Source organism: Hevea brasiliensis, chromosome 6 (genome assembly GCF_030052815.1).
Source record: "Hevea brasiliensis isolate MT/VB/25A 57/8 chromosome 6, ASM3005281v1, whole genome shotgun sequence".
In the NCBI taxonomy this organism is placed as follows: domain Eukaryota; kingdom Viridiplantae; phylum Streptophyta; class Magnoliopsida; order Malpighiales; family Euphorbiaceae; genus Hevea; species Hevea brasiliensis.
In genome coordinates, this window is record NC_079498.1 from 36,905,936 (window position 1) to 36,978,024 (window position 72,089).

The 72,089-nt window shown below is 34.8% G+C and overlaps 1 protein-coding gene across 1 annotated transcript; it reads left to right on the forward strand.

Annotated features, from left to right (window-relative positions):
• The first annotated feature begins 14,997 nt into the window (after nt 1–14,997).
• On the forward strand, nt 14,998–33,710 carry LOC131180630 (uncharacterized). Its single transcript, XM_058147984.1, has 2 exons — nt 14,998–15,713; nt 33,476–33,710. The coding sequence occupies exons 1-2, from the start codon at nt 14,998–15,000 to the stop codon at nt 33,708–33,710; spliced, it is 951 nt and encodes a 316-aa protein (XP_058003967.1).
• Nucleotides 33,711–72,089: the final 38,379 nt, after the last annotated feature.

A 72,089-nucleotide genomic window follows, 5' to 3' on the forward strand; every position in this document is an offset into this window, starting at 1 on the left:
GAGTGTACGTGGGAAACCCACGATTCCATGATACAAAAATATCCCGACCTTTTCAAGGTATTTTCTATATGTTATGTTTATTATGTCTACTTTTATGTGTTTGTTTTAACATTCAACGACAAATGGTTTTAAGGGGAGAGAATGTAACATTCGCTACTTTTTCGATGTTAAAATATCTGTCCTTGACATAATATTCAGGTGAAGAGTGAGACTTCATTGACAAAAGAGTGGTAATAAGATATAAAAATATGTTCATGTATGTGTATTTAAAATGTTCAAAATATATTTAAGAATGAAAAATATTTTAAGGGTTTTATTTCTTAAAAGTTTTAAAGAAGTTGTTTTGAGGGGAAGGAACTTCGATAATTGAAAGACAGACTTTCAGTAGCCGAAGTCCCTTTTTGGTCCAGATGCCCAATAGGGTAGAATTAACTTTGACAACCAAAAGTTTGAACTTTGACAGCCAAAAGTCCCCTGACTATGAAGAGTATAAAAGGGACCTCAACTCATTTTTAACTCAAAACACTCGGGTTTCTTTCTTTCCTCTCTCTCTCAACTACTAAGGGCATACAAGGAGCTCTTTCAAGAGATTTCCTTGAGTTTTTTAAGATCTAGAGGTAGATTCTTCCATTTGGAAGCATGGAAGAGTAGATTTAAGCATTGAGGCTTTAGCTCTCTCACCTCCAAGCTATAAGAAAAGAGGTAACCTTCTTTTCTTCTTGATCTAATGATAGATCTATAAGAGTTGATGAAGAATTAGGTCTCTAAAACTTTAATTTCATGAAAAGTTATTCTAAATTAAGTCTTTTATGAAGTTTATGCACGTTGGGTTTAGGGGAAACCTAGGTTTTGTGTTTTGATGAATGTATGTGGGTATTAAGCATGTTTTCTAATTATTCTAGGCACTAGAGATATGTATATGAGTTTGAATTGAGTTTTGGAACTTTGCAAGAAGTTGGGGTGTTGATGGGAGAAGGGATCTACAGGTTTTGAATTTGGAATTCTAGAAATTCCTAGGTTCAGCTGCTGAAAGCTAGAGGTTCGATAGCCGAAGCTTGCATTTTCTAAAAAAAACTGGAAATTTTCCATGTTTGGCAGCTGAAGTCCCAGACTTCGGTAGCCATGGTGGCTACTGCCTAAATTAGGTACCTGATGTTCCAAGATTTGACAATCGAAGTCCAAGATTTGGTAGCTAATGTCCAAGGTTTGACAGCCAAAGTCAAATATCTGGTAGCCAAACTTGGTTCTGCCCGCTTATTTTCTCCTTTGATTCCAAGATTCCAAAACCTAATTTCATGATTCCTAAGGGCCAAGAATAGGATGTTTATGTTATGTATAGAGTTTTAGAGCCTTGTATAACACTCTAAGGTCTGATTTTATAGGATCAGGCTTGAGGGACTCAGATGAGTAAGGATCCACAGATAGCTCCCATTCGAGTAAGGAGGTTGATAGGCTATAAGAGGTGAGTAACGCTAACCTTAATAAAATGAAAACTATTTACAGATGATTAATTAGCATCCTTATGTATCATGCCATATTTATTTAGGATGTATGAATATAGGACATGAAGATATTGCATAATTGCATTAATTGTTATTGGTGCATTAATGGATATTGGATGACCATTACTCCCCCAATGTTATGTTATGTAACATTACATATGTTATGGACCCATAAGGAAATCCTAAGGGGAGATCTTGACATTGCCCTTTAAGGGAGATCTAATAGTTTCCCCCGAGTACATAACACAAGTCATATTTAAATGGAAAGTTTGGAGAGTTATTGGTAATAATGTCCATCTAACGTAAAATGCTTGTAATGTGAAAATCCATATGAATGATGCATTGCACATGTATAAATGAATGATGAAATTAATGATGGCTAGTTTGCTCACTAAGTTTGTGTAAGCTTACCCCATTCTCCAAACCCTCAGGTGCAGGGTTACAGAACTAGAAGAGTTCTTTGAAGAGAGAGCATTAGGAGTAGCCTTAGCCTTTCCTTATGTATGATGTATGGGTAAATGGATATGCAATTTATAAATAGATAATATTGTGCTAATGATTAAAGGAAATTGGAAAAATATAATAATTCCTTATGTATGATGATGTATATATTGTGTTACCCCTTTTGAGGGTATGCATGTGGAACCATTACATTTTGGATCTTATGCATGTTAAGGTTTAAATTATGAACTATTATTATGTTATGAATACTTATGTATAGATGAAAAGACTAAGGTATAATGGTTTGATGTATGTTGAAATGGTGAGATGCAGAAATGTATGTATGTTTCATAGGTTTCAAGCAAGCTAAGGTTTTCAGCAGCCTTAAGCTGACCCGATCCCTAATGCTGGTAACAGCTCATGGTTTGGGTCATTACAATTAACAAAAAATTAAATATGAAAAAGTATTTATAAGATAAATTATTGAAAAAATATTAACATATATATATATATATATATATAAAGAAAATTACTAAAAATTAATACTACAAAAAATATATTTGCACCAAAATTTTTATTTTATGTAAAAGAAAAATAAATTAAATGAAAAAGATGGGAAAGAAGAAAATATATACGAAAGAAAATGATGAAGAAAATAGATGAGAAAAAAAGATGAAAAAAATAGATGAGAAAAAAAAGATAATGAAAAAAAATATGTTAGAAAGGAAAAGATAATGAATAAAATATATGAGATTAAAAAATATAAAGAAAATGAGAGAAAAGAGAAGAAAGAGAGGAAAAAAAAATGAGCAGTGGGGAAGAATATGAATAACAGGAAAAGAAAATGAGTTGTGGTTTATGTAAGTGAATTAGCAATCATTTTTAGCAACCAATTATTGATTGCTAACTTCTTTTAAAAATTAGGCAAGAATTTTTGGGAAGAAAATTTTACAACTAATTCATAATCAATTGAGAAATTAGTTACAAAAATCAATTGTTATTAGTAACCAATTCACAATCGATTGCAAATTAAAAAAAAAAATGGGCGAACATTTTTCGGGAAAAAAATCGGTTTCAAAAATCAATTGTTATTAGTAATTAATTTGCAAATTAGTTGCAAATTAAAATAAAAAAAATGGGCAGGAATTTTGGAGTGGGGAGGGAAATCAATTGCTAATAACGAGCAATTTTAATTAGTTTCAAAAATCGATTACTATTAGCAATCGATTCGCAAATCGATTACAAAACAAAAAAGAAAATCAAAAAATTTAGCAGGAATTTTTGGATGAAAAAATCGATTACAAAATTGGCAACCGATTTTAATCAGTTGTAAAAATCTGTTACAATTAACAACCAATTCTCAAATTGGTTGCAAACAAAAAAAAATTGGGTATAAATTTTTAGGGAAAAAAATCAATTGCTGTTAGTAATCGACAAGGAATCAGTTCTAAATAACAACTTATCTTAGCAATCGATTTTTGCAACTGATTGCAAATCAGTTGCTAATTTTAGAGCCAATTAAAATACTTTTTTAATTTAGCAACTGAGTCCCTAAATTGGTTATTTTTAGCAACCAATTTTAAAATCAGTTGCTATTAGCAACAGATTTTAGTAGCTAATTTCTTAATCCGTTGCTAATAGTAACTGATTTCAGTTACTAATCATATATTTAAGGTTTTTCTAATATTAATTAGCAACTGATTTAACAACAATTATAAATCGATTGCTAATAGTAATCGATTTTAGCAATAGCAACCGATTTTAGCAACCAATTATAAATCGATTATTAATAACAATTGATTTAGCAATTGATTCTTGAATCGATTGCTAAATTTTTAAAATTAATTATTTTATTTAAAAAAATTAAATAAAAAATTAGTTATAAAATTGGTTGCTATTAGCAACCGATTTCAGTCGATTGTAATAATTGATTACAAAACTGATTGTTTTTTTGTAGTGGCCATCAATTTAAAACATAGAAAGAGAGAAACTTGTTGCAACTAACTATTAAAATTTTTCTTTTTTCTTCAGAATTATGACAATTTCATGCTCCCCATCTGGTTTTTATTTTCAATAGCATCCTCTCTATTTATTTATGTAAGTATAATAAAATTGTTCTCAAAATAAATTTCACCAATAAGTGACAAGTGGCACTATATTAGAATTTTTCTTATTTGTCCATTTTGTCTCTATTTCCTAATAATTTTACAACATCAATCTATGACATGTAGTAACATATAAATACTGACAGACCTATAAAACATTTAATAAAAAAATTATGACAATAGTTACAATTTAATTAATATTAAAAAAAACTAAAAATCATAGTTATAAATTATATAAACAAATGTAATACGGAAAAAAAAATCAAATTAATTAGTTACCTTTCTAGTAGAAGATACAATGTCCAATTAAGATTTTATCTCAAACCTACTAAATGATATTTTAGTAACCAAAGTATTAGGAAAAAAATATGAACAATTTGCACAAATATTACTAAGGTAATCTTCATTTTAATAAGAATTTATCTATATAAATTTTATTGCTATCTTGTTAATTATTTTTTATATTCATTTTTAATTTATATTTATTTTTCATATTTATTTTCTTTATATTTTCAAAATTTTTTATAAGTAATTTTTAAAAGTGATTATACTTATGCAACGCGCGAGCAAAAGCCTAATTTCTATATATATATATATATATATATATATATATATATATATATATATATATATATATATATATATATATAGTCACTTGACTATTTTAAATAATTATTTTGTGTAGTTATTTGAGTATTATCTGGTTTGTATATATATATATTTAATATCCAGAATTTTTAAATAATTATTTTATGTAGTCACTTGAGTATTATCTGCTTTGGCAGGCCCAGGAGGGGCCGTATAATGTTGTTGCTATTGTGGGCTTAAGGCCCTGTGTGCTGTGTTTTGTTGAATTTTCATGCACGGGGTTAGGTCTATTTACAAGGGAAACTCTATCAAAATTTCGATAATACCTTAGGATTTATTCTTGCTTTTATAGATTAAATTAATTGGTTAATTCTGTCTTAATTGATAGACGTTAGTGTATATGTATAGGGGAACGGTGCCAGCCAATCTTCTTCTATCCAGTCGGACTAGCTGTAGTCGAGTCATCCTCTCTGTGAGTAGATATTGATTTTAGTTATAATTTCAATATTATTATATTTAAAGCATGTTCATGCATCACTTATACATATATGTATGTAGTAAATATTAGGCACGCTTTATATTGCATTTGTTCTTAATGATATTGCTGTGATTGTTGTTTTATGACAATTTGGAGCTGTGTGTGTGAGTAGGCGTGTACGTGGTGTGTATATGGATATGGATAGGATGGGTAGACCCAGTTGGAGCTTAACTCACTAGGACCCGATCCTTTTTATGGATAAGTCAGGGTAGGCACGGCTTTGAGTTGATCTCCCTGGCAGAGGTTAGAACTAAGAGAGTTATATAGGGGATTAGCTCCCATATATATATATGTGTGTGTGTATGTGTGTGTGTGTGTGTGGATGTGACACACGGGTGTGTGAGTGCTCCAGATTGCTTTTGGTGTGATTATGACGTGACCTGTTTGAACTGTGTGAAGGTGTTGCATTTTGAAGGTGTTGCATTCATTCTTAGGGATGCACAAGACTAGGTAGTTATAGAAATTATATGTAAAATCAATATTTCACTCTATGAGTCAAATGCTCACTCCTGTTCACCCATTTTTCTAGGGTATAAGAGAGCTTATCCTTATGTTTAACCTACTTCCTACTTCATAGGTCTACTAGCTGTTATTTTCGTATTTTGTATTGTTAAATTTGAATTCTCGACCTCAGCATGTGCTAAAAAATATTTAATTTGATTTGGGATTATAAAGATTATGTATTTGGAAATTGTAAACTTCATATGATGCATGTATTGTTGAATGGGTTGGGCTTATGGTTTGGATGAGCGAGCTGAGTTGCCACATGATTTTATTTTAATTTTTGGATAATTGTATGGGTGAGTTGAGCTCCCTAAATGTATTTTTATTGAGATAACTCCCTGTTGGATGGTGTAGGTTATGGCCGGACACTGTCCGGTTGGTTTCTTGAAATGGGCTTGAATGTGGGCTTTTAAGTTGGGCTAAGGAATAGTTTAGGCTTATTACGAGCTTTGGGGGTCTTATGCTGACCCAAGTCCTAGTATCGATTCGACCCATAATTTGGGTCGTGACAATATTGGTATCAGAGCTTAGGCTCTAGATTCATGGGAAAGAGTATAATTGGGAGTGTAAAAGGAGTCTTGTTAGAAGGTCACATGCGGAGTATAGGATTCTATTTCTTCTTCTTCTATAACTCCTTGTTTTTAGCTTCTGCGTTATACCTCGGGTAATGTAAGACTGCTTTAGTTAGTGTCTTGATTTTCGTGGAGTACATAAAGATGTGAAATAGAGTTAGCAGACATATTGAGGTCTGCCATAAGGATATGTACTCTAAGAAATGCTATGTTTCTGTCAGTATGGGTTTAAGTGGCGTGCCTATCTGGTACAAGGCACGAGGACATAAAGGTGATTTTTGGCAGTATAGTTGCTTTAGATGGGAGTGAGGGTACCACTACTGGTAGTCATCAATGAATAGCCCAGTCATAGTAAGTTTATGATATTAGTGGATTCAAAAGAGATAAGAGATTAAGGAACCTAGTTTATTGGGATGTACTGTAGTAACTAAACAATATTCTCAATGTTTGTACTGTAAGCTATAGATTACAATATCGATATGGGATTATTGTGTAAAGCTGCGTGCTTCCTTGTGGTGCTCCAGGATGAGGTTGTTTACTGACAGTCTCCATTTTGGTACAGCTATGCCAAAACAGAGTTCTATTTTTACAAAAGAGTTAGAAACTCTTAGTTAAGGTTTAGGACCCTTGAGATAGGATATTAAAGGTTGCAGTTGGTCGATAACTAGAGTCAGTGACTCAGTTATCCTAACTTGAGCATAGAGTTATAGCATAAGTGGCACAAGACTAGAGGTTTTTAGTATGGTTGCAGTGTAATGATGAAACCTATTTAGTGGGATCATCTGGTCTCCGATATGAGATTATTGGCAGTATTAGTGTTACAGTGGACTTATTGCCTAAAGTTTAATGAAGATAACACCTCCTTTGTGTGACAATGGAGCATAAGTACGGCTCTACTCCCTAAAGGAGACTGGAGCTTATGAATAATATTTGTAGCCTGCGAAGTGACATTCTAGGAAAGTTTAAAATATAAAAAGAAAGCAAATAGCCTTATATAGTTATGATAATGCAGTAAAGGTAATACCTCTCTTATAATCAGTTATGCTATAGAGTATGGTAATGTCTTCTTAAGAGAGATAAAAGAGTACCACTAATATAATGATCTGTGGAATTATGTCCTAAATGGGACTGTAGTGTAATAGGAAATAGTGGCTCAGGTACCCCCCTTTAGGGAGAGTATAATTTTCATTGTAAGGATCATAAGAGATCAAATCATGATAGATACAGAGCTTTGGAGTAATAAGGGAAAAAGGGGATCCTGTAGATTCACTCCTTAAGGTATTAAAGGGTAGTTTGTAGCTAAGCAGAGGAAATGACAATGACTGCAAGTCAGTGAGAATAAGTCATAGAATGTTAGTAGATAAAACGAATTATAGAAATGAAAATTTGGATAGTTGGTTTTAGATATAACAGGAGAGAAATTCGAATGACAGTGAAAGTGCTAATCAGAGTGGTCAAAAGATCAATTCTGAGTAGTAAAAAGGTGAAGATGACCTAGTAAAGACACTAAAAAGTATAGTTATCTAGCATAGCTATTAGGTTAAGAAGAAGAATGGAACTAGGGAATAAAGTAATTAAAGTTCTATTTTAGGTAAGATAAAAGAGATGAATTAAAGAGCAAACCAAATAGCCAAGAATAGGACAAGATTAGGAAGAGTAGAGTTATGATATAGAGGAGGCAAAGTGCAGTTCTAGGAAAGTTAACAAGATAAACAAAATAATAAGGATAGAGAGCTTAGAAAAGAATGACATTAAGGAGGACGTTTGTCATGGTATAGGACTAGAAGTGTAAAGTTCAGAGCAGGTCATAGTTGATACAATGTTAGGAACTAGAACATGTCAGAGTTGAGGGATCTGGAATAAATTTTATCTATTTTCTGTCCCCAAGGTAGAATAAGAGGCAATGGGATAAGGACCTTTTGAGTGTTAATGGTATGAGGGAAGCTAGGTGAGGTAGGTAACCAAAGTAGATAGTAACCTGAGGGTGTGCAATGGCAACTCAAACAATCTTAACAAACAAAGAAGTGAAGTCAGTAGGTAGTAAGTTGAATAAAACTCAGCCTAATGGATTTGAATATACCTGATGGGAGAAAAAAAAATGAGAGATAATGGCACAGAGGTTTAACGTTAGAATTCAGGATGGTGAGACTTAGATTCTGTAATTGGAGTTAGACAAATATTTTTGATGTGACCAACAAGATAATTATGTAAGAAAACATGAATAATAGTATGATAATATGTAGCAAAATGCTAGTAAAAGTCAAGATAGAACAAGATAGGTATAGATGTAATTATAAAATATTGAGAAGTACATGGATTAGAGGAGTGATTTTTGGTAAGATTAGAGTAGATCTGAAAGAATATGTTAGTGCTTTATCTTCCAGAATATAACCAAGTATAAGGCGCATTGGGCAAATAATTATAAGTATGGAGGATAAATGGAGAGTAAAAAGGAAATTGTAAATTCTAAGAATATATGTCAGGTAGGACAACAGTACAACAAAGGGTAGATACAACTGATATCTTGTAATAAATAACAATAATTATAAAGAAATGATGGAATTGAAAAGGGAGACTAAGAGGTATGAGCTAAACATTGTTTATTAAACACTAGAGTATTATAAACTGTAAGAGAAGATTTCTCCTTCTTTTCAAATTAGCTCATGTTTTGATTCTAGGAAATGGTGTTAAGAAGGAAGGTTGTGTCAATGTGACCAATCAATTAAGAATTTGATAGGCATTAGTACGTACACAGCCTCCTGAGGCAAAAATGATGGTAAATGCATATATAATGTCAAGAATGAAGATGATCAAGAGATGTGGCTATATCAAGGAGAATGAATACGTGACATATCTTGTCTGGGATTATGGTACAACACACTTTTTTCATTGCCATGTTAGTATAGGTAGGGCCTATAGGTTCAAGGATACCTATCTAACCATGAAGGGTAATTCCCTATAAAGAATAGTATAAAACAAAAATGTTTTGATGGACATGTTAGGAAGGAGATACAGGAAGAATCATCCATGGTGGATTGCTTAAGTTCCATAATATGAGTTGTAGGCTAGTGCTATAGTATGATACTATATGTTGTATGTGCTAGTGGAAACCAATTGCAGAGTTAGAATTTTGGAAGTAATGAAATTAGCAAATCAAGCTAGAATTATGAATCAATAAAAAGGTTAAAGTTAACATTGATGGGATGAATATTTTCAAAGGAAAAGCCATAAGGTGAGGAAAGACAAAAGGAATGGTATGAGAGGAACACTAAGGGACGTTTAGAATGAGTTATGGTAAATTGGCAGGTTGACGGAGCGATGGAGCTTTGATTCAAGTGCCAGTGTGTCAGAAAGTAAGTCAGATAGTAAGAAGTCTCAAGCAAAAATCAAGAAACTCCTTTTTCAGGAAAGGAGTAGGATATGATAAGTGGTGTTGATTGGGTAGCTTGAGAATACTTAAACTTTTATCAAGTCAGGAGAGAGACCCAGTTCACTTTTTGATGTCGATAGATGGTATAAAGAATGCTTGATAATTGGATGGTATTTAGTGTGCTATAGCAAGGGCAGATATAAGTAAAGTGTTATTAATCATCTATGCAGACTATGAGGGAGCATCAGCTGTATGCTAAGTTTTTTTAAAGTGTGAGTTCTGGCTGAAGAGTGTTTCATTCTTGGGACATGTGGCCTTTAGTGAAGGTATTCAGGTGGATCCTAAGAAAATTAAAATAGTAACTGATTGGCTTAGGTCTACTATAGTCACTGAGATACAGAGTTTTCTAAGTATAATAGGCTACTATAGGCATTTTGTGCAGAATTTTTCCAGAATAGCAATTCCTCTAAACCTGGTTGACTCGAAAGAATGTCCCGTTTGTTTGGTCAGAAGAGTGTGAGAAGAACTTTCAAAAGCTTAAGGAATGTTTAACTACAACTCCAGTGTTGACCTTGTCGATGAGTGGAAAAGGGTATATAATGCATTGTGATGCTTCCAGAGTTGGGTTGGGGTGTGTTTTAATGTAGCACGGTAAAGTAGTAGCTGCTTTAAAGCAATTAAAGAGGCACAAGCAAAACTACCTACTCATGATCTGGAGATGGCAGCTATAGTTTATGCATTAAAAATCTATATACACTATCTGTATGGTGAGATGTGCGAGATATACATCGACCGTAAAATCTTAAAGTACATTTTCCAACAGAGAGACTTAAATTTAAGGTAGAGGAGATAGATGGAGTAATGAAAGATTATGACTATACCATCCAGTACCACCCCAATAAGGCGAACGGAGTGGTAGATGCCTTGAGCAGGAAATCTTCTGGCAGCTTGACACATATTTCGGCAGAAAGGAGACCGTTGATTTGAGAGTTGCATGAGTTGATGGATCAAGGTTTGATCTTGGCCATAACAGATTCAGGTGCACTTTTGGCACATTTTAGAGTAGGGCCGGATCTACAAGACAGGATTAGGGTTTCTTAACATAGAGACCCACAATTGATGTAGAATATAGAAAGCGTACAGTAGGAGAAAAATTGTGAATTTGGATTTAATGTAGATGATGCCCTTATACAAGGATCCAGGATATGTGTGCCAAATGTGGATAATCTCAGGAATGATATCATATAAGAGGCACACTATATACCCTACAGTGTTCACTCAGGATCCACCGTGATGTATTATGATGTGAAAGAAAGGTACTGGTGGAATGGCATGAAGAGAGATATAGTAGATTTTGAGTCCAAGAGCTTGACTTATCAGGAGGCGAAGTTTGAACATCAGAGGTCGTCAGAGAAGTTGTAAGAGATTCCCATTCCAGAGTGAAAGTGGGAAATGATTACTATGGACTTCGTGATTGGGTTACCTTGTACCACATGAGGACATGATTCTATATGGGTAATTATGGATCATTTAACTAAGTTGGCTCACTTCTTACCTGTGTAGACCACCTATTCTATTGCCCAATGCACCCGACTCTATATTCGTGAAATAATCAGATTACATGGAGTTTTTGCATCCATAATATCTGACAGGGGGCCTGAGTTCACTTCTCAGTTCTGAAGGAAGCTGATACACTTGTATTATATAGATGTTTTTAAGTACATTTGTATAATATTTCATAGCATTTAGAATAGTAATCTCATGCATAACCATTAATTTCATTAACTTCTGTAAATCCCATTGCCAAGCTCTAAATTCCATGTTTTCTGCACTATTTCAGGTATTTGGGTGAAGTTCAAGAGCATAGGAGTGCGGAAGGAAACTTAGAAAGGTCAAAGGATTGAGAAAAATTACGGATACAAAGTACATGGATCATGTAAGAAAAGCCATAGACCCATATAACCTACTGCCAGAAGAAAGCCAGAAAAGCCAAAGAAGAAGCAGAAGTACATGGGTCATGTAATCAGACTCGTGTAAGCTATGGAGACCCGTGTAAGTACACAAGCTTGAAGAATTCTCCAAAAAACAGAAGTACACGGGCCATATAACTAGACCCATGTACCCAGCGCGAACTAGTGTAAACTCTTGTGCCAAAGCAAAACGCAACCATTTAGCTCTAGTAAGTTACATGGCTCTAGGCCGTGTAGTGACACACAGGCTGTGTACTATGCAGCAGCCAGTTTCCTAATCCAAATTCTAGCTCTTGTTTACACACTCAAAACAGACTCCTAGTGCTTTTAGGATTCTAAAGACCTAACCCTAGACCAGCTATTATAAATAGAAGCAGAAAATGACAACGAGAGGGCTTTCTTTTGGAGTTCAACCTTTTTGGAGAGCTTTTCGAAGTTTTTAGAAGGGTTTTTCATTTTTCATGCTTGTATTCTCTACAGTCATCTTAAAGAGTAGAACACCAGCACAAAAGGGAAATCCTCAACTGAAGTCCCTCAAGGATCGAGACTACAGTCATTCCTCTTCGGTTCTTTTGTTCTATATCTCTAAAAGGACTCTTTATGTTCTGTTATTTTATTTCCTTCATGTTTGTTGAACTCACCATGAGTGAGTAATTTCTTTATTCTGGAATTAGGAGAGTAACATTTGCAATTATTATTATAGATAAATATTGAGTTTTATTTATTAGATTTGAGTTTAGTTCTTTGATTCTACTTCTTGTGATCTTAATGTATGCTATGTGTTGGTACCCACTTAGTATTGATTGCATATATTAATTGAAGGAATGAAAGGTGAAGATTAATATTAGAAAATCGAGATCTTGAACCTAGGAAATCTGACCTAGAGATAGGCTGGTACCTTTGTGGAATTCCAAAATTAATCACAGATCTTAAAGGGTTTTAATTAATTTAATCACCATGAAAGTAGGGTTTAGGTTAATTAAAATACACCTTAAGTGTCTTGAGAGAGGACTTAGGATATCCCAAGATTAATTTCCATCAAAGTAATTATTCTCAATCCGATGAATAGACAAGATTAAAATCTATAGTAAAATTGTAGTGTGAAATCTTAATTCTAGAATTACTTTTATAAATAGTTTAATTCAAAGATTACTTTCAGCATCTAAAATAAGTTTAAATCATTCTCATCCATATTCGGTAGCCTAAATAGTCAAAATTGCCGTGTAGCCTGGTACTTGCTAATTAAATTCCTCACGGGAATGATACTTCACTCATCACTTTGTTACTTGTTAGTGATCCGTGCACTTGCGGTGGTTTAAAAACCAGCAAACAAGGTTTTGGCGCCGTTGCTGGGGAATTTTAATATTAGTAATTAGGTGATAAGTAATTTAGTTGATTTAGGCAATTTCATTTATTATTTAGTTTTGCTTAAATTGTTTTATTTTCTTATTCTTTCTCAGGTGATTGGTTTGGTACATGACCAAAACAAGACCAGAGGAAGAAGTCTTTGATTTGGATCCAGAGATAGACAGAACTCTAAGAACTATCAGGAGGGAGAGGAAACATGAAGGACAAGATCAAGGGAATCTAAATATTCCAAATATGGCCAACGATAACAACAACAGGCCCAGACTCTTGAAAGACTACGGAGCTCCCTCCATACAAGGATTCCAACCTAGTGTTACAAGACCCACAGTGGATACCAACAATTTTGAAGTAAAACAGGCATAGCTCTAGATGATTCAACAGACCCAATTTGGGGGTTCACCAATAGAAGATCCACACTACCACCTCCAGTGCTTTTTTGCCCTTTGTGACACATTCAAGATGAATGGGGTCTCTGATCAAGCTATAAGACTCAAAGCATTTCCATTTTCCCTTTAAGATAGAGCAAGGAAGTGGTTACTTTCTCAACCAGCTGGAACATTAATCACATGAGAGGACCTCTCACAAGCTTTTCTAGCAAGGTACTTCCCACTTGTGAAGACTGCAAAGTTGACAGTTGAACTCAACACCTTTAGGCAAAGGGAAGGTGAATCACTCAATGATGCATGGGAGAGATATAAGGACATACAGAGAGAATGCCCGCACCATGGCATAGAAGATTGGCTCCTGGTTCAGAACTTCTATAATGGGCTACTGCCCTCTACAAGGAGCACAGTAGATTCAGCAGTAGAAGGTGACCTGATGGAGAAAATAGTGGATCAAGCACTTAAACTTCTGGAGAGGGTCGCATATCATAACTATGAGTGGTCGAATGAAAGGGGAAATATAAAGAGAATAGCAGGAATCCTAGAAGTGGATGCCCTAAGCATGATAAATGCTTAATTTGACCAGCTCAAAAAGAGGCTTGATAAAATGCAGGCCAATGCTATAATGATGAATAGTCAACATGATGACAGCTATGAGGAGGATACATGAGTCCAAAGTACAATAGCTTCAATGAACTCCCCACAAAACAGATGAACTATGTGAATAATGGAGGAAACTTTAACCAAAGACAGCCCCACATCCCATATTCAAACACATACAACCCTGGATGGAGGAACCACCCAAATTTCTTATGGTCAAATTCTCAGAATCAACCAATAAACAAACAGCAAGGGTACAGACCATCTGCACCCACTGGATTTTAGAACAAGGGACAAAACCCTACACAGCCATCGCCACTCCCTCAGAACCAACAGTATGAATTAAGGTCAACTATGGAATCCATGATGGAAAGCTTCTTAGCAAACCAGCAATAACAAAATGAAATGATCAAACAACTAGCTACCAAAATGGACCAACTTGCCACCCACAACAAGATGCTTGAAAATCAAATTACTCAACAAGCAACCTCTTCAAGCAAGGCTGCTGGTAAACTGCCTAGTCAACCAAAGATGAACCCAAAGGAGCATTGTAAGGCAGCTACATTGAGAAGTGGAAGAATTTTAGAACAATCAGAGGAAGTGCCAACAGGGGAAACCTTTGAAAAATCTGAAAGCCAAACAGAGAAGAAAGAGGAAAAAGCCAAGAAGGATCAGGAGGAGGAAACTGGGAAGAAAAAGAAGCTACCAGAGCCATATCAGCCTCCTCTACCTTTTCCTCAGATATTCCAGAAAGCCAAATTGGATAAGCAGTTTGGAAAGTTTTTAGAAGTTTTACAGAAACTTTATATCAATATTCCCTTCACTAAAGCACTCTCTCAGATGCCATCCTACACTAAATTCCTTAGGGAAATTCTGTCAAAGAAAAGAAAGCTGGAAGACTATGAGACTGTTGCTTTAACAGAGGAATGCAGCGCCATATTGCAAAACAAACTGCGTCCAATGCTGAAGGATCCAGGAAGCTTCTCCATACCTTGTCTTATTGGTGACAAGAAAATAGACAAGGCCCTCTGCGACCTTGGGGCAAGTGTGAGTTTAATGCGTCTATCAATATGCCAAAAGCTAGAAGTCAGAGAACTAAAACCCACAACAATTTCATTGCAATTAGTTGACCGGTCCATTAAATATCCTATGGGAATACTTGAGAACATTCCTATCAAGGTGGGCAAATTCTTTATTCCAGTTGATTTTGTTGTCCTTAAGATGGAAGAGGATGTTCAAATCCCCATTATCTTGGGAAGACCTTTCTTATCAACCGCCGAAGCAATCATAGATGTCAAAAACGAGCGACTAACTCTCAAAGTAGGGGATGAAGAAGTGGAATTCAACTTGTTTAACACAATGAAGCACAAATTCGAACCTGATGAATGCCTTAGAGTTGACATAGTTGACAAGCAAGTTGAGGAAGAATTTCATAAGACCCATCCTGAAGATCCCCTTGAAGCATGCATTGTGCACAGCCACACAGTGAATGATGAGAACACAGAAATAGCAACTTGTGCACAATATTTAGCAACTCATCCACTCCTACCCCTGGCTCAAGCTTTCAAGGTAGAGGAGCTGAAGGAGGAACAAACCAAAAGCAATCTGAAGAAAATTTCTGAACAAGTAAAACTCAAACCTCTCCCCTCTACGCTAAGGTACGCATTCCTGGACTCAAATTCTGAATATCCTGTTATTGTTAATGCCAGCCTATCTGAAATAGAAGAGAGAAAATTGCTAAGAGTGCTTAGGACACGTAACAAGAGCATAGGGTATAAAATAGCAGACCTGAAAGGGATTCATCCTTCCATTTGCATGCATAGGATACCTATGGAAGAAAATAGTAAACCCACTATTGAACATCAAAGAAGACTTAACCCAAACATGAAAGAAGTAGTGAAAAAGGAAATTTTAAAACTATTAGATGCAGGTATTATATTGTGACACCCCTCACCCGACTACAGTGTAGTCGAGCAAGGCGTGCTACATTTGGTGCCGGAGCACCCTAACTTATCTTACTTTATTTCTTTAAAAATTTTGTTCTCATTATATTTAATATTGATTATTTTTCAATGGAGAAACTAAGAAAGTTTCCCCTATTTTTATCATGACCCAGGGATGGGGTTGGGATGTGCTTGCTCAACCAGCTACGCACTGGGGTGGATTCGTGTCCCACATCGAAAACGGGAAGGAAAGATTTGGGCCATATATGTGGGAGCCTTCCTCACCTGGTCAGCGCACTTTTGGGAATGAAACCTCCCAAGGGACAAACCCGTAAGGCCCACGGGCTAAAGCGGACAATACTGACTGGAGATGGATTGGGCTGTTACATTGTGGTATTAGAGCTGGACTCCCTCTAGTACGGTGTGTTGTGCGAGGACGCACCAGGCAGAAGCTGGTGGGCTTGTCACGACCCAGGGATGGGGTTGGGACGTGCTTGCTCAACCAGCTACGCACTGGGGTGGATTCGTGTCCCACATCGGAAACGGGAAGGAAAGATTTGGGCCATATATGTGGGAGCCTTCCTCACCTGGTCAGTGCGCTTTTGGGAATGAAACCTCCCAAGGGACAAACCCGTGAGGCCCACGGGCCAAAGCAGACAATACTGACTGGAGATGGATTGGGCTGTTACAATTTTATTATCGTTTGATGTGTTTTACTATTCACCTGTTTGAAAATTCAACAATATTTTCACAATAAAAATATCATTTATGCTCATCATATTCATCTCACTTTCAATTCTTGTAATTCACGTCTCATTCATATATCTCAATTTCATATTCATTTCCATGCATTTCCATTCATGCACAATTTATATATATAAATTCTCAAGTTTCATTAATTTACATGATTTACAGACTGATTACATAAATTCATAATTTATATGATATACAAATTAATTACAATTCCATAATTTACATTTCAACATAATAACTAATTATAATGTACAAAATACATAATATGACCTATATGGGCCCTATCTATATGCATTGCTGAGGAGGTGACAACCTTGAATACTTCAGAAACTTCTGCAGATCAAAACTCCAAAATCTCTGTTTAGTATTCGCTGGACTTTAACTTCAATACCTGGGCGAGGAAACAAATCCATCGCGCTAAGCATTGCTGCTTAGTGGTGCAATAATATAAAAAGAAATAATGTATACAAATAAAAATAATTGGAGCATATTTTCTATACTCAAGAATTTTACTGGATTCATATAAAATTTGCCATACAATATATTTTTCGTCATTTATGTTGCTCTCTAGAATCTCTTTTGTCATAAGTTTACAATAATCATTTATATAATGTGCAAATAAATCTAAATATTTAGTTTATGTTTATTTTATTATGGAGGATGCATTCCTAATAATTACTTACGTTATGCTTATTTTGCTAGTCTTTCATTTACTCTCTTCTTCTTTTCTATGTGTTGTGGATCATTTCGTAATAATTAAATTCTTAATACTAGTTTAATACCTTTTGGATTTTTCTCACTGATTTATTTAGTTTCTAATATTTTCAACTTATCTCAATAAATTTTTCTGCCCAGGTAACCTATGACAAGCTGACTAAACTGGATAACGGGTCGTTGGCACTGGACACTACGGTGCCTCGAGCCGTCATACCATGGGACTCAAAACGTCAACCACGTATGCAATCAGTATGGCTAAAAAGCTATGATAACACATAATCGGGCATAAAAGCCATGAATGTTGATATAAAGCCATGAATGCGGGCATAAAACCATGAGTGCGGGCATAAAGCCTTTCGCAGTACTGCTAAAACAATACCCTATTGGCATGCCAATCTATCCAATCTGACACACATGTCTAGGCAATACATGGGCATATAGTACCATTAAGAGTTTATATGTTTCATCATTTCATTATATTTTTCGTTTATATATTTTATAGCATTCTAATTTAGTTTATAATGGAAACATAATTTTCAAATTCACATTTCTAGGTGATTTATGCATTCATCGTAATATTCATACTAATTACAATTCACATTCATTTAATCTCATGTACCATTCACATTCAAAACATCTTTCCTTTCTCTCTTGATGGGAACCTAAATCCCAAATGAAACTTTTATCACATTTATTCATTCAACAATCTATTCATGTAAAGTACATTTCATACTTCAAGTTGTATTGCTAATATATTATGAACTCCATTGGTGTTGGGAGTATAAGTCTCAATAATCCATCTAGGTTAATTTCATTTCATATTCAAGTGGTATCACTCATGTTTTATTAAACCTACTAGTAATGGGAATACAAATCTTAATTATATATTCACATAACTTAAATGTTCATTAAGTCATTTAGGTAAATTACTTTTTCTATTCCAAGTAATCCATGAACTGTAACACCCTCCTGGTAACTACTCCGTACATCCTACTGTTCCGGTGACCGGTGTCGGTCTGGACAGCAAGAATGTCCGGAAAAATATTTAAACTAAAGTCAGGAACCATAATTAACTCAAATATTAATAAAAAAAATTTAGTAAAAATTTTAGGAATAAAATACAACCGAGTTAAGCGGTGCCCAAGCGATGGGTAACCAGAGGGAAGTTGCGGTTCTCGCAACGAGGAGCCCTAGACCCGGGAGAAAAATTATAAAATAATTTTTGGGACTCCAGAGAAGGGTTATTGAGGTTCCCATGGCATTAGAATGCCAAGAAAATACCTAGAAAAATTTTTCAATCGGTACAGACAATTTTGACCCGTTAAGCCAAACGGAGGGCATTTTGATCATTTCGCCTTCAGAGGTGATTTTTGGCCGACTTTTCCAGTTGAGTAAATAATTAATATGACATAAAATATGAATAAACATTACTAGAAATTAAATTGAAATTGAGTAGTGGAGGAAAGAAAAGAAATTGAGGAAAAAGGGCTATTTATGACATCATGGTGATGTCATTTATAATTACCAACCAATCACAATTAAGCCCTTATTTGACTAACTAATAAAGAGACAAATTGAAGACTAAATTCATCAAAGATCCAGCAGCCATCTCCTTCCCCAAAACCAGCCAAAAACGTAGAGAGAGAAAAGAGAGGGTTTCCACCATAGTTCAAGCTTTCAAGCTTTGAAACCTTGCTTATCTTGCACCAAAAACCCTAGATCCCTTCAATAAAAATTACCCCCACACCTTGTTGGAGTGTTTGGCAGCCAAGAAAAGCCAAGAAAGTGAAGGAATTGCTTGGGAAAAATCTGCCCTAATCAAGGTTAGTGCATTAGATACTTAAAACTCTTTTTTTTCATGATTTGCAACTTAAATTGAGTAAGAATTGTAACTAAAATGAACAAGAATTTTGTGTACACATACTATGAATTTTTGGCAGCCCTTGTGAAGGAATTATTTTGATTGTTTTGATGTACTTAAAGTGGGCTATAGATCAAGTTTAAACCATGTGTGTATGTGATTATTGAAGGAGCTAATAATTAAGGTGTTGTGAAAACCTATAATGGAACTAGGGTTTTGAAGAGTGAAAAATTGGCTTGGCTTGGGAAATTGTTAGAGCACATTTTAATGGTCAATTAGTGACCATTTTAGGTAAGTTGACAATAATTAGAACTGAAAAATAGTATGGTAAAGTGAAGGTGAAATCTGCCCTAGGACAGCAGCAATGGACTGAGATTTCAGTCTAATTACACAGCCATAACTTTGGCTGTGTTGGTCCAATTGGTGTTTGGCCAATTGGACATGAAACTAGGCTTATAATGGCACATTTTTGCTGAATAAACCATGCCCAAAAGACCAAAGCAAGAGGACCAAAACTTGGCCCCAATCCGGACACCCTACACTGATTCTGCAGAATTGACCAACTGTTCATTTGGCCATAACTCACTGTAGATATGCTCAATTGACCTGAAAATTTTACAGCAACAAGTTAAGACATAGACAAACAACTTTCATGAAGAAACCTACCCCAAATTATGGCCAGAACCTAACCCAAATGGCAGTGGCAGTCACTGTTCATGTTACTGTAGATATGGTAATTTCTGCAGATTGGCAATCCGGCCAGCTTGGGTTTTTGAGACATATCTGGAGCTACAAAACTCCAAATGGAGTGATTCAAAAAAGGAAATTCAACTAGACAAAATAAGGAACAACTTTCATGTTTTACATTTCTTCAAATTTCCACAGTAACAGTGTCCAATGGAACAGTGAAGTTGACTCACCAAAACTGAAAATTCTACTTGTGTTGGTTTAAACTTGAAATGGTATTAACACTTAATGCCAACAAGTTTTAAACACAAAATGTGGTATGTTGGGAGTGCCAAAGTCAATGTACATATTTTCTATCCAAAAGTCAACATTTTTGTTGACCAATGAGGTGAATAGTAACACAAAAACATGAAATTCACAAATTGAAGAATTTAAAAGTTTCAAATGCCCTAGTATACCTAACAAGATTGGTTTGAATAGTTTGGCATGCCAATAGGGCTCAGTTAGCAGTACTGCACATGGCAATATGCCATTCCGTGATTTCATGGCTTTTATCAATTCTGACTTTGTATTGAGACTTGGCCTTGTGCACGAGATTATTTGACTGGGTGATGCATATCGATGGTGTGACGGCCCGAGGTATTAGATACCAGTGCGGTTTACCGTTATCGATCCGATCGTCTAGTGTAGTTTACTTTGGGCAAGAAAATGAATAAAAGTGGACAAAGTAAATAATATACAAATACCAAGCAAATGAAACATATACATTCACTACACATTTAAATTCTTGCTATTTTCTTTTATTATATTATTGCACTACTAAGCATTATTGCTTAGCGCGTTGCTTTTGCCACGCGTAGGTACTGGAGATACCGATCGTGAGCCCGTAGACCGGTGAGTCCATCTTCGATGTCCGTGTCACCTCAACTGCATTGGTAGGACACTAGGTGTCATTTTGACATTTTGTAACTTAATTTTGTTTTCTCATATGTAATTAAACTTGTGTAATGTATATTGATGTTTATGTAAATTATGAAAATTGTGCTTGTGAATGGAAATGTAAATGTTTACTTGTGATTTATATGTGATCATCACATGTGATGGATGATTGAGAACTGGAATTGAAATGTTGTTGAGATTTTAATGTTGAGAATTTATTGATAAATTGAGGTTGGGATTGTTTGGAAATTATTTGGAAGTGTTTTTAAACAGGTTCTGAAGAACTGTTTTCTCCATTTTTAGCCGGTACTCCGCCGGATTTCCTTTAAAATTTTTCGGAACCCCAAATAAATAATAATTTCGATAAATGGCTTAAATAAATCATATTTCATAAATTAGCTTCAAAAGCATGACACAAATTAAGTAAGGTATATTAGAGTGTGCCAGTACACCGTGTGGCATTACTTACTCGGGTATACTATACACGGGTAAGGGGTGTCATATTTGCAGCTCAATTGGTACGAGGCGAAGCAAACCCGTGAGGTGATATGGGTTCGAATCCTAGCTCTGCAGGGCGAAGGGATTGAACTCCACCAAAGCGGACAGTACCGATTTGAGTTGCATCGCCGGCCTCTAGAGGGGTACGCCGGCAAGATGGCCACCCATAGAGGGGCTTGAGCTGGGGCCCACAAAGCCGGGGTGTGACATGAACAGTTCATGGATTCCAAATTTCATACCTTAATTTCCTCTACTAATTTAGTTATTACACTTTGTGTCTTTGTATTACTATTCACTCAAATTATTGACTTTTTAATACATAATAAATTTATTGAACCTAAGTTCACCAAGATACCACATTTTTGTAACACCCCTGATTTTTTATATATTATTATTGGGCTTCGTGTAGGTATCCTCAATTCGAAATTCGTTATGCGGATCTGTGAATTTCCGCCAAGGAAAAGTCTCCGAATTGGACCGAGGTTTTGGCTAGCCCCATTGTCGAGCGCCGAGCGTTCGAAGTCGGAATCGGCAAAGGTAAACCCGAACCTTGTTTTTACATAATTTTTTAGTGCTTAAATAGGATTAAAAATCCGTAAAATATTCGTGGTAGCTTAGAAAATTATGATTCTTTTTGCAATAGCTTAGTAATATTGCTAAGGACCGCGGGGCAAAGTTTTAGAATTTTTAGAGCTGATTTGGGTAGTTTTTGCAAAAATGGTCAATTATAGGGACTAAATTGAAATTTTACATATTGTGATGGATGATTGATTTGATGGGCCCAGGAGGGGCTGTGTGATGTGATTGAGTTGTGGATATATGGATTGTGAGTATAGAAGTGTATTTTGAGCCCTTTGCGAGTTGGGTAGGTCCTAGGTATAGGGAGACTCTGCCGGATTTTAAACACGACTTAGGGCGTATTGGTCTTTTCTTTGTTTGTATTGAGTCGATTGTATTAAATAATTGTAATATAATTGTCAGTGAGCCGACCTTCTTCCTCCGCCACCGCCACGGTGATTGTCGTCAAGTCTGTGAGTAAAATATTAATTTTAATTGTAATTTCGATATTATTATATGTTCAGCATGCCCATGCATCACTTATATGTATATATATTTATGTAGTTAAACTCTAGGCACGATTTATGTTACATTGATAATTGTTAAAGTGCCATGTGTGTTATTGTGGTAATTTGGAGCAGTGTGCGTGCGTTGGCGTGCGTGTGATGTGGTGTGGACTATGGATAGGACGGGTAGTCACGGCTTGAGTTCTTCTCTGGGACCCGATCCTTCGGGGGGTAGTCACGGCTTGAGTTCTTCGCTGGGACCCCCGATTTGGTTATTAAGTGGAAGTCGAAGTGAGTTCTTGGCACGTTGGATTTAAGAGAGTCGTATAGGATCGGCTCCCATATATTATGATTGATGTTATAGGGTGCGTGAGTGCTCCAAATTACCTTTTTGATGTTATGATGTGAAAATGATATTGATGTTGCATTTCACTCTACAGGGTGCATTAGTTTTAGATAGTTATAGAGATTATGGTTAAAATTGATATTTTACTCTCTGAGTCGAACGCTCACTCCTGTTCAATATTTTTCTAGGCCACAGGAGGATATTTTTGAGGTTAACCTGCTTTTATACTTCGCAGGTTGTTTATCAATATTTGTGTAATTTTATTTACTCCTAGAATTTTCGCATGTGTTAGCAATAATTATTTGAATTTGGTCTGTAATATTATTATCATGTTGGACCTGTAAACTTAATATTCTATGTCTGTTTGATGGATTGGATGAGGGAGCTGAGCTCCCATTTCTTTTATGATGCTATGAGTATGTGGAGGGTGAGCTGAGCTCCCCAATTGAGTATTTATTATGTTTACAGGTCGGGTGAGTCGAAAACTCCCCGTTGGAAAGTCCATTTTATGGTCGGACTCTGTCCATTTGTTTTCTTGATATTGGGCCCAAATGGGCCTTAGAGTTGGGTTAATGAACAGTTAGGCTTACTACGGGCCTCGGAGGCTTTAGGCTGGCCCAGGTCCTAGTGCCGGTCCGGCCCATAGGTTGGGCCGTGACAAATGTGGTATCAGAGCTTAGGATCCAGATTCTTAGGGAAAAATTGTCTAAGTGTTGGGAAGAGTCTACTAGGAGTCACATGCGGAGTATAGGATTCTGTTTCGTCTTTTCCTGTAATTCTTTGTTTCTAGATTCTACGTTATACCTTGGGAAATATAAGATTACCTCAGTTAGTGTCTTGATTTTCTTGGAGTACACAGAAATGTGAAATAGAGTTAGTAGACATGTGAGGTCTATCATGAGGATACGTACTCCAAGAAATGTTATATTTTTGTCAGTATGGGTTTAAATGGTGTGCCCATTTCGTGTAAGGCACGAGTACATAAAAGTGAGTCTTAAAAATCGGTTGCCTAGATAAGGATGAGGATACCACTCTTGGTAGTCATCGGTAGATGACCGAGAATAAGTTTGTGATAATAGAAGATTCGGAGAGATAAGAAATTAGGAGACCTAGGGACATATCGTAGTAACTATACAATGTTCTCGATGTCCGCTCTGTCATGAGATTATTATGTTGCGTGCATCCCCATGGTGCTCCATAATGAGGGTGTTTGAGATGGCTTGCTTTGGTACGATTATGCGAGCGAGTTCTATATTTGCAGAGGAGTTGGGAACTCTGGTTAAGAGTCTAGAGTTAGAATATTGAAAGGTCACGGTTGGGTGATAACTAGAGTATGAGCTAGAGTTACATCAAGAGTTGCCATCGGACCGGAGGTTTGGACTAGTTGCAAAGTAAAGGTGACACTTATAGAGTGAGAATAGTATACTTTGTGTGTATCAGTATGGAATAAAGTACAACTCTACTACCTAGAGAAGGTCGAAACTATGAATTGATGATTTATAGAGATATGATATGATAAAAGAGTCATTAACTTGACATGGTTCTGGCAAGGTGGTAGATATAGTACCTTTGTTGCAGCAAGTTAAGATATAGTCCTATCTTTTCAGAATGGATCGAAGGTTATTACTGATAATGATGACTTATGGAATAGTGTCCCAGATGGGACTGTAGAGTGTGGTAGAGAGTAGTTGGCTCGGGTATCCTGGAGAGGATACAAGTTCCATTATAGGAATCATATATAATTAGATCATGATGGATGTAAATCCTTTGAATTGGATGACAGGTTTGGGTGCCCGAAATCTTAAGTTTTGGCTAGTTGAGTAAACATGGAAAATAATAATAATAATAAAAATAATAATAAAATTACTGCAAAATTAGTTCTCGAGGTAGTAAGGGTATTATGTAAGCTAAATGATAAGAATAGAGATCATACAATAAAAGTATGAGTAATTTCTTTGAGTTCCTTTCTAAATTCAAATTATTCAAAACAATAGTATAATCTAATTATAATAGTGTTAAGAGTAATAAATTAGCGAAGATAAATCACAGAAGGCCAATGGATAAAGAAAGTGCAGAATGAAAGTTTGGACAATTGATTGCAGATGCAATATAATCTAAATGCTAGTGGAAGTACTAGCTAGAGTGGTCAAAGGACCAACCATAGTATCTGGACATATGATAACACGATAGAGACTCTGAAAGATATAGTTAGCAATCTGGCTATTATGTTAGGAAGAAGAATGGAACCAGGGATAGAATAGTCAAGTTCTATTTTGGGTAAGACAAAGGAAATAAATGAAAGGACAACCTAAAGAGCGCATAATAAAAGGAACAAAGTTAAGATATAGGATAGGCTAAGTGTTATTCTTGGCAAGGAAAATGACAAGGATGGAAAACCCAAAATGGGACCACATTAGTGAGAAAAGTGATGGAGGTATGGAATACAATAATAATGAGTAAATGTTAGAAGGTGTGCGATGGTATTGCGAACTACCTAAATAGGTAGAGAAAGAGAAGTTAGTAAGCAGTAAGTTGAATAAAAGTCAGTCTAAGGGATCAAATAGGTATGATGAGAGGAAAAGAATGATAGATAATGACACATAGGTTTTAGGTTAGACTTTTAAGATAGTGAGAAGGTAGTTAGAGGTTCGTTATGAATGTCAGGCAAACATTTTTAGTGTGATCAACAGAATCACTTTGTAGTGAAGCAATAACGACAGGACAATAGTAGGGGTAGAACGAAAAGTGACAAGTCTGGATGGTTATAAATCACTAGAAAGTTCAAGGATCAAATTAATGACCCTAGATAAGGGTGGAATTAGTGTTGGAAGAATTTATTAGTGAGAGAAATCTTTCAAGAATCAACAAAAGTTAAGGGCACAATAAAAACGATGATAGATATGAATCATAGTTCGAGTATAAGTAAAGTTAATAAATTATAAAATATTATGTCAAGAAGGAAAATGGTACGGTAAAGGGTTCATGCAGATGATAACTTATAGGTAGAGCATAATTGTGCTAGGAGATGATGAAATTTGGAGAGAAAGACCAAGAAACTTAGGTGAAAATTTATAATATGCCAATCGGGTGTAGTTGAATATAAGAGGATATTTTCTTTCTTTTCAAGTTTAGCTTGTGCTTTTGGTTCTAGAAGGTTATATAAGGAAGTCAAGGAGACCTAGTTATTGAGAGTTTGGTAGGCACAAATTCATACATAATTTCTGATATGAGAATGACAGTAAGTGCATACCTAGTATTAAGTATGAAAGGAAATATGAGTAATGACAGAGTTAAATTGAGTTAGCTACTAAGGCTTGCATGTTTTAAACTATGATTTGGAGGAAATACTAATTGTGGATGAGTTTCAATAGATGAAATTATTGCTAATGGGTAATTTGAGGTTGAAGTTTGGAAGGTTGTGGGCGATATGTGATTATATTAAGGAGAATAAACACGTGAAGTATCTTATTTAGAATTAAGGCATGACACACATTTCGTAGTGTTAGTTCAGATGGAACTTATAGTTTTGAAGCTCCTATCCATCCAGATGAGCAATTTCCTACTAAGGCTGGTAGGGAATGATAATGTTCGATAGTTAAGTTGGGAAAGGGGTTACAAAACGAATTTCCTATGGTTAATTATAAGTGTTACAAAAGGTGAAGAATGTCTGGTAGGAGAAAATCGTAAGGTTAGAATTCAGAAGTAATGGAACTAGTAATCAAGATAAGACTAAGAAATAAAAAGAAAGTTAAAGTTGATGATGGGATAGACATCTTGAAGGAAAAGGTGTAAGGATGAGATAGGACTAAAATTAAGGAATAAGTATAGGTTGAAAAGATACCAACAATACCAAAAATAGGAAAAGGGAAGTGGATAAGATGCAAAGGACGGGAAGAGAGCTCGATAGAGTCGGTTATAATGATGAGGATAAGGAGTGTCTAACCGTGTTAACACTACCTATGAGCGGTGAAGGATACACCGTGACGCCTTGAGTTGGCCTAGGGTGTGTTTTGATGCGGAATGGAAAAGTAGTGGCTTATGCTTCATGAAGAGGCATGAGCGTAACTATCTCACCCATGATTTGGAAATGGCGGTGTAGTCTTTGCACTAAAAACTGGAGACACTACGTATGGTGAAGTGTGCGAGATATACACCGACTATAAAAGTTTGAAGTACATCTTCCAAGAGGATTTAAACTTGAGGCAGAGGAGATGGATGGAGCTTACGGAAGACTATGATTGCACCATCGGTACCACGGAAGGCCAATGTAGTAGATGCTTTAGCGAGAAAATCTTAGCGGTTTGGCGCACATTTGTGAGAGAAGAGACCGTTGATTCGGAAGTACATGAGTTGATGGATCAAGGTTTAATCCTAGATCTTTCGGATGAGGTCTTGTTGGCTCATTTTTGGTGAGGCCGGACTTGCGAGATAGAGTTAGAGTTTCCCAACACGAGACCAACAATTAATGAAGATCATAGAAAGAGTAAGGTGAAGGTGGTGAGTTTGGATTTGCCAATGATAGCGCCTAGTACAAGGTTCTAGGATATGTGTGCCCAATGTGGACAACCTCGGGAATGAAATCATGCGAGAGGCACACTATACACAATGTCCACAGTTCCACCAAAATGTACCATGATGTGAAAGATAGCGGTGGAATGGCATGAAGAGAGACATAGCAGACTTTGTGTCTAAGTGCTTGACTTGTCGAAGGTGAAGTTTGAATACGAGACCGTCACGGAAGCAAGAGCTCCCTATCCCAGAATGGAAGTGGGAAATGATTACTATGGATTTTGTGGTTGCCTCGTACGCGAGGATATGATTCGATATGGGTAATTGTAGACCGCTTAACTAAATCGGCTCACTTCTTGCGGTGAAGATCACATATTACGTTGCGGTATGCCCGACTCTACATTCGAGAAATAGTCGATTGCATGGAGTTCTGCTTCCATAATATCATTCACTTCTCGATTTTGGAGAAAATTGCAGGAGGCACTTGGCACAGTGAACTCAAGACGGCCTTCCACCCTCGACAGTCCGAAGGACAATCTAAACAACTGGAAGACATGCTTCGCTTGAGTGTTTTGGATTTTGGAGGTCAATGGGATGAGACTAGCTTTGGTGGAGTTTGCCTACAACAACGATTATTCCAAAGATAGGGATGGCACCCTATGAGGCACTATATGGAAGGAAGTGTAGGTCTCCTTTGTGTTGACGAAAATGGGGAAGCGAAGGTGCATGATGTAGACCTAGTGCGGTACACTTGAGGTAGTTCCTTTAATCGAAGAGTTATGCCCAGACGGAGGGATGTGGAGTTTGCGGTGGCGACTATGTATTCTGAAGGTTTCTCCAATGAAGGAGTCATGAGATTTGGAAAGAAGGGCAAGTTGGCACCTCGGTATATCGGACCTTTTGAGGTTACCGATAGAGTTGGAGCGATTGCCTACCGGTTGGAGCTACCACCCAACCTTTCTCACGTTCATCCGTGTTTCACATCTCCATGCTCAGAAATACATTCCAGATCCTTCTCATGTACGGATGTGATAGAGCTAAAAGAGAACTTGACATTTGAGGAGCAACTGTAGCCATAGTGGACTACCAAGTGAGACACTAAGATCAAAATAGATCCCTATGGTTAAGGTTTTGTGGAGGAGCGGTGGAAGAGTGCACTGGAGTCGAGCGGGACATGCGTAGCAAGTACCATATACATTCAATGTGTAATCATGTACTTTATTCGCTTGTGTAAAATTCGAGGACGAATTTGTAAGGGGAAGAATGTAACACCGATTTTTATATATTATTATTGGGCTTCGTAGGTATCCTCAATTCGGAAATTCGGCGGTTATGCGGATCTGTGAATTTAACTCTTGGAAAAGTCCCGAATTGGACCGAGGTTTTGGCTAGCCCCCATTGTCGGGCGTCTGCGTTCCCGAAGTCGGAATCGGCAAAGGTAAACCCAAACCTTGTTTTTACATAATTTTCTAGTGCTTAAATAGGATTAAAAATCCGTAAAATATTCGTGGTAGCTTAGAAAATTATGATTCTTTTTGCAATAGCTTAGTAATATTGCTAAGGATGAGGCAAAGTTTTAGAATTTTTAGAGTGATTTGGGTAGTTTTGCAAAAATGGTCAATTATAGGGACTAAATTGAAATTTTACATATTGTGATGGATTATTGATTTGATGGGCCCAGGAGGGGCTGTGTGATGTGATTGAGTTGTGGATATATGGATTGTGAGTATAGAAGTGTATTTTGAGCCCTTTTGCAGGTTGGGTAGGTCCTAGGTATAGGGAGACTGATTTTACGACTTAGGGCGTATTGGTCTTTTCTTTATTTGTATTGAGTCGATTGTATTAAATAATTGTAATATAATTGTCGGGTGAGTGACCTTCTTCCTCCGCCCAACCACCACAGTGATTGTCGTCAAGTCTGTGAGTAAAATATTAATTTTAATTGTAATTTCGATATTATTATATGTTCAGCATGCCCATGCATCACTTATATGTATATATATTTATGTAGTTAAACTCTAGGCACGATTTATGTTACATTGATAATTGTTAAAGTGCCATGTGTGTTATTGTGGTAATTTGGAGCAGTGTGTGTGCGTTGGCGTGCGTGTGATGTGGTGTGGACTATGGATAGGACGGGTAGTCACGGCATGAGTTCTTCGCTGGGACCCGATCCTTCGGGGGGTAGTCACGGCTTGAGTTCTTCGCTGGGACCCCCGATTTGGTTATTAAGTGGAAGTGAGTTCTGGCAGTTGGATTTAAGAGAGCTGTATAGGGGATCAGCTCCCATATATTATGATTGATGTTACAGGGTGCGTGAGTGCTCCAAATTACCTTTTTGATGTTATGATGTGAAAATGATATTGATGTTGCATTTCACTCTACAGGGTGCATTAGTTTTAGATAGTTATAGAGATTATGGTTAAAATTGATATTTTACTCGAAGTGAACCAGCTCACTCCTGTTCAATATTTTTCCAGGCCACAGGAGGATATTTTTGAGGTTAACCTGCTTTTATACTTCGCAGGTTGTTTATCAATATTTGTGTAATTTTATTTACTCCTAGAATTTCCGCATGTGTTAGCAATAATTATTTGAATTTGGTCTGTAATATTATTATCATGTTGGACCTGTAAACTTAATATTCTATGTCTGTTTGATGGATTGGATGAGGGAGCTGAGCTCCCATTTCTTTTATGATGCTATGAGTATGTGGAGGGTGAGCTGAGCTCCCCAATTGAGTATTTATTATGTTTACAGGTCGGGTGAGTCGAAAACTCCCCGTTGGAAAGTCCATTTTATGGTCGAACTCTGTCCGTTTGTTTTCTTGATATTGGGCCCAAATGGGCCTTAGAGTTGGGTTAATGAACAGTTAGGCTTACTACGGGCCTCGGGGGCTTTAGGCTGGCCCATGTCCTAGTGCCGGTCCGGCCCATAGGTTGGGTCGTGACAATTTTGCATTCTAAAGTTGTTGGTATTGGTTGCCAATACCATTTCAAAGCTTATCTTATGTTATTCAAAATTTTCAGATTTCATGCCCTAGGTTTACTGTTCCATTGGTCATTTGTACAGTAGGAATTTGATAAAATTATCTTCATGAAAGTTGTTCCTTATTGTGTCTAGTTACATTTCTTTTTTGAATCACTCAATTTGGAGTTTTTTAACTCAAGTTATGGTCATTTTACCATAATCGGCGGATTGACTGTACTGCAATTCTGGCAATTTGGTTCTGCCAAATTTGGTGACCTAAGTTTAGTTGGCAATTTGACTAGGTTATGTTCAGAATTTGGATTTCTATTCCTCATAAAAGTTGTAGTGCTATGTCTCATCTTTCTGCTGGTAAAATTTCAGGTCAATTGGACCTTTCTACACTGAGTTATGACCAAATGAATAAACATTGTTCATTTGGTTATTTTACCCAGGCAGAATGCAAGTCACCCGGATTAGGGCAATTTTTAGGTCAACTTGGTTTGGTTTTCTTCACCAAAGTTGTGCCATTATGTGTCTAGTTTCATGTTCAATAGGCCTTGCACCAATTGAACCTATGCAACTCCATTTATGGCTACCCAAACCTACTGGACTCACAACCAGTCTTGCAGGTCAGCGAGGGCAGCATGCCTAAGCTCAACTCCAACACCCTTACTCGCTTCAATTCCTCCTCACACACATTCAAATGGTCACTAATTGACCATTACAAGGTTAATATACCATTTCATGAGCAAACCCTAATTTTTTTCACAAACCCTAATTTCCAAGTGTCCATTTCATGCTATCATGCCATCTAACACATCCAACACACATAATCCAACATCTAACTTAAGTTTTCTCATCACAAACCACTTCTAAACAATTCAAGTCATACAAATCAATAAATCGCATCCTTCTCCCATGGCTACAAATTTTGATACACACTTCAATATAATTGTTTTGTTCAATTTTTCAACAAACTCTCATTTAATTAGTCTTCCTAACAAGGATTAAAAAGAGAGGGAAGTAAGTATAGGCACTAACCTTTTTGAGCTTCACTTAACCTTGATTAAACCTCCCTAATCTCTTCTTCTTTGGCTGCCAATAGCTTTTTCTAGGTGAAAGATCAAATTTTTGTGAAGGGACTTGGCAATTTTGGTGAACAAATGGAGAGGAAATTCAAGCTTTAAGCTTGAAAATGGTGGAACCTCTTCTCTCTCTCTCTTTCAACGTTTTTTGGCTGCCCAAAGGTTGAAGAAGCAACTAATTTTTCTTTCTTTTTTTCTGCCCATTAAGTCATTTTAAATAAGTTAATGCCATGTGTCAAAGTTTGATTGGGTGGGAGGATTTTTAATGACATCATAATTATATCATAATTCCAATTCCTTTAATTTTCTTTCCTTTTCTTGTCTACTAAATTTCAATTTAATTTTTAGCAATATTTATTCACATTTTATGTCATAATAATTATTTACTTAACTGGACAAGTCGGCCAAAAATCATCTCTGAAGACGAAATGACCAAAATGCCCTCCGTTTGGCTTATTGAGCCAAAATTGTCTGTACCGATTGAAAATTTTTTCTAAGCATTTTCTTGGCATTCTAATGCCATAGAACCCTCAATGACTCTTCTCTAGAGTCTCAAAAATTATTTTATAAATTTTCCTCTGGGTTTAGGGCTCCTAGTTGCGAGAACCGTAACTTCCCTTTGGGTTACCCATTGCTAGGGCCCCGGCTCATTTAACTTGGTTGTATTTTATTTCTAAAATTTTTCCTTAATTTTTCTTACACTTATTTGAGTTATTTATGACTCCTCACTCTAGTCTAAATATTTTTTCAGACGTTCTAGTTGTCTAGACTGACACCGGTCACTGGAACAGTAGAATGTGCGGAATTGCTACAGTGAGGGTGTTACATATATACACGATCTCTTATAGTAAATGAGTTAGTCCAGTGCATGTAATACCTAAGAAAGGTGGGACAACTATCATTCAAAATGCAATGAATTAATCCTTACTATGGTAGTTACTAGTTAGCGCATGTGCATAGAGTATAGGAAATTTAATAGTGCCACCAGAAAGGACCACTTTCCTCTTCCTTTCATTGACCAAATGCTAGAAAGATTAGTAAAACAATCCTACTTCTACTACCTAGATGGGTATTCGAGATTCTTTCAAATCCCTATTCACCCAGAAAACCAAGAAAAGACCACATTCACATGCCCTTACCAAATATTTGTATATAGAAGAATGCCTTTTGGTCTTTGTAATGCCTTTGCTACTTTTTAAAGACACATGATGGCTATTTTTTCTGATTATGTTAAAAATATAATGGAAGTTTTTATGGATGATTTTTCGGCTTATGGCAACACTTTTGATGATTGCTTAGCTAATATATCCAAAGTGTTGCAAAGATGTGAAGAATCAAACCTAGTTCTGAATTGAGAAAATGCCACTTCATGGTAAGAGAAGGCATAGTTCTTGGTCACCTGATATCAGAAAGAGGGATTGAAGTTGACAAAGCGAAGGTTGAAATCATTGAAAAGATGCCACCACCAATATCAGTCAAAGGAGTACGAAGCTTTTTGGGACATGCAGGCTTCTACAGAAGATTCATCAAAGATTTTTCCAAAATAGCTAAACCATTGACAAATTTATTAAGTCAAGATGTTCCCTTTAATTTTGATGAAAATTGACTTATTTCTTTCAATAGGATAAAAGAAGCCTTGATTTCAGCACCCATTAGGCAACCACCTGATTAGGAGCTAATTTTTGAAATCATGTGCGATGCTAGTGATTGTGTTGTGGGAGCAGTACTTGGACAAATGAAAGATAAAAAGCTCATGCCATCTATTACGCCAGCAAGACACTTGATGACGCATAAATCAATTATGCTACCACAGAAAAGGAATTCCTAGCAGTTGTGTTTACAATTGACAAATTCAGATCTTACTTAATCGAGTTAAAAGTCATTGTATTCATAGATCATACTGCCATTCAGTACCTTTTGAACAAGAAGGAGGCGAAACCAAGGCTGATTCGATGGATTTTACTCCTGCAAGAATTTTACCTTGAAATCAAAGACAAAAAGGGATCTGAAAATGTAGTAGCTGACCATCTCTTCAGGCTTAAACTGGAATACACAGGAGACATCGAGGATTTGCCAATTGATGATTCATTTCCTGATGAACAATTATTAGCCTTATCCCTAGTTCCTTGGTATGCTGATTTTGTGAATTTCCTTGTGTGCAGGGTCTTACCACCTAACATGACTTATCAGCAAAAGAAGAAATTTCTACATGATGTGCGATACTATACATGGGAGGAACCTCTGCTGTACAAGAGATGCAATGACGGCCTAATAAGACAATGCATACCGAAAGAGGATATAGAGAGTATTCTCCAACACTGCCATTCATCACCATATGGGGGACACTTTGGTACCATAAAAATAGCAGCTAAAATTTTGCAAGCAGGGTTTTACTAGCCTAATCTGTTTAAGGATGTGAGATCCTTCTGGCTTGTGATCAATGCCAAAGAACATGTAACATCTCCAGAGGGAATGAAATGCCACTGCTCGGTATACTCGAGGTAGAAATATTTGATATGTGGGGGATAGACTTCATGAGCCCATTCCCCTCTTCTTTTGGAAACAAGTATATTTTGGTTGGTGCTGATTAAGTGTCAAAACGGGTAGAAGCAATAGCCACGCCAACTAACGATGCTAGAGTGGTCACAAAGTTCCTTAAGAAGAACATCTTCATAAGATTTGGTACACCACGAGCAATAATCAGCGATGGAGGAAGTCACTTCTGTAATCAACAATTCGAAACACTATTGAAAAAGTATGGAGTGACTCACACGGTGGCCACACCTTATCATCCTTAAACCAGTGGTCAAGTAGAAATTTCAAACAGGGAGCTGAAACGAATCCTAGAGAAAACGGTAAATCGCTCAAGGAAGGATTGGTTTGTGAAGTTAAATGATGCATTGTGGGCATACCGCACTGCATATAAAACTCCACTTGGAATAACACGCTTTAGGCTAATCTATGGGAAATCATGCCACCTCTCTGTCGAACTTGAACACAAAGCCTACTGGGCAATTCAGACCTTGAATTTTGATTTCAAGGCTGCTAGTGAAAAAAAACTGCTACAGCTCAATGAGTTGGAAGAAATTCGACAGGATGCATATGAGAATGCCAAAATCTTCAAAGACAAGACCAAAAGATGGCATGACCGATGCATAGCAAGGAAAGAAATAAGAGAAGGAGACCTTGTCCTACTCTTCAACTCCAGATTAAAACTGTTTCCAGGAAAGCTGAAATCAAGATGGTCAGGACCATTTAAGGTTATGCAAATTTTCCCGCATAGAGTTGTGGAAATCTAGAGTGAAACCTCAAGAGCATTCAAAGTGAACGGGCAAAGGCTAAAGCCATATTTTCAAGGAGAACCCATAGAGGAGGGAACCAACTGCACCTTCAGCAACCCTCTAGACAGACCGTGCCAGAACAAAAGCAGAGTCGAGCAAATGACTATAAACAAGCGCTCTTTGGGAAGCGACCCAAAATTTCTACTTTTATTTCTGTTTTTTTAGTTAATTTTATAATTTCCTTTATTTCAAGTCTTATTTGTGCTTTGTGTTCATTTATGCTTTATTTTGTAGGCACCCCAAGTCTAGAATCTGCAAGAAGTAGGGACTGAGAGTAATAAAGGAGAAGAGATGTCAAGTCTAAACCACACAAGAGGAGACTGTACAAAACCAGGGAAGTAGCTCTATTGCTAACCTTTTCGTTCATTTTATGCATAGTGAAAAGCATTAATTTTTCATATGGGGAGAATTGAAGAGTCAAAAAATTACACGGGTCGTGTATTAGTTTTACACGCCCCGTGTAACCTTCTGAGATCTAGGAAAGACCCCTGCACAAGCCCCAGAAACTTACACAGGTTGACCCCATGTAACATTACACAGGTCGTGCTTTGATAATAAAATGGAAAGCTTTAAATTTAAAAGAGATAAAAAGTTACATGGGTCCCTAGGTAAAGTTACATTGTCCGTGTAACTCGACATAAAAAGAAAAATCTCGGACAGAAAGTTACACGGGTCTACAGGTTGGGACCCGTGTATCATGTCACAAACGCGACTCCTGGGGGTTGAAATGCGCGAAATGAAGGGTCACAACAACCCTTTAAATTCATCCCACTCCCTTAAACTCCCTCATAATCAAAACCCTTCCTCTCAACGCCTCCTCCCCTATAAAAACCCTTAAAATCTTCTCCTTTCCTCACAAACCCTAGCCTCTTATTCTTCAAGAAACATTAATGGCACCTGCAAAAGACCAGCCCAATGAATGGCCTCTTCCTCAAGGTAGGGAGGTGACTCCACACCTTCCCCTTCTCAGCCATTGCCCTAACACCCGAGGACTAGGCAAACCCAGCCACTAGCTACACCACAACCACAACAACCACAAACATAGCCATAAGCTGAACCACAACCACTACAACCTGAGTTTTCCATCACCTGGCCATTCAGAGACAACACCCACTGAGACTTATTTGCCCGGCTCAACAACAGGAGGATTATCTCCACCAAATACATAGACTTCGGGCTGTTGGAACAAATCGACCTTCGAGAGGAGATCGATGGGCTGCTAAACAGCATTGGGTGGTCCAGGTTTGCCCAACTTCAATTTCTAGCCTACCATGGCACCACCCTAGAGTTCCTAGGGAGTTTTAAGGCTACTATATGGCCTAGAGATTAGGAAGACATGGGACAGATCGAGTTCAGGCTCCTTAGGGTTGATCGTGTCATGAACATGGGCGAGTTCAACGTGGTGTTTGGTTTTGACAACTCTGGATTCTAAGAAATTCCACAAAATCAAATGATCTACAACAGTGTGGAATTCTGGCACTCCATCGCACCAAACACCAAAATTTACAACTCCAGCAAATCAAAATCCACCGGCATCACCAGTCCCACCCTTAGATACATGCACCGACTCTTCACACACACCATAATGGGCTGAGGGGACAGCCTAGGCATGGTGAACACTAGCAAACTCTCCTCGCACTGCATTTCGGTTTCATCCTGAGGCATAACAGGCTGCGCTCCATTACTAGTATAACCAGAATAGACCAAATCATCTGCACATCCATGGGGATATGCAAGAAGGTTTAGAACATCTGCTACCTGGTCGATGCCAAAGGCATTGTCATCCCCAGAAGAGGAGAAGTACAACCAAAGCCTTATGAATCATCAGAGCCACAGGAGGAAGCCCAAGAGCCACCCCACCATGATTCTCCAGCTCGAGTGCCTCCCTGCACTCCACCCCCGATAGATCCCATCCTTGCACGCAATCGAGGATAGTCTTCAGGAGGCCCATAACAAACTGGACATGATCATGGAGAAACTCGATGCCAAGGGACCATCGTCACCATCAGAGACTTTTTAGAGCTAGGACTGTAGGATAAGATCTTTCATGTAAAAATTTATATGCCCTAATCCTACCCAGTGCTCATAGGTCTCTATTGCTTGTTTTTGTCCAAACCTTAAACTTCTTAATAATATAATATGCCTTTTTCTGATAATTCTGTGTGCTATGCTTTAATTTTGCATATTATGTTGACATTGAGGATAATGCCACACTTGAGTTTGGGGGTACTAATGCATTTCATGCATTGCATTGCTTAATTATATCCATATCATACTTGTGTATCAAAAATCCTGAAAATTTTGCAAATTTCAAATTTTTGAACTGGCTTTTAACTTAGAACTATAACCTCAAAATTCAATAAGCTAATAATTGGACTCCACAGGATGAGGAATGAATGTATCTGGATAGGCAAAAAGGCTTTAATCGTTGTCTGTAAAACAACTTAATCACCTTAGTGGAGCTAGACTAGTTAAACCCCTTCATAGCTATTAATTTGTCACATTGAACTTGCAAAGTAAGGAGAAAATTTTTGAAATACAAGCAAACCTAAAAATGCCTCACTAGCTCTAGAACATGTCTCTTGGACCTATCAAAGGCGAAATCCTAGTATATGCTTAATGAAGAAATGATTAAGGCATTCTTTGATATAGCCTCACTAAGCCTTAGCCACCCTTAATTAAAATATATATCCCTTGTAGCCAATTTGAAACCTATATCTACCCCTTAAAAATTTATTGTTTATCCATATTATTTACCTAGCCTCTAGCCTAAACACCCACCATACCCTTTTAAGGAAGCTAAATGTATAAGTAGAAAATATATTAAGTGTAAAAAAAAGGGAAAATGGAGAGAGGATGTAGAACTCAAGAAAGAGTGCAAGTGTGCAATTAAAATCAAAGAAAAATTTGCCTTTCTAACCTAGCAAAAGCAATAAGTTTAGGGGAGAGGACAAAAGGGACATAAAAAAAAAGATAGAGAAGAAGAAGTCCCAAGATAAGTATCATGGAAGCATGCGTAGCACTATAAAAAAATAAATAAATAAATAAAAAACCAAAAACCCCTCCTCTCCATACAAAATCAGTGAATAAACTTAGTATACTTAATACTTTATGCATACATGCTATCCTCATATTTGCATTCCCTAAAAACCTTTCATTGGCAACCAAGTCATTATCCTCTAACCCATTACAATCCTTTAAAGACCTTTTGATCTTTTGAAAAGTGTATGCTGCATTAGTAGAGATAGGAAATTGAGATATGCATATGAAGTTGGAATTTGAATACCCCATCACAATTATCCATAGTAGAGGCAAATTTGGGAGAGTAAGTGTTTCACAAGTCTATCCTAATAAAAACAGGTTATTTGTGACTTATTAATAGCCTTGCATAGAGGAATAACTAGTTAAAACTCCATGAAAAGTGTGAATGTTTAAGTAGGTAACTATTGAAGCCCTTATGCCTTAAAGGAAGGGAATTGGTATGAATGTTGAAAGGGTCCAATTGTGTCCATATTAAGTCTATGGCTATGTTTCTAAGCTTTCCCCTAAAAAGTATTCTAAAGAGAGTTTTGATTTGCTTGAGGACAAGTTTGAGTTTGGGGGTATTTGATACACTTGCATTATATAGATGTTTTTAAGTACATTTGTATAATATTTCATAGCATTTAGAATATTAATCTCATGCATAACCATTAATTTCATTAACTTCTATAAATCCCATTGCCAAGCTCTAAATTCCATGTTTTTTGCACTATTTCAAGTATTTGGGTAAAGTTCGAGAGCATAGAAGTGCAAAAGGAAACTTGAAAAGGTCAAAGGAATGAGAAAAGTTACTGATATAAAGTACACAGATCGTGTAAGCAAAGCCACAAACCCATGTAACCTACTTCTAGAAGAAAGCCAGAAGAGCCAAAGAAGAAGCGGAAGTACACGGGTCATGTAATTAGACCCGTGTAAGCTATGGAGACCCGTGTAAGTCTCTGTCGAGCACAAGCTTGAGGAATTCTCCAAAGAATATAAGTACACGGGTCGTGTAACTAGACCCGTGTACCAGTGCGGACCCGTGTAAACTCCTGTGCCAAAGTAAGACGCAACCATTCAGCTCCAGTAAGTTACACGGCTCTAGGCCGTATAGTGACACATGGGCCGTGTACTATGTGGCAACCAGTTTCCTAATCCGAATTCCAACTCTTGTTTACACACTCAAAACAGACTCCTGGTGCTTTTGGGATTCTAAAGACCTAACCCTAGACCAGCTTTTATAAATAAAAGCAGAAAATGACAACAAGAGGGCTTTCTTTTAGAGTTCAACCTTTTTACAAAGCTTTTTGGAGTTTTCAAAAGGGTTTTTCATTTTTTGTACTTGTATTCTCTGCAGTTATCTTGAAGAGTAGAACATCAGCACAGAAGGGAAATCCTCAGTCGAAGTCCCTCAAGGATCGAGACTGTAGTCATTCCTCTTTGGTTCTTTTGTTCTATATCTCTAAACGGACTCTTTATGTTCTATTATTTTATTTCCTTCATGTTTGTTGAACTCACTATGAGTGAGTAATTTCTTTATTCTGGAATTAGGAGAGTAACATTTGCGATTATTATTATGGATAAATATTGCATTTTATTTATTGGATTTGAGTTTAGTTCTTTGATTCAACTTCTTGTGATCTTAATGCATGCTATGTGTTGGTACCCACTTAGTATTGATTGTAGATATTAATTGAAGTACTGAAAGGTGAAGATTAATATTAGAAAATCGAGATCTTAAACCTAGAAAATATAACCTAGAAATAGGATAATACCTTTATGGAATTCCAAAATTAATCACAGATCTTAAAGAGTTTTAATTAATTTAATCACCATGAAAGTAGGGTTTAGGTTAATTAAAATACACCATAAGTGCCTTGAGAGAGGACTTAGGATATCCCAAGATTAATTTCCATCAAAGCAATTATTCTCAATCCGATGAATAGACAAGATTAAACTTTAGTATAGCCTTCCATCCTCTGACAGATAAGCAGTCTGAAAGAACCATTTAGACATTGAAAGACATACTTTGAATGTGTGTTCTAAATCTTAGAGGTTAGTTGTCACACCCTCCCCCTCCGTAAGGCATAACATGATCCCGTAGTATACCTAATGAATTACCAACTTCGTCTACTGATAACCCATTAAATATACTATAAGGGATTTTAAACCTTTTCTTACTTCTTTTTACAGTGGAGACCATTATTTACAGGTGTTGAAAAAAAATTTTTAACTGAAGTGAAACCAGATAACACATTTGAAGTATTAATAATTTCTGTAAAAATTTTGGCAGAGTGCCATCTGTATTTTGAATAAAATAGTTCTTCAAAAACCTATAAAAAAAAAACACTTCCTATATTTTGTTCAATCTCCAAACTCCAATATTTAATCAACACAATATGTTTCTCAACATTTGCCAACTCAAATCCACAATAATTTTTCCAGTGTTTTCAAAAGCTAAGATAAAAGAAATATATCACAAATTTTACAAGCCAAAATAATTCACAATTTACTTTACAACTTCAATGTACAATTTTAACTTACAACTGCTCAAAATCAAGAACAATATATACATACAGTGAACATACATTACAATACAAAAATGCAAAATATGGTATACTCAATATACCCGATGAACTCTCAATGAAGCACTAGCAGCCTAGTCTGCTGCCCTATCAGTCTGTCTACCTGCGACAACAATGAAAAGCTATCACTGAGCCAATGTCTCAGTGATGCATAACATTAATAAAATGCAACTTTAAATCACAAATCATAAGTCACATAAATAGTGGATACTTAAAACCATAGTTAAATTCAAATACAGTGAATGTCATAAAGAATTTAAACTCCATTTCACAATATCACAATAAATATCAATAAATCATACACACAGCTTAATCATGCTCCAAAGTCCAATTCATCCCAAGAGCCGATGGCTAATGAGAAATAATATAACTAGCTAGCAATAATATGAGTACTCACTCTATTCGTCCTCAACAGGCACACACCTCAACACTTCAGCCAGAGAGAGAATTTAAAGTCAATTCATCCCACTAGACAAGCTAGCGAGGAATTCAATCAATATACATGGTAGCTATGGTGTCAAACCAATTGCAATATTTTCAAACAATAAGTATCCATCAAATTTCCATTCAAACAATTTTTCACAATTCAAAACAATAACATACAAAATTCTCATAATTTATTTCAATTGAAAAGTCAAAAGAAATAACTGTTGTGCACAAACCTCTGATAAATGTCTCTTGGCCCTGACTCAGTGTTTCCTTCCCCTTCCCTGGGTCTTTGCTAACTGAAACACACAATTTGAAGTATTTCAGTACTCATTTAAACTGTCTCTAACAATAAAGCTTAATAATTAATTTATTGAATACTATTATTTCCCTTAGTCAACCTAAAATGTCGATGCACTCTAGGTGAATTAGGTTTTAATGTTACCAATATGTCACATTTTATAGCCTTTTAGTATTGGTACATGTTACCAAATTCATTTTCAAGTATATTGCATTTTATTGCAATTTGTCGGATTTCAGTATACTAATTTAACCTAACCGGATGACCTAGTTCCCTCGGTTTTCGGGTTTCAGTCAAAACTACAAACTTGTAGCTCTATGTCTTATTGCACGCGGGGCAAAATTTCAGGTCATTCTGAGTTGTGTAGACTAAGATATGGTCAATTTACCAATGCTAGACAGAATGTACCAAAATAGTAGGTTTAGGTCATTTTTAGGTCACTTTTGGTTTGGCCAGTTTTTGGACCTGAACTTGTGCAAGCTATTTGGCTTGGTTCTGGCCATTTATGGGCTTTGGTGTCTTCATAAGAATTGTAGATATATGTCTCTTCATGGTAAAAATTTCAGGTCAATTGGACCTGTTTTGAGTAAGTGATGGTCAAAACACTAACTACTGCCCAAATGGTCAATTTTCAGGCTTTCAAAGCACTAATCCGGATTTGGTCATTTTTCAAGTCACCTTCTAGGTAGAATTTTGGTAAGCTTGCTTCATGAAAGTTGGCACATTTCGTGCTTAGTTTCACCTACAATTGGTCTCATACGAATTGGAGCCACACACTTAAGGTTCTAAGCTAAAACATATACTGCCCTATTACAATTTGTTCATCCTTTACCAATTACACATCCTATGTTTACCACGTTCACTCTTCCATGCCAATTCTGGTTTGTACCATAACATTAACACATTTAGCAACACTTTTTTGGTCATTTTGGCAGCTTGTAACCACTCTCAACACACACACTATAGTACAGAATTTTCCAAAGTCCCATTTATCACAATTCAACCACGTGAACATACCTCATTTCCATGTCCAAATTCTAACAATTAAACACACACACATGCTGCCATCCATGATAACATAATTCAATAATATTTCATGAACTCAAACACTTCAATCTTCTTCATGAGGCTGCCACAAGTTTACACATACCCATCAATTTTCATTTAAACAATTTTTCAAGCTTCCAATCAACCTTACACATGGAATTCAACTACAATACAATCAAACATTTAAATCATCATTCAAACCACTATTTACATGCAAGAATAAGTTGTTCTTATTGAGGTTCCATGGCTGCCAAAATGTACATTTCCACTAATTCATCAAACTTCAAAAATCCTTCCACAAATCAACTACCCACAACACCCATTCAAAGTTTAATGAAATAAGAATTAAAAATACATACTTACCACTTTTGAAATTCTTCAAAACCTCACCAAAACTTAACTTTCTTGCTGCCTATCTACTGCCCAAGTTGTATAGACAAACTTTAGTGAAGTAATCAAGTGGAAAAAGGGCTCACTTCATGCTTGCATGGAGGTTAGGAAGCTTTGGCCATGGTGTTTCCATGGTGGATTCAATTCGGCTGGTTTTACAAGGTGAGGAAGATGAAGTTATCTGCTGTCCATATTATGTTTAATGGTCCACTTTAGTGGTGTTAGTGGAGCACTAATAGGATTAAAAGTAATTTTTAATGTTAAACTTTCATAATTTAGTTTTTATCCCCCATTTCTTTCACTATTCTTATAATGTGTCACAATTTAATTTTTCATGACATTTTCCAAGTGTAATATCATTTATTTTTAATGGACATTTAGGTCAAAAGATAACTCGGGGTGTCAAATGACCACAATGCCCTTGTTCGGGTTGCATTCCCAATTTTTCGATAACACCAAGTTTTATCGTTTTCTCGATTTCTCATTTTTCTTTGTACTAATTAATTAATTTTTCTTTGATATTTCTAATGATATTTATACTTCAATAGATATTTATTTAAGTCCTAAAAAAATTTTCCAGGGTTCCCCGCAGTCCAGGGCTAGTCAACGGTTCACGCCGCAACTTCCCGATGCGGTCACCCATCGCTATGGTTCTCGGCTCATTTAACTTGGTTACATTTCATTGCTATTATTTTTCCTTTATTTTTCTTGTATTTTCTTTTCTTGTATTTCATTATTTTATGTCTCCTCACCCATATCTAAGTGTAGTTCTAAGCATCCTAGCTGTCCGGACAACACTGGTCACCAGAATAGTAGAACGCACTACCGAACATAGGGGTGTTACATTAGTGGGATGATCAGTTGCCATTAATAGAGTTTACATACAATAACAGTTATTATTTCAGTATTGGAATGGCACTTTATGAGGCACTATATGGCAGGAAGTGTAGGTCCCCTCTATGTTGGATAGAAGTTGGAGAGGCGAGAGTACATTACTTAGATCTGGTGTAGTACACTTCAGATATGGTTTTTTTTTTATCAGGGAACATTTAAAGATAGCCTTCAGCAGACATCAGAGTTATATAGATCAAAGGAAGAAAGATGCAGAATTTATAGTGGATGATTATGTGTTCTTAAAGGTCTCTCCTATGAAAAGGGTTATGAGATTTGAAAAGAAAGGCAAGTTGGCACCCCGTTACATAGAACCTTTTGAGATCACGGATAGAGTGGGAGCAATTGCTTATCGGTTATAGTTGCCATCAAGCCTTTCTCATGTCCACCTAGTTTTCCACATTTTTATACTTAGGAAGTATGTTCTCAACCCTTCTCGTGTGCTGTAACTAGACACAGTGGAATTAGATGAGAATTTAACTTTTAAGGAGTAGCTAGTAGCTATAGTGGACTATCAGCTGAGGCAGTTTCGGTCAAAGTAGATCCCTATAGTTAAAGTTCTGTGGAAGAGTTAATTGGTAGCGAGGTATGCGCAGCAACTACCCATATTTGTTTAATATGTAGTTCTTTATTATTATTCTATCTTGTATAAAATTTGAGGACGAATTTTCTGTAAGGGGAGAAGAATATAACATCTTGAATTTTTAAATAATTATTTTATGTAGTCACTTAAGTATTGTCTAGTTTGGTGGGCCCAAGAAGGGCCGTATGATGTTGTTGCTATTGTGGGCCTGAGGCCCTGTGTGCTGTGTTTTGTTGAATTTTCATGCAGGGGGTTAGGTCTACTTATAAGGGAAACTCTGTAGAAATTTTAACAATACCTTAGGATTTATTCTTACTTTTATAGATTAAATTAATTAGTTAATTCTATCAGTTAATTGATAGAGGTTAATGTATATGTACAGGTGAACGATGCCGGCCAATCTTCTTTTATCCAGTCGAACTAGCTGTAATCAGGTCATCCTCTCTGTGAGTAGATATTGATTTTAGTTATAATTTCAATATTATTATATTCAAAGCATGTTCATGCATCACTTATACACATATATACGTAGTAAATATCAGGCACGCTTTATATTGCATTTGTTCTTGATGATATTGATGTGATTATTATTTTATGGCAATCTAGAGCTATGTGTGTGAGTGGGCATGTACATGGTGTGTATATGGATATGGGTAGGATGGGTAGACGTGACTAGAGCTTGACTCGCTTGGAACCAATTCTTTTTATGGATAAGTCAAGGTAGGCAAGGCTTTGAGTTGATCCTGCTGGCTCCCGCATTTGGATATTAAGAGAAAGTCCAGCTTTGAGTTGATCTTGCTGGCAAACGTTGGAACTAAGAGAGATGTATAGGGGATCAGCTCTCATATATATGTGTGTGTGTGTGTGTGTGTGTGTGTGTGAGTGAGTGAGTATGGAAATGATACAAGGGTGTGTGAGTGCTTCAAATTGCTTTTGGTGTGATTATAACTTGACTTGTTTGAATTTGTGAAGGTATTGCATTCATTCTTAGGGATGCACAAGACTTAGGTAGTTATAGAAATTATATGTAAAATCAATAGTTTACTCTGTGAGTCCAACGCTCACTCCTGTTCACCTATTTTTCCAGGATACAAGAGACCAAAAGCAATCTGGAGCACTCAAACACCCATGTGTCACATCCATACTCTCACACACACAGAGAGATATATATATATATATATATATATATATATATATGTGTGTGTGTGTGTGTGTGTGTGTGTGTGTGTGTGTGCACGCGCGAGTATAGATGTGACACATAGGTGTATGAGTGCTCCAGATTGCTTTTGGTGTGATTATAACTTGACCTGTTTGAATTGTGTGAAGGTCTTGCATTCATTCTTAGGGATGCACAAGACTTAGGTAGTTATAGAAATTATATGTAAAATCAATATTTTACTCTATGAGTCAAACACTCACTCCTGTTCACCCATTTTTCTAGGATACGGGAGAGCTTACCCTTGTGTTTAACCTGCTTCCTACCTCACAGGTCTACTAGCTATTATTTTCATATTTTGTATTGTTAAATTTGAATTCTAGACCTCCGCATGTGCTAAGAAATATTTAATTTGATTTGGGATTGTAAAGATTATGCATTTGGAAATTGTAAACTTCATATGATGCATGTATGATTGAATGGGTTTGGCTTATGGTTTGGATGAGGGAACTGAGCTTCCACTTAATTTTATTTTAATTTGTGAATAATTGTATAGATGAGTTGAGCTCTCCAAATGTATTTTTATTGAGATTACAAGTCAAGTGAGTTAATAACTCTCCGTTGGATGGTCCAGGTTATGGCCGAACTCTGTCCAGTTGGTTTTTTAAAATGGGCTCTAATATGGGCTTTAAGGTTGGGCTAAGGAATAATTTAGGCTTACTATGGCTTTAGGGGCCTTATACTGACCCAAGTCCTAGTACCGGTCTAGCCCATAATTTGGGTCGTGACAATATATATATATATATATATATATATATATATATATAAAGTTGACATTCTTTCAAGATCTTGCCATGTGGCATTTTAAGGAAGCCTTATCTCTCTTTTAATGACTAGGTTTTTAAACGTGCTATACACGCTATTTATACCCGTTATTCGTGATTTAATTTATTTTTATATAATTTTTTTGTTAATTTTTCATATATGATTATAAGATCAAATATTATTGCTTCAATATAAATACTAATAAAATATAATAAATAAAATATAAATAAATAATAATTGAATTTAAATAATAAAAATAAAAATATTAGGATAATAATTACCTTTTAATTATAATTATGATGTCTTTTTTACATTTATCTTTAGTTTTATATATTAATTTGATACAAATTATTTTTAGCAAGCAATGAAAATTGCAATAAATTAATAGTCAAAATTATGATTGAAAAAGAAACCAACAATCAAAATTACATTATGTTAACTGATTCCACTTGATTTTGACTATAGAAAAAAAAAACAAAAAATTTAAAACCACACTAAAATTGTTAAAAAAATTAGGTATAATTATAAAAATTTGAAAAAAAAAATTTAATTCTAAGCTTTTAAATTACATATTACCATTCCATTTACTATTAATAAAATTATTTATGAGTTAGAATTTTTATCTATATAAGTATTTTTTGAAATAAGAATTATAATAAGACTAATATTTTAATATGTTAATATTATTTATTGTAAATTAAAAAATTATAAAAGAATTTGATCATTTCGTAAATTCTTCCATTCATATTTTTATAATAATTAATTAATTAGTAGAAAAGAATATATTAGGTTAATGATGAATTATTGTTATATATGATTTTATGTAAGGTAAATTAAAAATGAAAAAAAATTGAGGTATTTTAAACAAAAAAAATTATATATGGTAAATATATTGATAAAAAGTTAAATTATATAATTTAAAAATACATTGTTATAATTATATATCATATATTAATTTTATTCTTTAATATAATTTTAAATACTCATATATTTACATGATTAAATAAGGTTAAAAGGCAAAAAAAAATCAAAACTTTTTGGTCAATTATCAATTTTAGTAAAAAATTTCAATTATATTAATTTAATTGTAAACCTTTTCAAATATTTTCAATTTTAATAAGAAATTTAATTAAAAATAATTAACTCTTCAATTGGAAAAAAATAATTTATTTTTTTATTTATTATCTATTTTAGCTGCTTCTTTTAGTTTTATTAATATATTCAATAATTTTAGTATTTTTATTAATTTTAGAAACTTCATGTTGATAACAAATAATAAATAAATAATATATCTAATATTATTATCTGAATTTTTAATTTTTTTTCCCTCTTTCTTTGTACTTATACTTTTAGTTCACATTGTTATCCTTTAAGCAACCCAAGAGGGGGGGAAGGGGGTAAATTGGGTACTAATTAAAATTTTGAAGGTTAAGAAGGATTTTAGAGAAAAAGCTCAAGAAAGAGAGCAAAGAAGAAAGATACAAGAATTTATGGAGGTTCAGTTATCCCAAGTCTATGTCCTCTCCTCAAAACCCTCCTTAAGAGTTAACTCCATTATATTTCCTCTTTAAGTGAAGAACAAACCCCTTATAATAACCACAAGAGCAAACTCTTACTCTTTTATAAACCCCTTTCTTATAAGAGCAACTTAATTCTCTAGCATACTCTTGATACAATAAATACACTTTGCAATCTCACTCTTAATCTCAGAACACAATAAAATTATAGCTCAAAACAAGCTCTCAAGAAATTAATTGAAATGGCTTAAGTCTAGAGAGAGAAAGAGTAAAAGCACTTTAGAAATCAATAAATTCTCAACTAGAAGGTCATTATAACTTCCCTCAAATCATAAATAGTTCCTATTTATGATTTTGGAAAGAAAATGACTGTTGGATTTGCATTTAAATGCAAAAATAGCCGTTCAACCACTTAAAACCTTCTTTTATTAAGTTTTAGAAACCCAGGTTTGACTGCTGAAGTCCCTTACTTCGACTGCTAAAAGTTGAAGCACCAAAACAACAAGTTTAAAATCATGACTTCAGTTGCCGAACTCTCTTACTTTGGCAACTGAAGTCCTCACTGGACTAAAACACACAAAAGCTTAAAAAACACATAACTTTTTGCCCCAAAATTGGATTTTTGATCCATTTGAACTGTTGGAAAACTAATTCAATAAATTTTCAACTAAAGCATTTTTAAAAACTAATTTTGCATTTTTTAAAAATGAAAAATTCATTTAACTTCCTCTTGGTCAATAAACAGGTAAAAAGCAAGACACTAAAAATTTTAAAATACCTAGACTTGAGCCAATCATAACTAATTAAGTGAGATTCACATAATGCTAAAAAAAATAAAAAAATTATATTGTAGAACAATTCCTTGCTCTCATTCAATCTTGATTTTGAAGCAAATTCACAATTTTGAATTTGGGACCTTCAATTTTAATACAAACACTTCCAAGGTAGATTAGTAGCATACTAATTATTTATTATCATTAAAATATAGATTAAAACCCCTAGGTCTAATAATCTCCCCCTTTTTTATAATAATAAACAATTAGTGGATGAGGAATTAAGCGCAAGTGAAGTGTGTGTCCTTTAAGGATTCTACCTCTTAGTATACTCCCCCTTTCAAAAACAATTGTTGTCTCAATAAACAAAACAAGGAGAGAACATAAGGGAAGTTTTGACTCAATGAATGCAATGACATGATGCCATGAGTCTTAAATGTATAACAGTGCAAGAGCATTGTTAAAACAAAAGCAATTCAGTGAAAGTCAATATATAAGCCAATATATGAATCAATATATCATAAAATATCCAAAAAGAGTAATCATCATCAAAAAAGCCAATATAGCCAATGACTAAAAACATCATGTATACCAACTATAACAACCTATAACTATACATCTGCTAACTAAAACAACCAAAAAGCAAAGAATGCATCCACTAGCTACATATCTCCACCTTTTAGCATCATCAAAATACTAACTAAAGGGGAAGATAGACAAAAAGAACATCTAAGCATGAAGCAAAGAGAGAAGATCCAGAGTCTAGAGGTGGTGGAGTAGCTAGATCCGAGGGAGAAAAATCGGAGGACATGTGTTGAAGAAGAGAGAAAATATGAGCTAGTTGCTCCTCCCTATTCTGCTGATGCTGAAGCTATCTGTCCTTGATCCGTAGTAGTCTATCCTCCATCCAGATAGACTAAAGCTTCAGGTGAGCCAAGGCATCATAAATGTCATGGGAATATGTGGATCTATCCTGCCTGGCATTCTCATACATGTCCTAGTAGACAGTGAGCCCCATGTGTGGAAAAATGTCCATGGTATAAAAAGCATAATCTCTCAGAATGATCATGGCAACCTCTGTACTAGGATCAACCCTAAAAGCCTAAAGAAGTTTGGTGATTAGACGACCATAGGGGAGACAAGTAATAGAGTGCCTAAGGGCACTAGTCATGGTATGAATTATTAGGACAGGGAGGTTGAGATGACATCTCTCCAAGAGACAGGTCATGACAAACATAACAGCATAAGTAAGATTAGACCTATGACCTGTTCTCGGGATAATCTCATGGGTGACTATGTGGTGTACAACCTTGGGTACTGCCCCAAGATGAGCTGTTGGGAGGTGAATAGGGTCACTAGTATGGTTACCCCTAAAGACAATCCTAACTTAGTTTTTAGGAGTGTAAGGCTAGATAATCCACTAGTGAGCGTTAGACACGACTACCAACATTTGAGACCCGTAATTGTTCAGCTAGGATAGCAAGGTGATAATAACTAATTTTGTTAACAAAGCTAACTAGAGTGCTAGGGTTTAAGTGTTGGACTGAGTGGAGGTTGGCATAGAAATTCTTAACTAAGTTCTTTCTGGTGGAACCAGAAGTAGTGATAAGAGAATCCTAACCTTGGTCAACAAAAGGGGCAAGAAAACCATGGGTAATGAAGTGAATGATAAACTCATGGTCAATGGGCCTACTTGGGTGTGCGAGCCTCATAGAAAATGGTGCATGTTTCTCAAAGTTTCTAATAATAATAGGGTATTCAAAAGCTAAAGGGGTTTGGGTAGTTTGAGGACTTCTACAAGACTCTCCCCAAGGTCATTTACCATAAACCCTCTTTTGACCCATAAAGGAGAGAAAAAAGAGTGCAGAAAGAAAAAAAAAAAAAAAAAAAAAAAAGAGCACTATATAAAGCAAACACAAAATCCATTTCAAAATTAAAAAAAAAAATAGCATAATACAAGCCAAGCGCCAAAAGAGATACCCAAGCCAAGCCACAAGAGATATAAGAATATCACAAGGTAAAGTAATGTAGAAAAGCATCTCAACTATAAGCAATATAGCCACTAGCATGTATAAAAGAAGCAAACAAATATATTATAGCACACAATAATTATATGGCACAAAAACATTAATTCAATTTTCCAAAGAACTGTCATTAACATGTTGTAAATATAATAAGAATAAGATTTTTATAGGTAGCATAGATTCAGAAAACAACCACCTATTAGGTTAGTTTTCAACTTAAGCAAAGGCAGTCTGCATATGAGCATTAAAAATAGAAAAACATACATTTAATAAATTATGTAAGATTGATAGAAAGAAGATGCAAGACAGCATGCCCAATTAGAGAGGAATGCTTTGATAAAAACATGATGTAATGTACACAAGTGCAAAAGATTGGGAAGCCTATGACTACGAATAGTCAAGATTCAAACTTAGTGCAACATGTATTTATATATATATATATATATATATATATGTATATATATATATATATATATATATATATATATATATATATATATCATAAGACATGCTACTTTTCATAAAATAATTTAGTAATGTAGTAGTTTCAAAGATATAATAGATGAAATTCAATCATATTTCAACAAAAAAAAAACTAAAGTTTCAAGCATTTAACAGTTATGCCATATTCTAGAATAAAACCACTGCAAAAACTCTTTTTCAGATCAAAACAGATTGATATAAGAAAATAATTTTCTGAAAAGAGATTTAAAGCACTTTGCTTATGTAAGAAACGTATTAGAATTGAGTGTAAAAGCCAAAATAGCATAGTGTTAAGAAAATATACAAAGTTAAAAGAAACAAAATCTCAAATTATATTTATATTTAAAACAGTTAAGTTCTAAAAACACTTCAGTGCAAGCCTAAAACCATGATTATAGTACCATGATTAAAAGATCTTTAATATAGGTTCTAAGGAAAAAAAAATATAAAGAAATTAAAATTGAGACACATTTGTATAAAAACATAAATTGAGCAAAACTAAATTTTGAAATCCAAAAGGGTAAAAGTAGCAATGTCTCAAGACAGTTAATTTTTAAAAAATTCATTTTGAGTACGTTGGTTACTACCTAAGAAGGATAGATAACCATACTAAAAGCATTTATAATGAATAGTATATCTTAAAAGAAGAATATGCAATAAACAGAATATGACTTGCAGATATACTTTATAGCAGGTAACTGTAAAGAGTTCTCAAAGAACCATAGAAAAGCAATAAAAGTAGGCTTGACTCGAGCCAGCAGATCACTTTTATATGTGTGTAAAAGGACATACTAACAAATTTAAAGCATAAAGGGAAAAAAAAACCACATTTAGCATTAGAGATTTACAGAGCTACAAAAGAAATAGCCTAAAAAGGGATCATAATTATAGATAACATCAATGTAAATCTTAGTAGACTTTCTTAGCAAAAAGAAAAAGTACACCTTCAACATGATATCATGAATGGCAAGGGGAAAAAAAAGCATAAGAAAAACGCTAGGGTGACTTGCCCGAAATAAGAAAAACCAAAAAAAAAATATGAGCAATCCATGCCCAAAACACTAAAACACTGACAATTAATATAATTAAAGACACATATTAAACATAACAAATAGAAATGAAAAAAATAATTTTAACCAAAAAGCCTAAAGGAAAGAGTAAATGAGAGATTGAGAAGGTAAAAAGGGGAAATTTAGTGTGTTTTTGAGGAATTTTTGAATGAAGGAGGCAAAGAGAGAGGTAGCTTTGAAAAGAGAGAGAGAGAGAGAGAGAGAGAGAGAGAGAGCTTTGCTAAAATGTTGAAGAGAGAAGAAAAATGGGGTATTTAAAAAACTAGGTTCGGCAGTCGGAACTATGGCTTTCGGCTGCCTTAGTAATGGCTACTTGAATTTAAAAAAAAATTAAGAGGTTTCAATTGCCAAAACTGCTGGTTCGGCTACTGCTCTCAGCTCTGTTGGAAAGTGCGAAAAGTAAGAATACTTTCTGCTGTCGAAATCTAGTGTTTCGGATGCCAAAATTGCCATTACAAAAAAATAATAATAATAAAGCTACTTTTAGAACTAAAAGAATTTTTAAGGACCCTCTCCTTTTTGAATAGTTAAACACCTTAAATCACAAAAACTTTAAGGACATTAAAAACAAAATCTAAAACCTTAAAAATTTTAAGAAATTTGCTTAAATAAAACAAGTAAGAAAAGAGAGTTAAGAGAGCACATACAATAAGAACAAAAACATATAAGTATTAAAACAAGACAATCTTAAGCATCATAGCCATCAAGTATACCCAACTCTCTTTTGATAAAATTAAACCTTTCTTCACACAAGGTCTTAGTAAAGATATTAGCAAGTTGGTTGCGTGAATCAACAAATTCAAGAACAACATCACTATTTAACATATGATCACATATGAAATGATGTCTAATGTCTATATGCTTGGTTTTAGAATGTTATATGGGGTTCTTAGTCAAGTTAATTGCACTTATATTATCACATTTAATGGGAATATGATCAAGAGACATTGTGAAGTCTCTTAATTATTGCTTAATACAAAGAACTTGACTACAACAAAGATCCACGGCTGCATATTCGGCTTCTGCGATGGAAAGTGCAACCAAGTTATGTTTCTTACTACACTAAGAAACTAAAGAACATCCTAGGAGTTGACAAGTACCTGAGGTACTCTTCCTCTCAAGGATGCTTTCGGCAAAGTCTGCATTCCAGTAGGAACGCCTTTCAAAAGATGCATTTCTAGGATACCATAAACCTAAATGCAATGTGCCACTCAAGTATTTAAGAATGCATTTAATAGCATGCAAATGAGACTTTTTAGGACATGATTGAAAATGTGCATATAAACAAATGGAAAACATAATATTTGGTCTATTAGCCATGAGGTACAAAAGACTACCAATCAGACCTCCATAAAGCTTTTCATCAACTGGCTTTCCTTTTTCATTCTTGTCAAGCTTGGTGTTTATGCTCATTGGTGTTCTACTTGGCTTACTTGTAATACCCCTATTTGCATAGCCTGGTATATTTCACTGTTCCAGTGACCGGTGTCAGTCTGGACAATTAAGGGGATTAGAACCACATTCAAGATACCTAGATAAGCCCTGAACACAAATAATTAGTAATTGCCAAATAGTTAAGTATAAAGAAGAAAAACAAAGCATAAAAAGTTAAATGAGCCGGGAGTCACAGCGATGGGTGACCTTCCTGGGAAATGACTGCGAAGTCAGTTTTAACTCAAATTTCGAATGGAAAAATGTGACGCCGCGGTCCTTAGGACTATTGCGAACACAATGGAAAAGAGAAAATCACAAAAAAGAGTTGTTAAGCAGGTCAAATAATTAAGTTAGGGATCCGAAAGAAATATCGAATAACTTACAAACCAGATTGAATCAGTGAGGGGCAATTTGGTCATTTCACCCCTAGAACTGACTCCTGACCTAACTGTCCAATAAAATTGGAGAAAAGAAAATTTCAGAATCGAGAATTAAATTAAAGAACAAATGGAAAAATAAATGCAAAAGAAAAAGAAAAAAAAAGAAAAGAGAATAAAGGATTAATGACATCATCATGATGATGCCAAAATGAGGTCATAATTAATTATACTTTAATTAATTAAATTGACTAAGTCAATGTTGGGATAAATATACATAAAACTAAAAAAATTAAAAGAAAAAAAAATCATTTTGGTCTTCTTTTCAAAAATGTGCCGCCCCTCTCTCTCTTCTTTCTCTCATCTCTTCCATTTTCCCACCATGAAAGCTTATTTTAAAGCTTTCTAAACTAAAAATTCAGCAATAGATTTTGATGTTTTCTTGGTTAAAACTTGTTCTTAGGTCTTGATTTGAAGATTGAAAGTGAAAAAGAAAAGGAAAATTGAAGAATTGGAGAAGATAGAAAAGCTTCATTGAGGTAAGCTTTCTTTTAAGATAATTTAGTTATGTATGCATGGAAGTGAACCTGAAGATAAGGATTTAAATTTAGGAATTACAAAAATTATGCATGTCTTAGTATACCATGAATTTCGGCTAGCCATAGTCCCTTAGATTTTTGATGATGGTTATGTGCATTAAACATGTAATTAGGCTTGATTGAATGTGTAGAAGTTGAATATCTACTTTAAGTGCATCAATTGAAACATATGCCAAAATTAGGGTTCTTGGCACTTAGGGTTTAGGAGAAAAATTGTAGAAAATGGTCAATTGATGCAAATGACCTTATTTGAGTTGAGAAATGGTCAATTGAGAACATTTGTGGTGTGTGTGAATTGTTCCAACCAAGTTTCAATTTGGATTGATTAGGGTCAGCATGCAGACAGCTTGACCTAGGTCCCTTTCAGGGACAAAAACTGAAAATTTACCAACCCAATTGGTGTGAGGCCAATTGGAAATGAAACTATATACAAAATGGACCATTTTTCATTTGGGAATTATGCCTAGAAAATGACCATAACTTAGTGAACAATTAGGCCAAATCTGGATTAGGGCACACTGCCCTGTACAAAAATGACCAAATGAACAGTAGTTACTTAAATGACCATAACTTGGTCTAGGAAGGTCCAAATGACATGAATCTTATACCGATGAAAATCTGAGACATAGCCCTACAACTTTCATGAAGAAAACAAATCCAAATTCTGACCATAACCTATCTGAAAAACTACCTGCAATCAACACACCAAAAACTGCTAATATCCAGAAAATGCCCAGAATTCTAGGTAACACCAAATCCAGCCAGCCCCATTCAAATAGTCGTATATTGGGATAAAAAACTCCAAATGGAGTGATTCAAAAGGGAATTAAAGTTAAGACAATAAGAAACAACTTCTATGAAGAAAACTTTGCCAAATTCTAATAGCAACATGACCAATGGAACAGTACAAAACAGGACACCAAATTTGGAAAATTTGAAATTGTGTCTAGGAAACTTAAAAATCTAAGAAACAACTAAAACAACAAATTTGGCACCCAAAATGTGGTATGTGGGTATAATTGGATTTCCCATACCTATTAAGCATAAGAAAGTCAACAAATTGACTTGAAAAGTATCGTGAATAGTAACCCCAAAATGAAAATTTCCAAGAACATTAGTTTAAGCATATTGGGGCTAGAATTAAGTATATATGAATTAATTATTGGATTTATTGTGAGATAAGATACTGAAACACTATAAATTGCGTGTTTCAGCTGAAAAGGACCTGGATAAGGATAGGGCAAACTAAGTCAAGGCCTAGAGGCGACTCACATCAGGTTTGTGCACAATAAACTTTAATTTATCGTTTTCTAATTGAAAACTTATTTAGCTATGCATTGGGAATTAGTTATACTAATTATGGGTTTCGAGAAATGCTGTGTTGCCATTTTATGAATGGAAATTTGAATTGGAAATTGATTTGTGTTTTGCGTGAAATGTTTGAATAACTTGATTTAAATTGTTTTTTATTCACACTTGGCATGGCAATATCACTATGTTCCTCCTCCATTTATGGGGTGAGTATGACTATATTCCTCCCTCTCTGGCTTCCCAGTCTAAGATGAGTTTGGATGAGTACTCATTAGCTAGCTAGCCACCTTCCTCATTGATTTTGATTAATGGGGTGAGTTTTCCTTGTTGTGATGTACAACACGGCATGTTTGAAAATTTTGTGTCATGACCTAAGTTGTGTTATTGATTGGCAACACAGTGTTTATTAAATTGTTTGATCAAATTTGTGTTATATTAAGCTTTGAAAATTGTGAAATATTTAAATTGTGATTTGTGATAAATGTGATTTGAAAATTGAAATGTGATTGTGAAATATTTGAACTGTGAATTAATAACAAATGTTTTATATTTTGCATTTTATATTTTATTGTGCATCACTGAGTATTTTTATACTCAGCGATAGCTTTCTTTGCTGTCGCAGATAGAAACAAGGAAAAAGCAGCAGAGTGAGCTGCTGATTGTTGGGACTACACTGAGGTTTTTGTACAGGTATTTAGTTATACCCTTGTAATTAGTTGATGTAATAATGTTATAGTCATATGTTTTTTTTTTTTATAATTGAGCAGTTGTACAGTCATATGTAAAAATATTTTCTTTTGGTTTGTTATGACTGTGAACTATATTGTGAATGAAATCAAATATTTTCAATGCAATGAGAATGGATTTACTTAAATGTTTTGCAATTGTCATAAATTATGGAGATTGATTGGATTTGTGATGATTTGAGTTTTGGTGGTTGCAATTGAGTTGAAATAAATTATTTGGAAGTGTTTTACACAGGTTTTGAAGAACTGTTTTTCCCAAATATAGACGGCACTCTGTCGAAAATTTTTCAAAATTTGTGTGAAAATAAAAATGTACAAAAATTTTAGCTAGTCTTTAAACTTTAAGTAAATGTTTTTAATACCTGCTATAAAAACTCACCACTTTCAAAAAGTAAGAAAATTATTTTAAAATCCCTTGTAGTATATTTAATGGGTTACTGGTAGGGGAAGTACGGTAATTTATTAGATGTACTATGAGATCATGTAACATCTTACTGAGAGGTAGGGTGTAACATGTTTTAGTGGTATCAGAGTATGGTTTTGAAATGAATTTTGATTGTGCATGTATATATTTCCTTTGATAAGTACAACTGCTAAAGTGTCCTAAATTGATACATATGACATATTTGCATCATAAATATGAATTAATGGAGAGAGATCTCCTTGTGTAGGTTATCCCGAGAAAAGAAAATTTTTTGAATAGAAAATTTTTTGAATAGAAATGGAAGAGGGGAATAAACCAGTAGAAAAATCAAATACGATTGAGGCACAAGAGGATGCCTCAGCTCCTCAGAGTGTCGAAGGCTCGACTGTACCAATTACACCGGTACAAATCTCTGCACAAGTGGCACAGCAAATGGCCACCTTCTTTCAACAAATGGCTGATAGTTTGTCAGCTCAAGCTCAAACCTAAGCTCAAGCCCAAGTACAGACTCAACCCCCACAAGGGCAATACAAAACAGAAAAGAGTGAGAAATCTATGGGTCAGAACTCGAATAGGCAATTGGGGAAAAGAAAAGAATTTGAGGAACCACGAATTTATAGATATGACAAAGGTGGATCTTCAAGGTGGAAGCAATCGAGAACCCGTTGGCAAAGAATTCGAAGTTCCTACCCTATCCATGTCTGTGAAGTATGTGGCAAGTTACACGGGGGTATTTGCTATAAGGTTACTGAAGCCTGCTTCAATTGTGGTGGAATCGGGCATTACGCCCGAGATTGTACTAGCCCATGTCAATTTATGCCACATACTACACCAGAGGAATCAGTTCAAGGTTCTGATTTTAGAGGCTCATTAATAGTTATTAGGGGCAGAGGCAGAAATAGAGACAGCACTTTGGGTAATCCTAGCACAATGGACCAACCCGAGCAGAGGAATACACTAGAAAGATGGAACACCACGTATCGAGGGGAAGAAGCGGAGACTTAAGATGTAGTTGCCGGTACGTTCTTAACTTTTGAAAGGAATAATTATGTACTACTTGATTCTGGCTCTACTTATTTATATGCTAATGCTAAAATTATATGTTCTACTGCTATTCCCTTGCATGGAGATAAATTTTGATGTGTTATTGATTAGTCTTTTAGGATAAGAATTACGATAATAAGCATGATTGGAATTAATTTTGGAAAAGTTTCTAGTGAGAGATATCTCCTAGACTATGATAAATTATAAAGTTAATTAATAAGCCTAATTAGGTAAGGCAAGAGGACCTAAAAGTAAGTTATGGTAATATAGCTACCTTAGATGCGGGTAAGGGTATTACTGCTGATAGATGTCAGTGGGTACCATAATCAAAATAAATTTAAGATATTAGTGGATTTGAAAGAAATAAGATATAGGGAAGTTTGATATATTGGGATGTATCGTAGTAACTATGCAATATTCTTGATATTTGTGCTGTAAGCTACAGATTACAGTAATAACTTAGGATTTATTGTGTAGAGCTACGTACTATCCAATAGTACAAAAGGATAAGAATAGTTACAAATGGCTTTCGCTCTGGTACAAATATACCAAAATAGAGTTTTATTATTAGAACTGAGTTTGAAAATCCTAATTCGGGATTTAAAACTCTATAATTAGAATATCAAAAGATCATGGTTGCAAAGTAGTGAGAGTTAACGACTTTGTTACCCTAGCATGAATTACAATACATCAGGAATTGTTATGGGACTAGAGATTTTAGTATGGTCAAAATTTAAAAATAACACCTATAGGGCTAGGTCATCCAGTCTCCGATATGGGGTTTATAGTTATTATGGTATTGTAATGGATCTTTTGCTCAAAGTTTAGTAAGGAACGGTATTTTATTTGTGTAGCAGTAAGACACAAAATATGATTTTGTTCCCCTAAAAGAGACAAGATGCTATGGATGATAATTATAACTTATAAAACAGTTAAGAAATGATGTTCTACTGATAACAGTAATTCGATAGGAACTAGTTGGTCAGGTATTCTTTAGGAAGAGTACAATTTTATTGTGCGGATCATAAGGATTAGATTAGGATTAATGCAAAACTTTTGAATAGCATGGGAAAAAGGAGAGTCTGGTAGACTCCCTTCTTAAGGTTAAAAAATTGTTTATGGTTAAATAAAAAAAAAGGGTAATGATCTTAAACTAGAGAAAAATAAGCTATAGGATATCGGTAGATAAAAGAAAATATAGAAGTAAAAATTAGAATAGTTGGTGCAAATGTAATAAAGAAACGTTATGAATATTAGTTAAAGTGTTGACTAGAATGGTTAGAGGACCATATCAAAGTAATATTGAAGTACAGCGGATTTATTAGGGATGATGAGAGGTGCTAAATCATGACTCGACAGTCAAGTTAAGGAAGAAGATAAGATTGAGGAATAAAATAATTAAAGTTAAGTTGTGGAATGAAAAAAAAAAAGAAACAAATAGAATAGTAAGAAATAAGAAAAACACTAGATGAGGAATTGCCACCAGGGCAAACAACCTACTTAAGACTCATAACGATATCCTGAACTATTTTATCAAGAAAGAAATAAGTTAAGCAAAACAAACAAGATAGTGCAAAATGGCACATAGGCCTTGGTCATAAATGGAGATAGTATGATAATGGTTATGGACCTATGGCCAATAAAGAGATAAACAGTCCATATATGACCAACAAGGTCATTTAAAAAAAAAAAAAAGAGAGAGACTATAAAGGAAAATAATTGCTAAACCAACAGCAAGAAAAGACTAAAATATTTCAAATTAAACTGAAGGTTGCATCAAATGATCAAGAGATTTGATAAGAAAAGAGTAAAACTAAGTTCTCACCCATAGGATCATATGAGATCCTAGAAAAAGTGGATCCACTAGCACACAGATTGTTTACCTCTAAAATTGAAATGAATTTGAATCTAACTTATGACAGAAGCTCATAAGAAACTTGACACACGAGGTGAGCAATCGATGAGTAAATAGTATTAGTTAAAGTATTGTGGAACCATCATCCAAGCTAGGAAGCTACTTGGGAGTGTGAAGAGGACATGAGGAGACAGCATTCACAGCTGTTCAGAGACTAATACCATGTAAAATTTCGAGACGAAATTTATTTTAAGGGGGGGAGAATTGTAACACCCCTATTTGCATAGCCTGGTATATTTCACTGTTCCAGTGACAGGTGTCGGTTCGGACAATTAAGGGGATTAGAATCACATCTAAGACACTTAGATAAGCCCTAAACGCAAATAATTAGTAATTGCCAAATAGTTAAGTATAAAGAAGAAAAACAAAGCATAAAAAGTTAAATGTGCTGGGAGTCACAGCGATGGGTGACCTTCCCAGGAAATGGCTGCGAAGTCAGTCTTAACTCAAATTTCGAATCAAAAAATGTGACGCCACAGTCCTTAGGACTATTGCGAACACAGTGGAAAAGAGAAAATCACAAAAAAGAGTTGTTAAGCAGGTCAAATAATTAGGTCAGAGATCCGGAAGAAATATCAAATAACTTGCAAACTGGATTGAATCAGTGAGGGGCAATTTGGTCATTTCAACCCTAGAGCTGACTCCTGACCTAACTGTCCAATAAAATTGGAGAAAAGAAATTTTCAGAATCAAGAATTAAATTAAAGAACAAATGGAAAAATAAATGCAAAAGAAAAAGAAAAAAAAAGAAAAGAGAGTAAAGGATTAATGACATCATCATGATGATGCCAAAATGAGGTCATAATTAATTATACTTTAATTAATTAAATTGACTAAGTCAATGTTGGGATAAATATACATAAAACTAACAAGTTAAAAGAAAAAAAAAATCATTTTGGTCTTCTTCTCAAAAATGTGCCGCCCCTCTCTCTCTTCTTTCTCTCATCTTTTCCATTTTCCCATCATGAAAGCTTATTTTAAAGCTTTTTAAACTAAAAATTCAGTCATAGATTTTGATTTTTTATTGGTTAAAACTTGTTCTTGGGTCTTGATTTGAAGATTGAAAGTGAAAAAGAAAAGGAAAATTGAAGAATTGGAGAAGATAGAAAAGCTTCATTGAGGCAAGCTTTCTTTTAAGTTAATTTAGTTATGTATGCATGGAAGTGAACTTGAAGATGAGGATTTAAATTTAGGAATTACAAAAATTATTCATATCTTGGTAAACCATGAATTTTGACCAGCCATAGTCCCTTAGGGTTTTGATGATAGTTATGTGCATTAAACATGTAATTAGGCTTGATTGAATGTGTAGAAGTTGAATATCTGCTTTAAGTGCATCAATTGAAACATATTCCAAAATTAGGGTTCTTGGCACTTAGGGTGTCACACCCTACTCCTCGTAAGATGTAACATGCTCCCGTAGTACACCTAATGAATTATCATACTTCGCCTACCGGTAACCCATTAAATATACTACAAGAGATTTTAAAACAATTTTCGTTCATTTTTAAATTGGTGGGTAAATTTTTTTTTCAGATATTAAAAACCTTTATTTAAAGTCCAAACATAAATCAAATTTTTAGATATTTAAAATCTCAGCAATTTTTATAAAAATTTCGGCAAAGTACTGTCTGTATTTTGAGAAAACAGTTCTTCAAAATCTGAAAATAAAGACACTCCCAATATATTTCTCAATCACAACCCCCTTAATCAATTTCATTTCACCAAGCAGCTCAATACATAGTTTAAATTAAATCAAACATTGAAATATCTCATTAAGGTAACAAAATTAATATTTACATTCATGGGAGCATTAAAAATTTAGTAGTACAAAACTTTATAAGTTTATAAAATCTCAAGATAATATTACAATAATTTGTATTTGATTACAGTCCAAAAATATATTACAAAAGAGTTGATACAACTGCTCAAAGGAAATTTCATACATATAATTACAAAATTACATCAAAATCTAAAGTACAAGGGTATATTTATGATATACCCGAAGATAGTTTCACTATGTCTTTCAGTAATCTTGCTTAGCTGCTTTATATTTTCTTTCACCTGCGACAGCATACAAAGCTATCACTGAGTGGTGAACTCAGTGGTGCACAAACTAATAATTTAAAATTTAATACAAGTTATGCTTGACAATTTATGACAAATAAAATTTAAAATTTCTAAATTCTTCAAAATTCATAACATTCAGAAATCAATATTTTCATTCATGCAAATTATTCATTTGAATAACATTTTGATCAAATAGTAATTATTTATCTATATTTCTTTTAAATCTCGAAACAATACAAAAAAATTTTGAATCACTGACAAATTATTTATTTCAACCACAATTTATCAAACTATGCATAATTTAAAGGGCATTACCAACAATTCACACAGTTGAACCCATGACCCAAAATTCAAATAGAAGCCGTGTTGTACACCATGACATTTCAAACTCTCCCAATAACTGAGGCTAAAAGGGAGGAATAAAGACTAGCTAGTATATATGAGTAATCATTTAAACTCTTCCCCAACTGGCAAGCCAGAGAGGAAGGAACTCACCCCATCTAGTGGAGGAGATATCTCACTAGACAAGCTAATGAGAATTCACAACATATATTGTCATGTCAACTGTGGTTTCAAATCATATTCAAAACAATTTCTATTTACAAAGTGTTTACAAACCATTAACATATTGAATCATCATAAATTCATGCTCAAGGTTGGCAACACATCAAACTTAAAATTTACAATCCTCAAAACCATGTAATAAATCCTTAAATGCATAAGAAAATTTATATTTAATTTATACAATTCCATTCAACAAATTAAAATCCTCAACACAACAAAATTATAAATCATAAAATAAACTTGTTCAAATCAATTTAGAAGTGAAAAGTAACAAAATAGTTAGTTGTGCACAAACCTTATACGAGTCGCCTCTTGGCCTTGACTCGATGTCTCGGGTTCTTTCCCGGTATTCTTTTCCACTGAAACACACAGTTTTACAGTGTTTCAGTATCACAATTTATCATAACTCCAAAAATAAATTCAAATCTACTTATACCTAGCTTTAATATGCTAAACTTGACGTTCTTTAAAATTTATATTTTGGGGTTACTATTCATATCAATTTGTTGACTTTCTAATGCTTAATAGGTATGAGAATTCTAATTTCACCCACATACCACATTTTGGTTTTTTAATTTGTTGGTTTTGGTTCTTTTCTCAAATTTTAAGTCTTTTAGGCAAAATTTCAAATTTTCAGTTTTGGTATCCTGTTTTGCACTGTTCCATTGGTCATATTACTGTTAGAATTTGGCTAAGTTTTCTTCATAGAAGTTGTTCGTGATTGTCTTAACTTTATTTCTCTTTTTGAATCACACCATTTGGATTTTTGTAGCTCAAGTTATAGCCATTTAAACATGGCTGGCCGGATTGGTCTAACCCAGATTTTCTGGGCACTAATTTGGTTATGGCAGTTTTAGGTCACTAACTTTGGGTGGCTAAATGACTTATTTAAGGGCATAATTTGGACTTGTGTTCCCCATGAAAGTTGTAGGGCTATGTCTCAGCTTTCTACTGGTAAAATTTCAGGTTATTTGGACCTACCTAGCTCAAGTTATGGCCAAATGAACAAATACTATTCATTTGGTCATTTTTGTATAGGTCAATTTGCCTAATCCGGATTTGGCCAATTTGTTCACTAAGTTATGGTCACTTTCTGGGCATGACTCCTTAATAAAAAAATGTGCCATTTTATGTCTAGTTTCATTCTCAATTAGCTTCACACCAATTGGGTTGGTAAATTTTCAGTTTTGGTCCCTGAAAGGGACCTAGGCCATGCTGCCTGCAGAATGACCATAACCAATCCGAATTTAAACTTCATTCCAACACTTCCTACACACCACAATTGGTCATACATGACCATTTTTCAGCTCAAGCAAGGTCAAACACATCATTTGGCTAATTTTCACATTTTCCCTAGGTGCTAAAACCCTAATTTTCATGCTTAGCTCAATTCATGCAATTTAAACATACAAATCACCTATACAACATTAATTCACCAAGATTTCATGTTTAACCTAACTAAACACCATCAAACTCTAGGGTACCATGGCTGCTGAATTTCATTAGGGTTCTAACATGCTTGATTTTATTTCATTTTTCTCAATTTTCTAAGTTAATCCAAGTATATATGCATGAATATAAGGAGAGATTAGATGATTTGAACTAACCTCTTTATGTAGCTTCTCCCTTTTCAATTTTTCCACCTTCTTCTTAAATTTTTCTTTCTTCCATCTTCTTTTCAAGGCTCAATTACTTGTTTTCTTTAAGGAAAGTAGGGGATTTAGGGTTGAAATTAGGGTTTAGGAAGCTTAACCATAAGCTTCCATGGTTGAAATTGAAAGAAATTTGTGAGAGAGAGAGATGGGTGAAGTGTGGCGGCAAAGAGAAGAAGAAGAAGACTAAAAATTGATTTTTTTTTTCTTTTAATTTTAATTGGTCACTTTAGTAGATGATTATCCCATTTTTCAAATTTAAAATTATAGTTTTACTATGTCATGCATAATGATGTCATTTTATTATTTTCTTTTTTTTTCCTTTATTTTTTTTTGTTTCTTTAATTTAATTCCCAATTCTGAAATTTTTTTTTTCTCTAATTTTATTGGACAGTTAGGTTAGGAGTCAGCTCTAGGGGTGAATTGACCAAATTGCCCCTCGCCGGTTCGATCTGGTTTGCTAGTTATTTGATATTTCTTTCGGATCCCTGACCTAATTATTTGACCTGCTTAAAAAAATTTTTTTGTGATTTTCTCTTTTCCACTGTGTTCGCAATAGTCCTAAGGACCGCAGCATCACATTTTACGGTTCAAAATTTGAGTTTAAATCGACCTCGTAGTCCTTCCCGAGAAGGGCACCCATTGCTGTGACTCTCGGCTCATTTAACTTCTTATGTTCTGTTTTTCTTATTTATACTTAACTATTTGGCAATTACTAATTATTTGTATTCAGGGCTTACTAGGTGTCTTAGACATGGTTCTAATTCTCTTAATTGTCCAGACCGACACCGGTCACTGGAACAGTATAATTTACCAGGCTATACAAATAGGGGTGTTACATAGGGTTTGGAAAAAAAGTTGTATAAAATGGTCGATTGATGCAAATGACCTTATTTGAGTTGGGAAATGGTCAATTGTGACCATTTGTGGTGTGTGTGAATTGTTAGAACCAAGTTTCAATTCGGATTGGTTAGGGTCAATATGCAGACAGCTTGACCTAGGTCCCTTTCAGGGACCAAAACTGAAAATTTACTAATCCAATTGGTGTGAGGCCAATTGGAGATGAAACTATACACAAAATGGACCATTTTTCATTGGGGAATCATGCCTAGAAAATGACCATAACTTAGTGAACAATTAGGCCAAATCCGGTTTAGGGCACACTGCCCTATACAAAAATGACCAAATAAACAGTAGTTACTTAAATGGCCATCACTTGGTCTAGGAAGGTCCAAATGACATGAATCTTATACCAATGGAAATCTGAGACATAGCCCTACAACTTTCATGAAGAAAACAAATCCAAATTTTGACCATAACCTACCTGAAAAATCACCTGCAGTCAACACACCAAAAACTGCCAATATCCAGAAAATGTCCAGAATTCTGGGTAACACCAAATCTGGCTAGGCCCATTCAAATAGCCATATATTGGGATACAAAACTCCAAATGGAGTGATTCAAAAAGAGAATTAAAGTTAAGACAATAAGAAACAACTTCTATGAAGAAAACTTTGCCAAATTCTAACAGCAACATGACCAATGGAATAGTACAAAACAAGACACCAAATCTAGAAATTTTGAAATTGTGCCTAGGAAACTTAAAAATCTAAGGAATAACTAAAACCAACAAATTTGGCACCCAAAATGTGGTATGTGGGTATAATTGGATTTCCCATACCTATTAAGCATAAGAAAGTCAACAAATTGACTTGAATAGTATCGTGAATAGTAACCCCGAAATAAAAATTTCCAAGAATGTTAGTTTAAGCATATTGGGGCTAGAATTATGTATGAATTAATTATTAGATTTATTATGAGATAAGATACTGAAACACTATAAATTGCGTGTTTCAGCTGAAAAAGACCTGGATAAGGATAGGGTAAACTAAGTCAAGGCCTAGAGGCGACTCACATCAGGTTTATGCACAATAAACTTCAATTTATCATTTTCTAATTGAAAACTTATTTAGCTATGTGTTGTGAATTAGTTGTATTAATTATGGGTTTTGAGAAATGCTGTGTTGCCATTTTAAGAATGGAAATTTGAATTGGAAATTGATTTGTGTTTTGCGCGAAATGCTTGAATAAATTTATTTAAATTATTTTTTATTCACACATGGCATGGCAATATCACTATGTTCTTCCTCCATTTATGGGGTGAGTATGACTATATTCCTCCCTCTCTGGCTTCCCAGTCTGAGGTGAGTTTGAATGAGTAGTCATTAGCTAACTAGCCACCTCCCTCATTGATTTCAATTAGTGAGGTGAGTTTGCCTTATCGTGGTATACAACACGGCATGTTTAGAAATTTTGTGTCATGACCTAAGTTGTATTTTTTATTGGCAACACTGTGTTTATTAAATTGTTTGATCAAATTTGTGTTATATTAAGCTTTGAAAATTATGAAATATTTAAATTTTGATTTGTGATAAATGTGATTTGAAAATTGAAATGTGATTGTGAAATATTTGAACTGTGAATTAATAACAAATGTTTTATATTTTGCATTTTATATTTTATTGTGCACCATTGAGTATTTTTATACTCAGTGATAGCTTTTTTTGCTGTCGCAGATAGAAACAAGAAAAAAGCAGTAGAGTGAGCTGCTGATTGTTGGGACTACACTAAGATTTTTGTACAGATATTTAGTTATACCCTTGTAATTAGTTGATGTAAATAATGTCATAGTCATATGTATTTTTTTTTTTTTTTGTAATTGAGCAGTTGTACAATCATATGTAAAAATATTATCTTTTGCTTTGTTATGGCTGTGAACTATATTGTGAATGAAATCAAATATTTTCAATGCAATGAGAATGGATTTACTTAAATATTTTGCAATTGTCATAAATTATGGAGATTGATTTGTGATGATTTGAGTTTTGGTTGTTGCAATTGAGTTGAAATAAATTATTTGGAAGTATTTTTTACAGGTTTTAAAGAACTGTTTTTCCCAAATATAGACGGTACTCTGCCGAAAATTTTTCAAAATTGCGTGAAAATAAAAATGTACAAAATTTTAACTAGTCTTTAAACTTTAAGTAAATATTTTTAATACCTGCTATAAAAATTCACCACTTTCAAAAAGTAAGAAATTTGTTTTAAAATCTCTTATAGTATATTTAATGGGTTACCGGTAGGCAAAGTACGGTAATTCATTAGATGTACTACGAGATCATGTTACATCTTACTGAGGGTTAGGGTGTGACATTACTATTCTCCATCCCAAACCTCTTGATTAACTCCTTGGTGTACTTGGCTTGATTGAAAAAGACGTTATACTTAGCTTGCTTGATTTGAAACCCAAGGGAGAACTTAAGTTCTCCCATCATGCTCATCTTAAACTCACTCTTCACAGTGTTAGAAAACTCTTCACACAAACACTCATTAGTAGCACCAAATATAATATCATCAACATATATTTGCACTATAAGGATCTCATTTTCACAAGTTTTGACAAAAAGAGTTGCATCAACTTTTCCTTTTGAAAAACTATTTTGCAAAAGAAAGTTACTAAACCTTTCATACTAAGCTCTAAGAGCTTGTTTCAAACCATACAAGACTTTAGTTAATTTAAAAACATGAATTTGAAACTCATGATTTTCAAAACCGAGAGGTTGCTTAACATACACCTCCTCATCAATGAAACCATTTAGAAAAGTACTTTTCACATCTATTTGAAAAGGTTTAAAATTCATGTTTGATGCATATGCAAGCAAGATTCTAGCGGCCTCTAATTTAGCTATGGGGGCAAAGGTCTCATCATAGTCAATGCCCTCCTCTTAGTTATAGCCTTTGGCTATTAACCTAACCTTATTCGTAGTTATTTTACCATCTTCATCTAACTTGCTTCCAAACACTCATTTGGTGCCTATGGATGGATGGTCTTAGGCCTAGGAACTAAGGTCCAAACCTTAATCATTTCAAATTGGTTGAGTTCTTCTTGCATGGTAAGTACCCAACCTTCATCACTAATGGCCTCATCTATGGACTTAGGTTTTATTTGAGAAATGAATGCAAGATTATTACATATATTTCTAAGAGAGGATCTAGTTGTTAACGCTTTTGATGTTTCACCAAATATTTGGTCTTTAGGATGATCTTTCTTAAAGGTCCAAGCCTTAGGCAAATCTTATTGAACCCCTTGATATGAAAATATTTGACCTTTTTATTCTTGGAGTTCAACCTCATCATCTCCTAAATCCTTCATGGGGTCTTCCTTGAGTTGATCTTGATCTCCACTACATTGAGGATCTTCAAAGGTCAACTCATCAAGGTTACTTACAACATCATTATTATAAGAAACATCCTTTCTAGGACCAAAGTGATTAGCTTCATCAAATACGACATACATTGACTCTTTAACAACTAATGTTCTCTTATTGAATACTCTATCTGCTTTACTAGATGTAGAGTACCCCAAGAAGATACCATCATCAATTTTGGAGCCAAATTTATCTAAATTATCCTTAATATTTAGAATGAAGCATTTACAACCAAATACTCTAAAATAGCCAAATTTAGGTTTCTTGCCATTCCATAGCTCATAGGGGGTTTTCTTTGAAATAAGTCTAATCAAATCTCTATTTGAAATATAAAAAGCCATATTGATGGCTTTCACCCAAAAATAAGTAGGTAATTCTCGTTTATTTAACATAGTCCTCCCATATCTAAAAGAGTTCTATTTTCTTTTTCTTTTAACAAAACCATTTTGTTGGGGAGTTCTAGGAGATAAAAAATTATGAGTGATCCCTAGTGAGAGACACAATATTTTTTAAATCTTTCGTTTTTAAATTCTCTACTATGATCACTCCTAATAGAAGAAATTTGGAAAACTTTTTCATTTTGAAGATTTTTTGAAAATCTTTCAAATACATCAAAACATTCATCCTTATGATCAAGGAATGTAACCCAAGTATACCTAAAGTATTCATCAACTATGACAAATGCGTAATGTGTGCCACCTAAGCTAGCTATTCTAGTAGGGCCAAACAAATCCATATGCAACAATTGAAGGGGTCTAGAGGTTGATATCTTATGAATTGATTTAAATGAACTCTTGACTTGCTTACCTATTTGGTATACATCACTCACTTTATCCTTTTGAAATTTAATCTTTGGAAGTCCATCAACTAGCTCATCCTTATTCAAGTTTGCAAGAAGTTCTATGCTAGCATGTGTAAGCCTTCTATGCCAAGTTCAAGAGTCATCACTAATTGACACAAAACACTTAATATCTTTGGTAGATATAACATTCAAATCAATAACATAAATGTTCTCAACTCTTTTAACAATAAATAACATTTTATTATCTCACATCCTAAAAACTAAATAAGACTTTGGTTCAAAAATAACTCAACAACCTTTATCACTTAATTGATTCACACTAAGAAAATTATGCTTCAAACCATCAACTAAAATAACTTTGTCAATGATAGGAGAGTTTTCCTTGCCAATCTTACCTACCCCTATAATTTTACCTTTACCATTATCACTAAAGGTTACTTGCCCAACTCCATCCTTCTTCCCAAGAAAAATGAAGAGGTTGGCATTTCTAGTCGTGTGCCTTGAACATCCACTATCCAAATACCATTTAATCTCAAGCTTTAAGGATTTCAAACACACCTACACAAAATAATTTAAACAAATTTAGGTACCCAAATATACTTGGGTCCTTGGGGGTTAGTAGTTCCATCATCATCAAAATCAAATATTCTGGTTAGTAATTCCATCATCATCAAAATCAAATATTATACCATATCCAATATGGACCTTCCTAATAGCACACTTATAGTTAGTATGACTAAACTTGCGACAATAGTGACAATGACCATTGAACCTTCATGTTTTTGGTCTATATGCAAAAGAGTGTTCATATGGTCTCATGTGACTGTTCTTTTTGTGTCCATCATGTGTATGTAAGCATGAACCATTGTGAGTGTGATGATAGATGTGAGACCTAGTAGCATGTCCCCTATAGGAGTTTTTCCTAGATGTAGATGCCCTATGAACATTTTGTTTAGAAGCAAGATGTTGATGTGAAGTCTTTCTAAGTGCATTGCCACTACATGTCTTTAGCTCTTGGTCCATAGGATTAAACACCTTTGGGCTAGACTCTTTAGGGCTAGGCTCTTTAAAACTAGTTGCTTTCACAAATATGGTTTTGGAAGGAAGTGCTTGTGCAAATTTGCTACAGCCAAGTCCATGCTTAATGCTAAAGGAACTTTGAGAGTCCAAAATGGCATCAAGTTTGTCTTTCCCTTTAGCAAATTTGGAAAGAGAAGTCTTTAACTCAAGTATTTCATTTTCAACTTCTCATTTTCTGGTGAAAGCTCATTTAAGGATTTTTACATATCATTGTCTAAAGGTCTAGAATCTTTAGATGATGTCTCATTTTCCTTCCTTAAGCTAACTAGTTTACATTTCAAGAGCTTGCTTTTCTTATGACTCAACTCTAGTTCATCATTCATGACTTTAAGAGCATTAAGAAGTTCATCATAAAAAAATTCAATAACATCACCACTTAAAGTTACCTCTTTTGAGCTTTCCTCCATTGTCATGAAGCATATGTTGGCAACTTCATCACCAATATCCTCATTTTCATAGTCACTTGATTCATCCCTTGTTTTTTTAATGCCTTCTTCTTGAACTTCTTGGAAGGCTTCTTTAATTTAGGACACTCTGTTCTAATGTGACCTGGCATGTTGCATTCATAGTAAATGATAGGATCCTTCTTGCTACTCTCACCCTTATCCTTCTTGAAGTTTCTTTTTAGAATGAACTTATTTTTTGAAATAGCATGTTCCTTATTCTTCTAGTAACTAAGGCCTACTCTTCCTCATTAAACTCTTCATCTTCATCACTAGAGTTTTTGGAAGACACCTTAAAAGCAATGTTCTTTCTGGCTTTGCTTGATTCCTTCACTTGCTTTCTTTTGAGTTTCATCTCATAGTTAATGAGATTTCCCAAAAATTCATTAAGTGGTACCTTGCTCAAAACTTTGGAATCCTTGAGTGAAGTTACGTTTGGTAGCTACTCCTTAGGAAGACTTCTTAGAATCATCTTTACTAGTTTTTCATTTGTGAATGTCTTCCAAGGGGATTTGATTCCTCCAATGATCTCCACAAATCTATCATACATTTGACTTATAGTCTCATTTGATTTCATCTTGAACAACTCATATTGATAGATTAGGGAATCCATCTTATTCTCCTTCACTTGACTTATGCCCTTATGAGTAATTATCAAAGCATCCCAAATCTCATTTGAGGTAGACTTCACACATACTTTGTTGTACTCACTTCCACTAAGAGCATAAAATAAAACATGAATTGCTTTGTCATTTAGAGCTACTTTTCTCTTTTCTTACTCACTCCATTCACCCTTTAGTTTTGCCACATGTAAACTTTCTGCCACTTTGGTTGGGGTGAATGGTCCATTCTCAATAACATCCCATAAGTCTACTCCTTTCGATTTGAGGAAGTAATACATCCTATTCTTTCAATAAATAAAATTATCAAAGAAAAGAGGTATTACCACTAATTGGCCTTCTTGTGCATCAAGGGTTACCATTGATCTTTGATCCAAGATGGTTAAATCTTTGTTGAATGGTGAGTAGCTCTAAAACCACTTATTATCCCTTAAGTAACCAAAAAGGAAGAGGAGGGGGGGGGGGGGGCGTAGGGGCGGAGAGGTGAATTGGGTACTAATTAAAATTTTAAAGGCTTAGAGGAATCTAAGAGAAAAAGCTCAAGAAATAGAGAAAAGAAGAAATACACAAGAATTTATAGAAGTTTGGCTATCTCAAGCCTATGTCCTCCCCTCAATACCCTCCTTGAGAGTTAACTCCACTATATTTCTTCTTTGAGTAAAGAACAAACCCCTTCCAATAACTACAAGAGCAAACCCTTACTCTTTTACAAACTCTTTTTCTCATAAGAGCAATTTAATGCTCAAGCACACTTTTTATACAATAATTATGCTTAACAACCTCACTTTCAATCTTAGAATACAACAAAATTACAGCCCAAAACAAGCTCTCAAGAAATTAATTGAAATGGTTTAAGTTCTAAAGAGAGAAAGAGTAAATGCACTTTAGAAATCAATAAATTCTTAAATAGAAGGTTGTTGTAACTTTCCTCCAGTCATAAATGGTCCCTATTTATAGTTTTGACAAGAAAATGATTGTTAGGGGTGCATTAAAT

Excerpts from the sequence above, each read along its gene's own strand:
- LOC131180630 (XM_058147984.1), top strand. The coding sequence starts at position 14,998 with ATGCGTCTATCAATATGCCAAAAGCTAGAAGTCAGAGAACTAAAACCC. Across the intron at positions 15,714-33,475 it reads ACACGTAACAAGAGCATAGG|GGTCTTACCACCTAACATGA; the intron begins GTATAAAATAGC and ends CCTTGTGTGCAG.